A 72089-nucleotide genomic window follows, 5' to 3' on the forward strand; every position below is an offset into this window, starting at 1 on the left:
CTGAGTTTTGGGGAGGAGAAATATGGGAGAAAGGGTATCTGAAGAACAATATAAACTGGATAAATAAAAAGTCTTGTACTGGAAGACTGAAGAAAGTAAAGGATTGAAGAGTAAAGATGTGAAGAGGACACAAGGAGCAGGTAGGGGACAAGACAAGGTAAAAAAGAAAGAAAAGTAAAATATATTGATATTAATAATAAGCTAGGGAGAGAGGGGAAAGTATTAAGTTGTTAAGAAATGCTAAAAACGCTGCATAGGTCTTCATAAATGATTAGAAATTGAAATATTAGTTCGCACAAATAGTTCAAGAAACAAGATCAGTAATCTCAATCAGTACAGAGAACAAGAGAAAATTTTACAGTGACTTGCTTTGAGTTTTTAATGTTTATATTCTTGCTGCTGTCAAGAACAGCTACCTGTATTCCAAGTATAGGCTAGTCTACTTTCTAGAAGAAAAGATAAAGGGGATGGAAAAATACTTGTTCATACCTGAAGGCATCAAAGACAAAGAGGTATTCCTTAAAAGACAGAATTGGGGCTTCAGTGGGGAAAATATGAAGTAGAAGGAGGAAAACTTAGTCGTTATTTTAGTAAGATTACAAAAAAGGAAGAATGCCATATAGAGGGGGAAAAAAAGGGAAAATTATACAGTTGGAACTAAAAAACAAAACAAAATTAACTTGAGGTTCTTCCTGAATAGAAAGGAGTTAGAAGTTCTGAGGAGGAAATAGCTACTTGTCCCTCAAGAAATGACCAAAAAGAGCAATAGAATCTGTTAGTTAAGAAATCTCCTAGAAAAAGTCAGAAGAAAAGTAGAAATGGTTTATTTTACTTGCGTCCTGAAGCGGCTAATTTGTTAACCTAATAACAAGAGAGAAATTGATTTTGACTTTGTTTGTGTGTGTGTGTATGTGAGTATGTTCAGGATATAAGAGATTTTTTCCATGACTTGTCTAGGTGGAGGACTACTTCTTACTTCTAGTGAGAAACAGAAGCAATTTTGTCATTGAAGTACTTTGCTACAGACCACCTAGTCAGAAAGAAGAGAAAAATGAAGAGTTTAGTAAATAGATTGCATGTCTGGCACAAAAATATGATAGAGTAGTGGGAAACTTCCATTATCCAGACATCTGCTGGATTCTACTAACTCTCTCTCTCTCTCTCTCTCTCTCTCTCTCTCTCTCTCTCCCCCCTCTCATTTTTTCTCTTTCCTTCCCTCTCTCTTTCTCTCTCACTCTCTCTCCTCCCACCTCTATGTATATAGAGATAGATAGAGACTCTTGTCTCTGTCTTTGTTTTTCTCTGTAGTTGTCTTTTTTTCTTTTTCTTTGTCTCTGTCTGTCAGACAGAGACATTGTTAAATTGTTCCATAAGTTACACACAGGAGGATACTGAGGACCAAGGAGAAGTGACTCGTGCAAAGTTTTTCCAACAACTACTTGACATTCCTTTTTGAATACTTCTGGAACTTAATAAATTAGAGAAAATCCTACAGAGCACTCTGCTATTTGTGTCTGCCCTTTTTCCTTCCTCTTTTCCCTCTCCTCTCTCTCTCTCTCTCTCTCTCTCTCTCTCTCTCTCTCTCTCTCTCTCTCTCTCTCTCTCTCTGTCCCCCCACCTTGATTTGCCTTAATTATAGTGACAAGCAAGGGGGATTCTAGATATGATTCTATAAAATTATAAAATGGGGAGAAATGGTTGTTTGGTACTGAAAGGTAAAACAGAGTAATAGACGGAGCTTGCAAAGAGACAAATTTAGGTTAGATATCAGCAAAAACTCGCCTTTAGTTAGGTGTATCCCAAACTAGATTGAATTGCTTCATGTGATCCTTCCTCATGGGAGGTCTTTGAACTAAGATTGTATTGGGTATGTTTTAGTGGAAATCACTTTATCTATGTCGGCAACACCATTGCCAATCAGGTCAAGATGTAAACACTGTACCTATCCTCAACAAACTACTTAATCTTTTCTTAACAGTGTCCAATGATAGGACCAATATGTGGTAGAAGAAGTTGGGTCAGGGCAGCTTCTTTGATGAATTTCAAATGGAAGGAGTTAGAACCAAACACAATGAATTTTACATTGGACTGACACTGGAAAAGTTATCTAGAGTCTCAAAAACAGCCCAGAATGCCCAAACTATGAAGATTAAACTGATTAAAAACTGAACAATACTGCCCCACCTCACAGTGGCCATAGAGTCACATCCTTGTCAAGCAAAAGTCTCACTGTAATATATGACATATCTATAGGGTTATTTCCAGAAAAATATGATCTGATTTTTAAGAGTCTATTATCCTAGACTTTGAAGTCATATATCAGTAATGGAATCTATGGGATAGATTAGATATTCCTTGATTTCCTTTCCTTCAGACTCTAAATCCCTGTGATTCTGTAATTTGGGGGAAATAGGTATTCTTTTATCTGTTTTAGAGATGTGAAAATTGAAGATCAAATGTTAAAATGATTTGGACAAAGACAAATAGCTAGTAAGTTAGCAAAGCAAGGATTCAAACCGAGATCTTCTGACTCCAAATCTAGCAGCCCTCACTGCTCCCCCCTCCAACATGTCTATAACAAGATGGTGGAGAGGAAAGAGTTGCTGGCTTTGGGATCAAAAGATCTTTTTTTAAAAATATTTATTCTCATTTTATATAAATAATGTTTTTTATATATTAATAAAATATTCTTGTTTAAGAGTAAACAAAATATACCCTCCCCCCCAAAATATAGACTCACTTGAGCGATAAAGTAAAGGGAAGAGAAAAAAATTAAAATTAAAATTAAAAAAAATAATGGTAATAATTATAGGTATGGCCAGGTGGTGCAGTAGACAGAGCCTCAGCCCTGGAGCCAGGAGCACCCAAGCCCATATCCGGCCCAGTACACCCAACAATCACCCAGCTGTGTGACATGCAAGCCACACTGACCCCACTTCCCTGAAAAAAACAAAAAAAGAAAAGAAAAAGACCTAAAATAAAATAAAATAGTAATAATAGTAGGGGTGGCTGGGTGGCGGACAGAGCACTGGCCCTTGAGCCAGGAGCACCTGGGTGCAAATCCAGCCTCAAAAACCCAATGATCACCCTGCTATGTGGCCCCAGGCAGGCCACCCAGCCCCATTTGCCCTGCACAGCCCCCCCCCCTAAATAATAATAATAAAAATGTGCTTCAGTCTGTGTTCCAACACCACCAACTCTGTCGTGGGTGGATCACATTCTTTATGATAAGTAAATCACAAAAGTTACTTCCATATTTTTCCATCTTTGCCTTTGCTGATCACAGATCCCTCCTTTCATATTTCTCCACTACCATGTACTATATTTTCTCTCTCCTTTCACTCTGACTCTGCAGTAGGGTAGCTGAGTGGTGCAGCAGACAGATCCCTGGCCCTGGGGCCAAGAGGCCCCGAGCCCCCATACCACTCCTTAGGCCCAGCATCCACCTGGTCCTATGGTCCTGGACAGGCCATGCAATCCCAGCCCCTTGCAAGAAGTAAAAAAAAATGTAAAAAAAAAAATAAAGTTAAAAAAAAAACCCATGGTACATCCTCTCCTCCTTCATTCACATCCCCCCCTTCCCCTTGTCCCCCCCTTCTTACTCCAGATGCCTATACCCCATTGAGTATATATGCTGTTTCCTCTCCTAGCCACCTCTGATGAGAGTGAAGATTCCCTCATTTCCCTCTTCCCTTCCCCCCTTCCATATCATTGCAATAAAGAAAAATCTTATTATATGAAATATCTTGGCCTATTCCCCCCTCTCCTTTTTCTTTCTCCTATTACATTTCCCTTTTTTTCTATTGACTCTAATTTTACACCTTATTTTATCTTCAAATTCAGCTTTCTCCTGTGCTTCATATATAAAACATCCTTCTACCTGCTCTGTTAATTGAGAAGGTTCATCTGAGTATTATCAGTGTCACTTTGCTATAGAGGAATACATGCAGTTCATCATCATTAAGTCCCTCATATTTTCCCCTTCTCCTCCACTATCTATGCTTCACCTGAGTCCTGTATTTGAAGATCAAACCTTCTGTTCAGCTCTGGCCATCCCAACAGGAACATTTGAAATTCCCCTGGTTCACTGAAAGTCCATCTTTTTCCCTGGAAGAGGATGTTCAGTTTTTCTGGGTAGTTGATTCTCTGTTGCATTCTAAGTTCTTTTGCCTTCCAGTATATTATATTGAAAGCCCATTGAGCTTTTAATGTAGTTGCTGCTAAGTCCTGTGAGATCCTGATTACAGCTCCATGATATTTGAATTGTGTCCTTCTCTGGCTGCTTATAATATTTTCTCTTTGACTTGGGAGTTCTGGAACGTGGCTATAATATTCCTGGGGGTTGGGTTTTTGGGATCTCTTTCTCAGGGAGATCAGTGAATTCTCTCCATTTCTATTTTGCCCTCTGCTTCTAGGATATCATGGCAATTTTCCTGTAGTAATTCTTTGAAAATGATGTCAAGGCTCTTTTCCTGATCATGAATTCAAGGTATTCCAATAGTTTTTAAATTATCTTTCCTAAATCTGTTTTCCATATCAGTTGTTTTTTTTCAATGAGATGTTTCACATTTTCTTCTAATTTTTCATTCTTTTGGTTTTGAAGTATGAGTCCTGATTTCTTATAAATTCAGCAATCTCCCTGAGTTCTATTCTTGTGGGAGTGTCCCAAAAGCTCAGGAAGCACCCCAAAAACAGGCTTAGGATGGGAAAATGAGCAAGCAGAGAAACAAGAGTAATACCATGGATAAATATTTTGTGTACGAGCCCAAGAAGGATCAAAATACTCAGTCTGAAGATGAGGAAGCACAAACTCCTGCATCTAAAGACTCCAAGAAAAACAGAAATTGGGCTTAGGCTAGGACAGAGCTCAAAAAAGACTTTTAAAATCAAATGAGGGAGTTAGAAGAAAAACTGGGGAAAGAAATAAGAGAGATGCAGGAAAAACATGAAAATGAAGTCAGCAGCTTAGTCAAGGAAATCCAAAAAAATGCTGAAGAAAATAGTATGCTAAAACCTAGCTTAGGCCAAATGGATAAAACAGTTCAAAAAGTTATTGAGGAGAAGAATGCTTTAAAAAAGCAGAATTGGCTAGATGGAAAAAGAGATAAGAAAGCTCTCTGAGGAAAACAAATCCTTCAGACAAAGGTATCAAAAGATCTTAATGTGGGGTCAGCTGGATGATATAGTGGACATAGCACTGGCCCTAGAGTATGGAGGACCTGAGCCTCAGACACTTAATACTTCCTTATCTGTGTGATCTTGGGCAAATCCCTTGATTCCATTATGTTGCAAAAAAACTCCCCCAAAAATCTTGGTTTGAATTCTACCTCTACTAATTACTACCTTTGAGACTATGAACAAGGATTTAACCTTTGTGGACCCCAGTTTCTTTATTTATAAAATGATGAATATGAACTAAAAAGATTCTCAGGTCCAAATTTTATGATCCTAATCTAGGTAAACAGCTTAGTGAAAAGCAAGCTAGCTTGAGAGTCACCAGACATTTACACAACCTTGGACAAGTCATTTCCCCCAGTTTCATCTGTAAAATGATATTTTGAACAGGATGATTTCTAAAACATCTTGTATCTTTAATACTGTAATTTGTAGAATTTCAGATTGGAAAATGATGATAAACATCTGATCCAGCTCCCAACATTTTAGCCATTAAGAAAAAAAATCCCCAAGAGTTTAAGTATGACTCTCTGAGTCTCATTTGTTATGGATGATTTTATTATTGGAAAATATTGTACTCTTTATAGGAGAACATTCCTTAATGTCTTAAATGAATCCATCCTTTGAGAGGTAAGTGTTAATTATGTTTACCTTCTCTAAAGAGCTGGGATTTGAAGTTCCTCTGACATAGAATCTTCAGACATAGAGATGAATATAACACAATAAGGGTTCCTGTACTTTGTGGTGACAGTTTTAGTCAGTACAAGATAGCACAAGTAGTTGTAGAGTTCATTGACTTAGAGAATTATAAACTATTAGAGCTAGCAGGGACCTTAGAGTTCATTGAGTCCAACTTCCTCATTTGCACATGGAGAGAAAGGTGCTTGATCAACCTGCTAACATGATACCCCCATCTATCAATTTGCTTTGATAGAGGACTTTGGGACCATGACTATGTATTCCCATCAATGCCTCAGTTAGCATGGTTAAAGGTATTTTGTGGGCCTAGGTACTTGTCAATCCTTTTATACCTCACTGAGGGTTCCCTAGTTAAGAAATAATTTCATTGTTTTAGGCTCACTTTGGTTTGGCACTGCCTCTTCAGATTGAACATATAAATGAATTTCTTTAAGAAATTAGAGTGTTATTTGGGGTGAGATAGATAAGAGAACCACAACAGAAGTAAGAGTTCATCTGAGTCCCCAGGAAGAAAATTCAAATCCATATTTCAGAAGGTTTAGAAAAGAATGGAGGAGAGGAAGTAGAGGCACCAATTTTGGAAAGCTTTGTAATAAGCCAAGAAAGAAAGGACAGATATAGGAAAAAGCTAGTAGGAAATATAGATCAAGTAAGTTTTTTCAGGATATGGGGAAATATAGGAATGTTTGTAGGCATCTTCTAGGCAGGTGGAGGATTGGAAATGAGCCAAAGAAAATGATTTTTGAGAATTCCCTAAGTTTTAACCCAGTTCTAATGAAACTTACAGTTGAATGATGCTGGTCTGTAAGTTACAAGCATGAGGAAACTAAAGACCACAGAGAAGTGATTTGTTCAAAGTTTTTTCAGCAACTACTTGGCATCCTTCCTGAGTATTTCTGGATTTTAATAAATTAGAGGAAATCCTACACTGTACTATTATCATAAGTTCCTCCTATCCCAGGGGGATTATAATGAAAACAAACTTTCTTGGATAGTCAAAATGGCTTCTTAAAAAAAAGGGGGGGAGAACTAGAATGCAACAACCAAAATTATAGATTCCCTATGCTTTATTCATTTCATTTTGAGGGAGAAGAATACCTTTTTTCACCACCTTAGGGAGGGGAAAAAACCAGGGAGGAGAGAATCCATTTCTAACTCTGTGATGGGGGGAATAGTCTTTTGCCTTTGCCTCAGTTTCCTCTTCTGTAAAATAAAGGTATTCAGATTTTTCCAATCCCAGATCTGCAATTTAATAGCTATTTGACTTAAGACCTCTCTTGGCCTCTATTTCCTTAACTTAAAATTAAAGGAGAACTAATAAATTATAATTTAAATTCCATCTCCATCTCCAAATCCTATTAGTCTAGGAGTCTTTCTTCATGGATGCAATTTATTAAATTCTCCAGAAGATGGCACAAGTAAGCTTATTTTGCAGCACTTGGCTAAATTCAGTAAGAATTGTGTTTAGAAATTCTGCAGTAGATTCTATCTTCTTTCAGTCCTCCCCCAAATACATATGCACACACACACACACACACACACACACACACACACACGGAGAATTGATGATGATGATGATGATGATGATGATGATGATGATGTTGATGATGGAACATTCTGGGCATCCTTTATGAATAGTTATAACTTGGGGCAGCTAGGTGGCACAGTGGATAAAGCACCAGCCTGGAGTCAGGAGTACCTGGGTTCAAAGTGGGTCTCGGACACTTAATAATTACCTAGCTGTGTGGCCTTGGGCAAGCCACTTAAACCCCTTTGCCTTGCAAAAAAACATAAAAAAAAATAGTTAAAACTTGCCTATAGGAATTCCAAAATATTTGAGGGTAAAAGCCTATGTTTGTACTCTTACCCCCCTACTCAGTAGGCATAAGTGAATGAATGCTTTTCATTTCAAGAAAAAAACTTATCTACTTTATAAACTACAATCCTTGAACAAGGCCCTGGGCCTTTTGCTTCCTTGCCCTGTGATTGGAAAGCAAATCGTCTTAGTCTCTAAATAAGCAGAGATAACTGAAAACAATATTCTCTGGCGTCTCTAAATTTCCAAGCTTAAATTCTTGACACTAATTTGGCTATCTTTGGTGGGAGCTGTTCACAGAATTTGAGTCAGTGAGGAATTAAAAACATGAAATATAGTGACTGCTCTAATTTCTGTACTACTCATTTCCCCATGCCCACAAGCCTCATTTCCAAGAGCTGTTGGAATAACCTCTAAGCCCAATGTTTCATTTCTATACATTTATCATTCTGACTTCCTTTATTCCCCTGAAAATTTCATTTCTCCCTCTGAGTTGTGGTCCCATTCCTCAGCCTAACCCAAACTTAGATCATTCCAGCAATGTCTCCTGGTTCTTATCAGTTGATGTACTGTTTCTTGGCACCTGGGTAGTGGGAGTAGGGACTAAAGGTGAGAAGTAACAGATGTAAGCAATTTTCATCCAACCACATTTCCAAATTGTAATTTTTCCCCTCAGGATCTCTTGAAAATGGAAACATGCTTCCCACATATGAAAACTCAGGCACAATTCCTTGCAGACTTGGATTCAAATCCTTACTAGAGAGTGGTGATTTAGTTTCATTTTAAGTCTGTCCTTGGACTCTGTCACCAAGCTATCTTTTGCTAAGTTTCAGTTATGGTGTCTTTTATTATTAGATAGCCTTTAATATAGGAAGTTAAGCTGGACCCCTATGCATTATTGCCTTTGGAATAATGTGGAAATTAACATATCAAAAATCAATTGAAGAGTCTAGAACTGGAATTCTTAAACTTAACCTAGTGTCTATGAAAATTAAAAAGGTACATTTTGATAATTATAATCCAATAAAATTCATTTTCTTTTTAGTTAATTATTTCAATTTATGTATTTTAAAGTATTATTTTGAGGAGTTCATAGATTTTTATCAGATTGGTAAGAGATCTATGATTCCCCAAATTTAAGAATCTTCAAAGAGATTTGTAAGAACAAAGCAATAGAAATTTGACTTAGAAGATTTAAAGGAAAAATTAAAATTTGGTCAATGAACATTTGCAGAGAATGTGCCTAAATGCTTAGCCTTGTGTTCATGATAAGGTCTAAAACATAGATAATCCTTGCACTCAAGGATATAAGGCATAAACAATGATAAAGTTCAGTGACAAAGAAAACATGGTCAAAGATTGCTCAGGACAACCAGAGTTTTGTACTGGGAATCAAATATATCTAATTATATCCTTTTTTATGAAAAAAAATTATTGATGTCATTTCTTTTTACCCCATAGTTATCTTCAAATAGGTCACTTCTTCTGCCCTCCTCTCCCCTCCCCCTCCCCCTCCCCAGGAATCTTCTCTTGTAATAAGGAAGAAAAAAATAAATTCAATTGACATAATTAATAATAATAATGATAGTTTAATAATAATGATAGCTAACATTTACAGAGTGTTTTAAAGTTTACAATGTGCTTTACAAATATTATTTCAATTATTTTCTCACAATAACCCTGAAAGGAGTTTGTTGTCTCCATTTTCCAGATGAGGAAATGTGAGACAGTTCTAGCTCTCTATCCACTGTACCACCTACCTACCTATTACATTTAGTTATCAATTTGTTTCATAATATCCAAATTCATGGGAATCCACTTTATTTTTAGTTCTCTCTTACCACAAAATATGCTGTTATGAATATTTTTCTATATAAGAACTTTTTGACCTTGACTTCTTTGCTGTACATTAGACAGTAGAGTCTAAGATACAGGTATTGGGTCTAAGATACAGACATTTTACATGTCCTCCCTTACCTAATTTCAAATTTTTCTATAGTCTCTTTGGATGAAGTGACAGCTCCACCAATAATATTTGTGTGCCTATCCTCCTTTAACTGGATGCTGAATTTAAATGATATTGAATGCACTTGTAGAATTTAGCAGTAGAGAAATAGTAGATCTTGGTTGGTTTCCTTTTCAGGATTCTCTTCAGAGAGAGGCATGAAAAACAAGTTCTTGCACGATGACAGCCCCATAATTTGCAGGGGTTATTAAAGGATAAAGAATGAAGGTTTTGGAATGTGGCCCCTTGGGTCTTGGGAATAAAGGTTTATGATAGTGTCAATGACTCTAACCTTCCCCTGTACTTCTGTATATTGATATACAAGGAAAAAACCAGCCCCTTTTCCCCCTTTGAAATGCAGGCACTACTAGGTGTCTTTGAATCTTGTTCTTCCCTGAGTTCCACTTTTCAGAGTGTAATTGATAGGGCTAAGTCTATGGAGAAGACACTGGGTGGACTTGGAGAAGGAAAACTTGAATTTAGATCTAACCTCAAACACTTAATCACCACTTGGAAGGACCTTTTTATGGAGATATAGAATTGGAGACCATTGAAGAGGGCATTTCTTTGTGGAAGAAAGTTGAGAGTATAGGGATGAAAGTGGGCAGGAGCAAAATCATAGGTCCTGGATCTGAAAAGGAGCTTTTTGCTTTTATGTTCTTTATGAGGACCAAGGAGGCTTTGTATGTATTTTGTATCTAAGAGTTTTCTCCTTCAGCTCTTCCCCAATGTCATCTCCTTGAGAAACTGTTTTGATTTTTGTCTTTTTATACTTATTTCATAACACAAGACCAGGTGCTTAGTCAAGTATGGGTTGATTGATTAATTAAGGGACTTGGCTGAGACTAGATGTGACTTATAATTGGCAGAGCCCAAGTATTTTTTATTCCAAGTCTAGTCTTCTTAAGGTAGAGTGGTATGGTACAGCTCAGTGACTGGGTAGGAAACTCAAGTCTTGAATTGTAAAACTGGAATTTGGCAAGTGTAGACGTTAGGGAAGATTTTTTTGAGTGGGGGGGGACAGGTTATGACATAAATTTGAGTTACTATAATTTTTTCCTTCTCTGCCTCTGTAGTCAGACTAATTCTAATATCCAGTCCAGTTCAGAGGCAGGTCTTCTAGGGATACAAATAACCGTGAAGCTCACTCTGGGAAAGAGAACAGAAGGTAGAATATTTCTCTTGAGTCTTTCTGTGACTGATGAAAAAGTCATTGCCTGATTAAGACAGATTAAACAGATCTAACCTTTATGGGGAGAGGGCCTGTTAAATTGATAAGCATCTTTACTCCTTTTGCCTAAAGCGCACACACACACACACACACACAAATGTGATACAACAAGGAGGCAAATAAACCCAGATGAGTGATTGAAAACAAAACCTCTGGATTTTTTCCCCCCCATCATCATGTCACAGGAAAATATATTTAATAAAAATATGGCAAAATGAAACATGGTCAAGTCTCATTAATTCACTTGAACATTCCCTGTCTGATTGTCTATGCCTCACCCCTAATCGCTTTTCATTTCCTGTCTCTTCACTCTCATCTATTCTCCTTTCCTAATATTCTCTTTCCTCTATCTTTCTGTCTGTCTGTCTCTGTCTTTCCCCTTCCCTCTCCTCATCTCTTCCTTTTCCTATGTTCTTCAATTCCCAACCTTCTCTTTTTCCCATCCTCTTTTCTTTTGGTTCTGTACCTCCCTTTTCCCAGTCACCAACCCCATAGTCTCTTGGGGACGTGGAGTGAAGGGGCGACAAGTAAAGAAGAGCCTCACCTCACCCCAGATTGCTAAGGGTTAAGTGCATACAGCTGTGCATATGCGCACCCTTTGATAATCAGAGGGGAGGCTCAGCTCTGCCTCATCTGTTGCCCCCTCACCCTACATCTCTGCCACTCCTTTCATTTTCTCCATGTCCCTGCACTCTTCTTCCCAACTCACCCTTCTCTTTTTCCTTCCTTTGGATCCCTCCCCTCCCTTCTTTGACAGTTTTCCTGCAATCTTCCCCTCCTCCTCTCTCCTTCCTACTTCCCTTGGCTTTATTCTCTTTCCTCTCCCTCTCCTCTCTTTCTTCTGCTCCTTCATCTCTCCAGATGCAATCTCTTTTTTCTGCTCCTCTTCCTCCTCTTCCTGGACTCTGATACCCCACCTTCTCTTTTCTCCTGCCCCCTTTCTTCTTTTTCTCTCTTCCTCTTCTCTCTATCTTTCCTCCTCTCCTTTCTCTCTTTTCTCTGCCAGTTGTGGGTTTAGGTGGGTGTGTAATTAATTAGAGCCATAGCTGATTGATTTAGAACTTCTCCAGGCTGGAGAGGAGGCTAAATACCTGAGAGGCTTAGGTTACAACCAATGTGTTTGCCAAAGGGATGCTTGCTGTGTACAGAGCCAGCTTCAGCCCCATGTCCAATCTCTCCCAGGACTGCTTCTGCTCCTTGAAGCCAGCAGAGAATTAGAATATTAAGGGACTTATTTACACACTTTGGGTATCCAGCAGGCACTTAAACTTCCTCTTTTTTCATCAAGAGGATTGGATGAATTGAATGAATCTGGCAGTTTTAATACTCACAGATTCCATCAAATATGCTTGTTGCTTGAGAGTTTGTTTTTATAGTTACCTTATCCAGAGATGTGACTTCAATGTTGGCAGGATTAAGGCAGACTGAATCAGCTCTGCAGATTCCTCATTCAATGTCTTTCCTCAGCCTACAGCAGGTGATGCAAGACTAAAGTCCTTTGGTATTTCTTTTAATTAAAATCATGCTACCCAAGGGAAGGGAAAATAAAATAAACTTTTAAAATTCTTAAGTCATTTTTTCAAATAGAAATCTAATTTTGGAGACCGTAAAGAAAATAAAAAGGAAAATAAAAAGTCCTTTCCCAAATCAGATTTGTGTTCTCAGTAGTTCTGCCCCCTGTGCCTATCTCCTCTGCTCCTGCCTCCTACCCACCAGTAGTGGTAGGTAGCTTCAAGTTACTATGCATATGATATGTAGATGGACAATTTTTAGTGATTTAGAAGCCACAGAAAGACTACATACTTTTTACTTAGGTGTGGAGAGCCTGTTGCCTGCATTGGTATTTATTTTGAATTTATTCTGTGTGTGTGTGTGTGTGTGTGTGTGGTCTGATCTCAATTAAGAGTAGAGACTTTTATTTTTTTGTCTTTGTATTACCAGCACCTAGCATAATAACTGGACCATAACAAGCACTTAATAATGCTTATTGATTAATTGGCAGAGGAAGTACCCATACTATTGAAATCTTGACTCTTGGGATTAAGATCTGGAAAACCCTTAGAAATCATGTAGTTAACTCAGCTTTTTTAATCTTTTTTATTGATATGTAAAAATTAAAATTTTATTTTATTTTCCCCTGGTTATATGCAAAAACAAATTCAACATTCACTTTTAAAACCTTGTTAACAAAAAACCAAGAAACAAAAAAACCCTTGTTAACTCCCATTTTTGAAGACAAGAAAACTAGGATTGAGAGAGGTTGTGACCTCTCTAAGGACACAGATATGACTGGTTTCAAACCTTGATCTTCTAATGCTGAATCCAATTTTTTCCCCATTCTATCACATGATGGGCTGAAGTAGCATTCTATAATTTTAAGTAATGTTAAATTCTTTTCTAAACACAATTTTCTCTTTTTTGATAACTCAGAAGGAAATGAGAGTAGTTCAGAGGAAGAAGGAAGGTAGTTGCCCTCCTTGGAAGAATCTAAAAATGCTGAGCTGATAATCTGAAATTTGCTGACCCAGGCTGCCACAAGAACAGCCTGACCTGTCACTTTCACATAATGTTATGTATAGTCCAAAGGGTATTTTCTTTTCAAAATTTATTTTAAAGTGGTAGGAGTGACTAGTGAATTTCTATTTCTGGAATCCATCAGTCACAGAGAATTCCCCATTTTAGTGTTTTCTCGCAGAAGTCAGCTTTGAATGTTAAAGGGTCTTCAGAACTGCCAGAATTATAGACCAAGGTAAACCAGCTCCTGTGAGGAAAGTTGGAGTCATTTTTAAAAAAAGGTGTAGAGAGACAGAAACATTTTGAATTGATGCCAGCACAAAAGATCCTAAAATCAGTAGCCCCCTTCCACTGTGAAGGAATTGTATACCTACCATTCTGCAAATATATTAACCTCTTCAGTGTTGAGGAATAATTTAATAAATTTTTCTTTCAAAAGGGAAAAGGCTTGGCAAAATGTAGTTTCAATTGACTGCTTCCTTAAGAAAGGATGGTACATATTTAACAAAAGAAAATCTTGTCTCTAGAGGTCGCTGGATTTTTAATGTAAGAGAGGAAAAGTAAAAAGTGGGATTGAGAGGGCAGCAGTTATTGTCAACAGGATCATAGATTGTAAGTCAGAAGGCTATTCGAGGTCATCAAGTCTGACACCATTTTTACAGATAAGGAAACTGAGGCACAGGGCGATTAAGGGACTTGTCAAGGCCCACATGGTTAGCAAGTGTCCTAGGTGGAATTTGAACTAGGTCTAATGCCAAGTCCAATAATATACTACCTTTAATGGAACTAAAATAAGTCAACAATCATTTATTAAGGACCTATTATATGCAATGTTTTCTCTTAGGCACTGGATTAACAAATGTAAAATGAAAAATAGACCCAATATTAAAGGAGCTCACATTCTACTGGAATTGGAGGGAGTATAACAAATAAACAGATAATATTTTGGGTTTTTTTGTTTGTTTTATAACAAGTAATGATTTTATTGTTGCAGGGATCTCTTAGAAAGGAGACTCCATTTGCAAACTCCAGTTGCATATAAGCAATAAGTCTCCATTCTATTGTTTTAGTCTTCAAATGCTGCTTGGAGAATGGAAAAAGAAAATTGAAAAAGGCAAATGACTTGCCTAAGATCACTTAGCCAGTATGTATATATATATATGATCAGTGTAGACAAATTTATACCTGATAATTTAAGAAAGGAGAACTCTAAAAATTAAAAGGGATTAGGCAAGTCTTCCCCTGGGATAAACCAATAAGATGGTTCTTGAAGGAAGGTGGGGGGTTCTAAGGGGTAGAGCTGGCAAGGTACTGGATTACTGGCTTGGAAGCGAGCTGAAGATGGAAGGATAAATTCAGTGAATAGCAAAAAAAAAATTTTTTAAATTAAAATCCCATGTGTGAGAAAGGCAGCAATGTCACTGCAATATGGAAATAAGCACAAAAACTTTTTTCCCATTCTGAGGTTACAAATAGGAAGAATCTATAAATATGTAGAACCTGGGCCTCTAGGGCAGTCCTCTTTAATTAGCCTTTATGCTATGATTTTTTTATAGCTGAGTATGCATGAAAGGTAGGTGAGACCTTACTTTGGTAGAGTAGACTAGATATGGAGAGTCTTGTTTCCTGAGTAACTTTTTATTTGTTTTCCCTTTATTCTGTATGTTCTTTGTATAGTAAATGTTCTTTGGATAATGCTACAAACTACCTGGCAGCAGCTAGATGACTAAGTGAATAGAGTGCTGAACCTAGCATCAGGAATCAAGTTCAAATCTAGCTTTAGACACTTAGCATCATGATCCTGGGAAAATCACTGAACCTTGTTTTCCTCAGTTACATCATATGTAATATGGTCTGAAAAAGGAAATGGCACCAATATCTTTGCCGAAAAACTCCAAATGGGGTCAACAATGAATTTGGATACAATGGAAACCCCTGAAGATGATGCTAGCTCTCATTTTTGTAGCACTTTTCAAAATCTGATCTGATTTCTTCAATGTAAGCAGTTCTCAGTGAGGTATGTACTAGATCAATGCAAATTTAGGACCTTTCTCACTCAATATCTTGTAATTTTTAAGAGTTTCTTGAAACATTGAGAGGATTAATGAGTCAGCTAGTATAACAGGACTTGACCTCAGGTCTTCTTGACCAAAGGATAGTTCTCTTGACACTATACTTCTTTAGCTTCTTTTGGTAAAAGATGCTTACAAATATATGAGGAGTGATGTTAGAGGGATTTGGGATGAGAAAAAAGGAAAGCAGAGAGAGAGAGGTCCTCCCCTGAAAGGTTGGGCTAGAGAGTGGCATGGAAGGCTTGAGGAAAGGAGAAAAGGTTTGGAGTTGCTGCTGGGATAGAAAGTCAATTAGGATTTACTGTAATGAGGACTCAGTTTATATCAACTAATATAAATTTATATTTTTTTTTTAGTAAACCCAGTTAATTCTCCCTTCTCTCCTCAGACTATTGACCTCTCTGGCATCTTTTAAGTCCTAACTAAAACCCTACCTTGCATAGGAAACCTTCTCTATCCCTCTTACTTCTAATGCCTTTTTCTCTATTAATTATTTCCTATTTATCCTGTGTATAGCTTGTTTTGGATATATTTGTCCCCATGTTCATCTCCCTTAAGAGACTGTAAGCTCCCTGGAGCCAGGGGCCATCTTTTGCCTCATTGCAGCCCTAACCCTTAGAACAATGTTTGACACATAACAGATACTTAATAAATGTTTATTATAGATTGAAATTGTTTTCCTTGGAAGAAGACATCTGCCCAAACACAGATGTCAAGAAAAAAATAATGACCTAATGTTAGCCTGATCTAAGGTTCTTGCCTTTGTTATCTGTGTGAGGTGACAATGGCTAAAGAGAAATTTGTCTGCTTTTATTTGACAAAAATTATTTGTCCAGAGGGAATCAACTTCATTATTAGAGATAATATAAACATTTCAACAACTTGTAAAAACTGTGAAACCAAGAGGGATCAACAGAACAACTTTTCCAATAGAGATGTACCATCATTTGGGGAGTAGACCAGTGAAAGAAGTGTGATCACACATATGCATATACACACACACATGCACACACGCACATGCAACCACATATACATATCTATCTATCTTATCTATGGAAGAATATATTACAAGTTTATGGAGAGAAAGGGAAGGAAATATTCTATTGCAAATCTTAGAGTGCTATTTCATTGAATAATTTTTCTTTGAATTAATTTTATTCTCTGTCTGACCAGAGAGAACAGAAATACATGAGGACTCATGATCTACTGATTTGAATGGATGTGGGTCCACAAAGTACTTTCAATAGTACTCTGATAATAGCTCAGATAGATGTTTTGGGGTCCTACAAGTGAGAAGGGAATTAAAAAATATATATGTATATATATATATATATATATATATATGTATGTATGTATGCATATACGTATATGCACATACACATTTATGTATATATAGGGTATAAAATTTATCACAGAAATTTAATACCAAGACTTTCTTTTGCATTGATTATTTTTTTCTTATTCTAGCTTCAGTAATTTTATTCACATTGAGCCTTTTAAATTTGATATAACTAATAGAATCTTTTTATTTTATTTTTCATGATTACTTCTATACATCATATAACAACTATTTCCCTGGCAAAGATTAGAAATATGCCTTCTTCCATTCTTTTTGAAAAATTTTATTTTGATGACATAACTTTGTATAGTTAGGCTGCATATAAGTGTGGGTTTTTATTAGATTGTATGATATAAGATGCTCCTCTAAGGCTAATTTTTATATTTCTTCTTTTCAATTTTCCCACAAGTTCCTATCAAATAGGAATTTGTTCTCTCATTACTTTTTGGTCTTGACTTCTGGCCAAGATGATTTCCCAAATAGAAACTCCTACAAATCTACTTGAAATTTGTACCAGAGTGAATAATGTTCAAGAATGAGAATGTTCACTGAGTTCAATGAGAAACTATAGTAAATGACATCTTCCATGATTGACCTACATATAAAATTAGGTGGAAACCCTTAGCAATAGGAAAGATGGTAGTCAGCAAAGTCAGCACCAGACAATAACCTCATAGCAAGACTGGTCAGAGATAAGTTCATCCTGTGAAGTTCCGTGATCAGAGATAGCAAGAGTGCCTCTGACTCAGGGTGGTCTGAAAGTCCTAGGGAAGAGAGAACTTGGAAGCCCTAGGGAATGGTAGTCATCAGAATTTTACAGTACACTCAGACTGAATGCTCCAGGTGTCCTAGGGCTCAGAGATTGTAACATTGCTTTGATGCCACATAGGGTCTTAAAGATCTATTACTTTGACATGAAGAGCAATTCTGAACAATGCCCAAAGGGCTATAAAACTGTGTCTACCCTTTGATCCAACAATACCACCACTATATCTATACCCCAAAGATATAAAAAGGGATGGATGGGGAAAGGAACTATTTGTACAAAAATATTTATAGTAACTTTTTTGTGATGGTTAAGAATAGTAGATTGCGAAATGAGTAAACAAGTGAGGTATATGATAGTAATGGAATATCAAGTGTTATAAGAAGTAAAAAGTAGGATGATTTCAGAAAAATCTGCAAAGATTTACTTGAACTGATGCAAAGTGAAGTAAACAAAGCCAGGAGAACATTATATACAATAACAAAAATATTGTTCGATGAAGAATTGTGACTGATTTAGTTAAACAGCAATGCAATGATCCAAGAAAATCCCAAAGGATTAATGATGAAGCATACTATTTATCTACATAAAAGAACTGATATTAACTAAATACTGATAGAAGCATGCTATTTTTCACTTTCTTTGTTTCATTCTTTTTCTTTTGTTCAAATCTTCTTATATAGAATGACTAATATTGAAATGTTTTACATAATTAAAAGACAGCTATAAAAAATTCAATATGTTAATTTTCAAAATGTTCAAAATGAACTTCAAAGATGGGGTGGGGTACTGTATGCACGAGGGGTTTACAAATCCCAAGAGGTGCAAGTTAACATAGGAACCCAGACAACCTAGAGTGAAATTAAGTATAGCCACCCTCCTACCCCTACAAATACAGTAGTGGGCAGAGATTGGACCTGGCACAAAACCTTAATTCAGCAACTACAGCTGAAGAGGTGAGCAGATTTCAAAAGAAAATTAATTAGTATATTTAAAAAATGTTGATCTAGAGAGTCCTCAAAAGAAAAAGTCAGTAACTATGTAACAAATGCAAATAGTGAATCAAGGTTACAAAAAAGAAAAGAAAAAAAGATTATCAGAAGGATTATATAAATAATAGAAGAAATGAAGCATAGAAAGACCAGGAAGGAAAAAGAAATGTAAAAGAGAAAGTAATAAACCTTACCCAAGATGGAAACCTAGAATAGAATAGAATAGAATAGAATAGAATAGAATAGAATAGAATAGAACAGAATAGAACAGAACAGAAACCTAGAATAAACAAACATCAATTATTCCATGAAATAGAATGAAATATTAGACAAAATCAAAAGATTTAAAAGAATACAAATATGTTAATATGTCTAATTTAAATACTTGGAAAATACATCAAGGAGAGATCATTTTAAAAGAATCTATAGTCTATTATCAAAGCATGCTCAATACTTGTGTTGATTGAATTACAAAATTTTCCTTGAAGAAATAAAGAACTGAAATAATTGAAGACATACTCAGTGCTGATGGCTGTATCATACCAAATATGAAGGAATATAATGGGAAAATATAGGGATAAATGGAACATAACACTTCCAGAACTCAAACTATATTATAAAAAGAGCAGTCATCAAAAACATTTGAATTAATTAAAAAAAGTAAAGAAATAGAAAAATGGAAAACTTTAGACATGGGAGAATCAGAAATAATGGAACTCAATGACTTAATATTCATTAAATTTCAAGACATTAATTATTCAGGAAAGAGTCTCCCATTTGATAAATACTATTATAGAAAATGGAAATTAATGAAAAATAAGTTCTTAAAAATTCATCCTATACTAACACTTTAAAATATATTCCATGATAGATTCAAAATGCAGAAATGACTTGGATATTAAAGATTATAACATAAATAAATTAGAAGATAAGTGACTCATAGACCTTTTTGCTGCTATGGATAGGAAATGTAGGTAGGAAAACAAGCAAGTGGTAGAAGAACTTATAAAAAGTAACAGATAATTTACAATATATGAAACAGAAAAGCACCTGAACAAATAGAATTAATGCTTCTAGAATAAAAAGGGAAGCAGATAAATAAGAAAAAATTGTATCAAATTTCTAAGATATTTATATTCAAGATCTATAGACAACTAGCATAAAAAAAAAGACCAAAATCAACTCTCCAAAATATGTGACCAATGGATATGATCAAACAATCCTTAAAGAAGCACCAATGTGCAAACAATGCACCAAATCACTAATAATAAAAAAAATGAAAATAACAGAATATTATAGCTAAAATTTAGAACTCATATCTTTTTGTTTTGTTTTTTCCAAGGCAATGGGATTAAGTGATTTGCCCAAGGCCATACTGCTAAGTAATTGCTAAGTATCTGAGGTCACATTTGAACTGGGATCCTCCTGACTCCAGGGTGGGTCATCTATCCACTGAGCTGCCCCCCAAACTTATATCTTTTAACCAAGAGACATGTATTTTTTCAATTTTTAAAGTTCTCTTTAAAACTTATCTGGAATTTCTTGCTGTTGTTTATTTCTAGAGTTCCTTTGGATTTTATTGTCTTTTTATTCCACTGGGATTTTCAGTCACTTTCCATTACTTCATATTATTTATTCATTGTATTATGTCTTGTTTATTCATTGTTGTTCTTTCTTTGAGAATACTATTGATGTATTTCTGTTTATAGATTAGGCTTATTCTGAACCTTTTTCTCTCTTGGTCATTTGTATCTTTTCTTCTTCGCAGTTACCATTACGTTTTGGTCCCTCCTCCAGGCATTGCTTCATGTTTTCTTGCATCTATTCTGGAGAACTGGGACACTTAAAAATCCTCCTCACACTGATAGGTGAATGAATTTTTGGCTAGATTTTTATTAAATAGAAGTTTCACAGGGAGAGGACTGCAGCTGGCCTTATAAGTCTTTCTTTTGCATGGAATATAAGCTTTAAATAACTCTAGATCTCCCCAGTCCTTCTGGTTGTTTATTTTCTCCATTGTTGGACTGGGCAATTTAATTTTTTCTTCCCACTAAAAAGTGTGCATATGTTCAGATCAAGTGATTGAATGACAAAAGGGTAGGTATAGAAGTCATCTCAATTAAATCTAAAAAATGTAAACATTTCTAGTTAGTCATAGGAAATGAACCAGGCTGAGATGATGAGTATATCTGTGATCTAGCCCTCTGTTGTTATTTCTCAACTTTCAAATTATGTGGTCATGTTTTTCATTTCCTCTTCTTGCTACAATTCAAATCATAACATATCCAGCATATTACTTTTTTGTTTTGAAGCAGTGGAGTTTGGTCATTATTCTGAGAATAATCAATTCTGCCATCTTGCTGGTCACCTATTATTTCAATGTAACACAGACTATGATGAATGACTTCAGAAAATGATGAAATGAACAAATGTCTGTGATTATTAATAATTGCCTGACTAATAAGCCAGAAAAATGGCCTGAGAAATTCAGCAATACCAAAAATAAGATCAGGTAAGAATACATTGAATCCCCCTTATTATTTCCTCAGAACTTGCTTTCACCATTAGGCTTCTATGTACTTCTGCATTCTTTCCCTCCGTGCCTACACTGCTGAATCTTATGGAAGAAAACAGCAGAATGATTTATCTCATGCATGTCCCATTACTACCTCCAAGAACTGAGCATCCCATGTTTAATTATGAATCAGTGAGATGTAGTGGTATTAATTATAGGACTGAGGGTATGTTACCTAGAGAAATTCAGTGCATGTTTAACTTTGCTTTCTTGGAGAAGAAAAATTATGCTTTTCTTGATCTTGGAAATAGCACTCCAAGTATGTTAACACCTCAATATTCTGAGTTAACAAGCTTTAGTCAAAAGTTTCTATAGCTGATAGGGGCCCTTTAGAGTCACAAAGTATTCCTGGCATTTGAGTTTTCTTAGCTTTCACTGCAGTATACTGATTATTTAGCAGGTAAGAGTTCAGTAGTTCCACTTAGGGAATAAGGTTTAAAAAACTAACCTCTTGAAAAAAAAAAAACACTGCTACCATCATCATTACTAGGAAGTCACTACTGGATGTTTTCAATTCCTGTTTTGCCCTCTGATTTTAAGAAACTTGGGTAGTTTTTCTTGAGATATGATGTCTAGAATCTTTTTTTTAATCTAACTTTGAGATAGTCTAATAACTCTTAAATTTTCTATTTTCTAAGTCAATTGTTTTTCTTATGAACTAGTTCACATTTTTCGATTTTTCTCAGTCTTTTATTTTATTGTTTCTCCTAGTCATTTGCTTACACCTGACCAATTCTAATTTTTAAGGAGTAATTTTATTCAGTGAGGTTTTGTGCCTCTTTTACCATTTGGTCCATACTGCTTTTTAAGGAGTTATTTTCTTCGGTATTTTTTTGTTCATGTTAATTTTCTTTTTGTAATGTTCTTGCATTTTCCCCTCTATCTCATATATTTGATTTAATTTTTCTCATTTTTTAAAATTGCTTTCTTCAGCTCTTTGAGGGATTCTTGTTGAATTTGTGTCCAATATGCATTTTTTCCCTCATTGACTCCTTGCTGGTACATATTTTTAAGTCATTGTCTTCTTCTGAGATTGTGTCTTGAACTTCCCTGTTACCATAGTAACTTTTTAGGTCAATTTTTTTGTTGTTGCTGCTTCATTTATCTAGTTTATTTCTTGACTAACTTTATGTTAGAGTTGAGTTCTGCTCACTTTGATGGGAAAGATGGTCACTTTAGACCTTTTTGTCCTGTTGTTTTCTCAGCTAGTTCTAGGGGGTCTGTAAGTTTTCTGATCTTCCAAGATGGTGTCATGCAGGGAAACATGTGGTCATTGCTCTCCTTGTCTGTGCTCTAGACCTTACCCAAATAGGGGCTCTGTTCCCTTGCAGCTGCTTGCCAATGTCCTTCTTAAAAATGTGGTGCTGCACAACATGGGGGTGATGATCAATCTTGATGGACTTGGACTTGCTCATTCCATCAGTGCAACAACCAGAGACAATTTTCGGCTATCTGCAATGGATAATACCATCTGTATGGGGGGAGGGAAGCAAGAATGGGAGAAAAATTGTAAAACTCAAAATAAATAAAATCTTTCTAAAAAAATGGTGCTGTAGAGTAGAGTCAGAACTATACATTATTTTGAATAGCGGAGAATACAGAAGGATTATCACTTTCTTTTTCTGGATGCTATTTTTATTAGTTTTTGTTTTGCTACATGTTATACTGGTGACCTGTAGACCTTGCAGATCTTTTTCATCTAACTTGCTTCTTAGCCATATCTTTTCCATTTTAAACTTGTACATTGAGTTTTTGAAACCAAGTACAGGATTTAACATAAATCTTTGTTTAATTTAGGCATTTTCAGCTCCAATCTATTGAGATCTTTTGGGCATTTTGGTATTCTTATCTATAAATAAATATGGTTATCATCTATTTCATTTTCCAAATTCTCTCTCTCTCTCTCTCTCTCTCTCTCTCTCTCTCTCTCTCTCTCTCTCTCTCCTCTCCTCTCTCTCTCTTTCTCTGTCTCTGTCTCTCATTCATATATAACCGCAAACACAACCAATCTGGACCTGGAATTTTCAGATGTATGACTGTCATTATAGAAGACATTCTTTCTTTGACATAAAGTTTTTTTTTTAGGTTTTTGCAAGGCAACTGGGGTTAAGTGACTTGCCCAAGGCCACACAGCTGGGTAATTATTAAGTGTATGAGCCCAGATTTGAACCCAGGTACTCCTGACTCCAGGGCCGGTGCTTTATCCACTGCGCCCCCTGACATAAAGTTTTTAAATCATCAAAAATATCACACTCTGCACTTTTTCCTTTTATAAAAAAGCAAAACTAAAAATGGATTTTTCTTTCTGACCTCAAGTCAATTGAGAGAAAACATTTCTAGGGAAAATTGTCTTCTTCTGCTAAACCAAATTATTAGATCAAAAGGTCTGGTAGGAAGCTTTGCTACAATCAAAAGATGCAATGAGGAGCTTTGCTTTAATCTTGGTTTCCAGGTAAGTCAAAGCTAGGGAAAATTAGACTCATTGGTTAGTTTCCATACTTAGAGTATATAAGAGATGCTGCTTATGTATTTCCTTATTACAAGCCAGGAGTTGATTCTGAGTTCTTTAAGTCTACAGACATTAGAAGGTAATCTAACAGTTTTTTTTGGGGGGGGAGGACAAGTCCCCCAAAGTTTCTAAAGTTTATTTGTTGTTTGAGGACCAGTTTAGCTAAATAAAGAGAAGTTCATTACCAGAGTTCTGGTCATTGATTGTTGGCTGATTTTGGTCATGACAACTATGAAGCATAAATTGCACAGCATGAGAAGGCACGGAAGGATTGTAACTTGAAATAGTAGAAAGAATTTTCTCATGGAGGAGTTCAGGTTCATTAACATACCAAAGACCCTCCTGAGAATATCTAATCTATATGTGTCACCATGTCAATTTGGGGAAAATACTGAGTATTCAGCAACAATAATTCCCACTCACCAACTACCAAGACTTTAAATGACAGGACTTTATTCATCCAGCTATATGTAGCCCATTTACTTTACACAGAGAATTATAAATAGTATGTTTAGAGGCCCGTGCACACATTATACCAAATCATCAGATATTTTTTGGTGAAACAACATTCACAAACCTATGAAAAACAAAACTCTGGGAGGAACACAGAAAAAAATCTGAAAAAGTGATTACATTTCACGAGGTGTTCATGTATGTTTCCTCATTAATGAGGGAAATAAGTTTAGACAATGACTAGGTGGTAACTTGAGCACCAAGGAATCCAAAAGGTGCAGTCAACCCCTACTAAGTAGAAGAGTGGAAGAGAATAGAGTGGAGGGAGTATCTTTGTGGGTATTATGTTGTTCTAATAGCAGCAATGGGGTCCTGAGGATGATGAGGGAACAACTGGAGGATCTCTTCTTTGGCCCTTTCCCTTTCCTTAGGAAAATATCCTTTTTTTTTCCCTTGATATGTAAATATTAAAGGGTTTTGATGATTTTAGAGAGAGGCAGTATGTTATTAGAGGAAAATCCTGGATTGAAATGATCAGCTCTGAGGTCTCCTCTAATTCCAGCTTATTGAGTACATTGAGCAAGTTACTCAATCATTTTGATTTTCATGAAATGAAGAAATGAAGATAGTAATTACTGCTCCAGATGCTTTGTGGCCAAAATGATAATATATACTTCTACAGGATTTTCCTTCTACCAAGCCTATGAGCCAGGCAATGCCAGTTTCCATTCAACAGATGAAAGAACTGAGGTTAAAAGTACTTGAACCTCATTAGTAAGTGGTGGTCCACTGGGGTCAAATCCAGGCCTCTTTCCAAGATACCATGATGCCTTTCCAACATTTTTAGACTACTTTTGGGTTGTCATTCTTATGTAATTCAACTGATTAAATCTACTGATAGTCTAAAAATATTGGGATGTGTTATCTAGTTTCAAGTTCAAGAATGTGTAAATGAATTCATGAAAGAACTATTCAGGAACAAATAAAACCCACATATTACTGTGGTTAGAAAAGCTAAGGAAAAGAGGAAATAAGGTTAGTAAAGGCATTTGGACATGACTGATCCCCTGAGATGGGGCAACAGTAGCAGCAACTGTCAGCAGAGGGAGAGCAGTATAAAGAAGAAAATTTAGGGATAGTATATATTGGGAAAGGGGTAAGGAGTTAGGGAAAGGGGTAAGGAGTTAGGGAAGGGGTTGAGGTAATTCCCACCATCTCAGTGGGTTTACATCGCAAAGGAGTGTCTCATCTATGCCACCTATATTCTTTTTTGTTTGTTTGTTCATTTCTTTTTCAAGGCAATGGGGTTAAGTGACTTGCACAAGGTCACTTGTCTGAGGCCGTTTAAACTTGGGTCCTCCTGGATAGAGCACTGGTCTTGGAGTCAGGAGAACAGGAATTTGAATCCAGCCTCAGAGACTTGACTATTACTAGCTGTAAGCAAGTCACTTAACCCTGATTGGTTTGCATCCAGGGTCATTCATATCTGACCATTGAACCCAGATGGCTCTGCTCTGGAGGACACAGTGAGACTGGTCTCTTAGCATAGCACCCTTATATTCAAATCCAATTCATGTGCTTGTCATGTCATCACTTCTTTGATGTTGTGGTCTTTTCAAATATAAAGGAAAAACATTATATCTCAAAGGAGCAGAAGTATTTATATCTTATTATCTCATCTTCTGGTGAGATAGAATTTGGTATAAAGTTTCCTGGTGGCCTATCTAGATTACAATGGAATGGAAATCGGACAATTTAGGGATATGCAAGATCAGCACAGATGAAAATAATATTTGGCAACACAATTTCTGTCTAATATTTCCTCTGCTTCACTACCACCTAATCAAAATTCTGGTAGCTATTGTCTATAGATCTCTAGGTTACTCCCCTTCCTTCTTCAATGCTTTTGATATTTGGTTCACAATTATTCCTGTCCTCATGCTAGGAGACTTTAGCATAGATTTTGTCAAAGTATAATAACTACTATTAACTTTTACAGTTATTCCTGGGCAAAGGTTGATTTTTCTTAAGTATTGTAGAAATGGAATGTGTCCTCCTTAGACTCTGAATGGAAGACTTGTCCTGTCCTCCTTAGTCCAGAAAAGAATTGAATCCTTTATAATTTATAACCTGCTTTCATGGTACTTAGAATCAAAAAATTGTTACCTCTTTCAAACAAAATAGCATTGTAGAAGGATGGTTCATTTTGATATCAAATAAAAGAATGATCTCCTGGCAAGTTTAAGGTTTTGTCCATTCTTATTATGTATATTCTGTTCCCCTCCCCTTATTGCTGTATAAATTTTCTGATCTCCCTCAAGTAGTGTGGTTATTACTAGAATGACCCCCATCTAACGGTAATGGTAAATCCCAGAGAATAAAACTTCATGTCTAATCCATTTTTGTTATTGTTATGTTATTTTAACCCAAGAGTGAGACTCGAGAGTATCTCAGACTCAGAACAACTAGAGGTACTCTCGCCACCACTCAAGATTCCCTCACTGACAAATTTTGAGGTAAGATGTCCAGATAATGTTGATTCTAATGATTTAGATGTAATTTTATGTAATTGTTGGGTAACTGGGGATTTACCTGATGAAGTTATGAGTAACCTGGAAGGATTTAAGTGCATTGTGCATCATATCTTTAACTGTTTTGTTATACATTAAACCTCACTGAATAGCAATGTTTGATGATTGAAATGTTAACAAGAACAATAAATTAACTTAAAACTAGTTATGGGTGGTTTATTCCATAAACTAGGTGAAACCTAGAAAAAAAATCATCTTTTGTGGAATAAAAAGAATCCTAGAACCCTTAGGATTAATAATAATATGATTAATAATACCCCACCTTGATTCCCCCCTTGAAAAAAACCCACCTCTATCTTCCACCCAGAGAACCCCAATCTCACTCCTCTACAGACAGAAGAATCTCATGGAGAAATTACAATGCTGGTGGAGATGATGACTGATGTAGGTGGAGGATTGTAGACCATGGAATGGTTGAGTCCTCAGGAAATTGGCATTATGATGCCATTGAGTCAGAAAAAGTGTCACAACATGTTATCTGGGTCCTCCCATCTTATGATAACCATTTATATAAACAAGTCTCAGGAAACTTTGACTCCACAAGCTCAGCTTACTATGACTACAATATCCCTTGGAGGTACATTGATTTCAACAGATTCCAATAGCATTGAAGTCCCAGAGACTGGCAACAACTCATCAACAATTCTCTTCAGAGACTGGCAACAACTCATCAACAATTCTCTTAACACCTTCTATCTGAATGGGACAAGACATCTTTCCTGACCTGGTCCAAATGGGATGACAGACAATGATAGTAAGGCTCTGAATTATGTCTATGATTTCAGCTTAATTTTTCAGTGGAGACCTTATCCCAAAATCCATTAGTGAAACTGAGACAGATTCAGTGAACTTCACTGCATTCACAACATTCTGTAGAATACTCAAAAACCAAGCATCCTCTTCCCAACCTCCAGTGAAAGAGAGTTTAGTGCATTGTGTTCAGTCAGGGAATATGTGGATAGATATAAACATTTACTTACAGGGTCCAATCTGGGCTAAAATACCTGGAGTAGATGGTCACTTACACATAAAACCTAACATGGAGGGGTTTGATTGTTAATGTACCCCCCACCCCATGATCCTTGCAAAAAATACACCAAAACCAGGAAATCCTCCAACACAATTTCCCATCAATTCATTCCTCAGCCAGTATTCTAAGAATCTATTCAGATTACTGTTGAGATTGATTGGTAACTGAAGTCTGAGAATTCTAAACATTGGAACCCTGAAATGCGGTACACACAGGGGTAAGATACACAGTTTAATGCTGACTTCTGTGTAGATAAGAATGAAAACTACAATCTATTGAAACATACTATTGGAACTCATTCCCTGACAAAGCATCTGTAATCAAAACTTGTGGTATGTGTATTTCCTTATTTTCAAGTTAACATTTTAACTATGATTTTTTGTGTGAACATTCAATAAAGATTTTTGCATTTTAAAAATCAGTGCCATGTTTCTTATTAGATCTACATGACCTGAGGTTGCTCAAGCAGAGGTTAAGAACAACATATGCTCTCATTTGTTGGTTGTCAAGACACACCCATCATAGGACATGTGGTGGGAGGCAGGAACAGGAGAGTGGGAAATTCAAATTTAGATTTTGCAGAACCAAAAGTGACTTCAAGTGCAGAGTCATTAAATGAGACAGGTGTCTTTGCCCTATGGCAAAGATCTTTAATGAGAGAAGTGGGGACCAAGAATCCAGTATAACTTCAGTTTTATTGCATCAGGATGAAATACTACTTTGGATGAGAGAACTATTTCTTTTTTTTAATTTATTTATTTTGAATTTTACAATTTTCCCTTAATCATGCTTCCCTACCCCCCCCCCCAGAGAAGGCTGTCTTTACATTGTTTCCATGGTATGCATTGATCTAACTTGAATGTGATGAGAGAGAAATTATATCCTTAAGGAAGAAAAATAAAGTATAAAAGACAGCAAAATTACATAATGAGATAATGGTTTTTTCCCCTAAATTAAAGGTAATAATCTTTGGTCTTTGTTCAAACTCCACAGTTCTTTCTCTGGATACAGATGGTATTATTCATTGCAGATATCCCCAAATTGTGCTTGATTGTTGCACTGATGGAATGAGCAAGTCCATTAAGGTTGATTACCCCCATGTTGCTATTAGGGTGTACAATGTTCTTCTAGTTCTGCTCATCTTGCTCAGCATCAATTCATGCAAATCCTTCCAGGCTTCCCTGAATTCCCATCCCTCCTGGCTTCTAGAACAATAGTGTTCCATGACATACATATACCACAGTTTTTTAAGCCATTCCTCAATTGATGGACATTCACTCAATTTACAATTCTTTGCCACCACAAACAGGGCTGCTATGAATATTTTTGTACAAGTGATGTTGTTTTTCATAATCTCTTCATGGTAGAGACCCAATAATGATATTGCTGGATCAAAGAGTATGCACATTTTTGTTGCCCTTGGGTGCAATTTCAAATGCTCTCCAGAAAGGTTAGATGAGTTCACAGCTCCACCAACAATGTATTAGTGTCCCAGATTTCCCACATCCCTTCCAACATTATCATTTCTGAGATCTTTGGATCATCAGTAAGGACCCCAGAAATCACTGAATTAATCAAATAATTTTGCAGAAAGGAAATTGAGGCTTTGAGAGGCAAAGTGACTTCTCTGGGGCCACCAAGCAACAAGTGGAAGATCCAGGATTTGAATCCAGTTCCCCTTATTCCAGATTCAATTTTCTCTCCTCTACCCCTTACTTGTTCCCATTTGATACAATACTTCTTTCCTCATTCAAAGTGTTTCATTACAAGGTTTAAAAAATAAATTTTGGTTTAGTTTAAAAAATAATTTGGAGTTGATTGAGTTTGGGATTTAGCAAATTAGTACAGAAAATTGCAGTCTTCAATAAACAATTTGGGCAAGTTCAAACTCATGCTGAGTACAAATGGAATTGAACTAAATGACCTCTTGAAGTGCTTACCAGTTCCTAGCTCTGTATCAGGCAAAGTGATTGGTGCTATGGGTAGGATGCAAAACTGAGAAAGATCTACATGGTCCCCATCCTCTAAGAGCTTATACTCTTGTTGGGCAATCTGGGGAAAAGGCAATGAGAATCCTAAACTGAATTGAAGGTTTTCTGATGAGTGAATTCCAAACCCTAAAGGAAAAAATCAGTTTCTTAGTCTTGGCTGAATTTTGTTATATGCAGAGGCAACCATGATACTTGGGAAGGGTGATATATGATTTTTCTCTCTTAGCAATAGAGACCTATCAACATAATTCTGTTAAGTATTAATTCTCAAATATGCTTATGGCCACAATCTGTTAAACAGTAACTGAGTATAAGGGAAATAGTGCAAGGTTAAAGTTCAACAATGCTTCTATTTTATGTATGAATGATATAATGAAAAGAGGCATACTTGGAGTTGGAAAATCTTGGTTTGAATGTCAGCTCCAACAAATATGAGCTCTGTGACCGTGGTCAAGTGGCAATAACATGTAGAAGTCAAATATTGAAACTATTCATTTCATTAAATATCTAGTGAGCAAGATCCTTTGTTAAGAACCAGTGATGTGGGGTGGCTAGGTGGTGTAGTGGATAAAGCACTGGCCTTGGAGTCAGGAGTACTTGGGTTCAAATCTGGTCTCAGACACTTAATAATTACCTGGCTGTGTGGCCTTGGGCAAGCCACTTAACCCCATTTGGCTTGCAAAAACCTAAAAAAGAACTAGTGATGTAAAGATGGAGCTTACAGGCTGACAAAAGAGATGTATATGACATAGAAATAAATGTGTGCTTAAAGCTAGAATGTGAAAGTGGCTAAGGGAAGTACTAGATAGAATGATCTAGGAAAATTTGAAGAGAGAGAAGGGAACAATTGTCAGTCCAGGAGGCCTGGGAAGGCTTCATGGAGAATTTGGCACTTGAGAGTTATCTTAGATGAAGAGAAGAATTTCAATAAGCAGAGGTAAAGGGTAAACCTAATATAAACATGTGAATGCACAGAGATGGAGTAGGAAAAGATAAGATGAAGAAAGAGTTAGTAGCCCAGCTGGACTGGTACATAGAGTGCTTAAAGAAGGAAATTGGATCTGAAAGAGTAGAACGGTAATTTTGAGTCTATTATTAAGGACTTTAAAGGGCAAGCAAAGGGACTTGAATTTTATTCCACAAGTCAATGGGAATCAGACCTTTGTATCAGGAATAATGTTTTTCCTTAAATGGACAAGAATGGGAAGTGACCAGAACCAGAGTGTCTATCCACTTAAAGGGTATTATAGTCATTTAGGGGAAAGATGATATAAGGCTACCTTGGGACAGTGGCAGGAAAGAAGAGAGTATTGATGCAAGAAGTATTGTGGAAGTAGAATAAGTTTTAAATACACATGTCATATAATGATATTGGAGTTGCTGTCCAATTAATTGCCAAATAAGAACTTTATTTCAAAAGAAGCATGAATCTTAGAGCTGTAAGAGATATGAGATATCTAATTTAACCTTTTCATTTGATAGATGGAGCAAAGAAGGATTAAATGATTTGTTTGTGGTCATACAGCTAGAAAGTGGAGTATAAGGATCAGAATTCTGGTCTCCTGGCTCCCAGTTTACTTGTCTTTCTAATAAACTATACTGCCTTACATATGGTACTATGGGTGTTGCACTCTCACTGTGGGCTAAACTCATCTATCCCAAATCTCCAGTGCTGCTATGTAGACAACCCAGGTATAATAGGGTACTGGGCTAAAGGTTAGTTCTTTTACCTCTTTTAATATCTGACTTCATAATGACATTGCCTTGTTTCTAATAATTAACTTTTCATAACATATTCCAGTGAATTTAAGAGTACACTATTCTGAGAAAGACTTGTCTGTCTATCTCTCTATCTGGTTTAAAATAGGGACAGAAGTGTATACCAAGGGATATAAGATTGGAAAGGTAAGGATAAGATTACAGAAACTTTGAAGGTTATAGAATTATGGACTTTGATTCCCTCTTTCTTTGTTAGAAGATAGTAGAGCTAAATAACAGCTATTATATTGATCAATGAAAGTGTCATAAATGGGCAAATTCATGACATCACACTTGTCTCATGTAGTAAGGAGATCAGAGAATATATTTGGGGGGGGGGGGTCTTAGACTTCTTTAAAATAGAAAAAGACAGCTAAATGGCACAATGGGTAAAGCACCAGCCCTGAAATCTGGAGAATCTGAGTTCAAATTTGTCCTCAGATACTTGCTAGCTATGTGACTTTGGACAAGTTACTTAACTCTGACTGCCTCACACCCAGGGCCTCCTCCAATGATCCTGATTCATATCAGATGACCCCAGAAGAGAAATTGAGACTTGTGACTTAATACAGCAATCTCCCCACTCAAATCCAATTCACACTCATGTCATGCATCACCTCCCTGATGTCATGGGATATTTTTGAGGATAAAGGACAAAAATATCATCATCAAAATAGTGAAACATATCTTTCTGATTTCATTACTTTTCCTGTCATGTAGTTTAATTTGTTCAGTCTTCTAGATACACCTAGTTTATTCCCTGGTATGGGTCTGCTCCTTCCTTTTGGAATGCCCTCCTTTCTCCTCTACCTTCTATCAATCCAATGTTTACTTGTATTTCAGTGCTAGACTTAAGGCCAGCATAGTGTCTTTTCTTTTGTTTTGCTTCTGTCTTTGTATCTCTAGCATATTATAAATACTTGCTGATTGATTGATTCTCTGACTTCTCTAGCCCTCCATGCACATATTCCTTCTCTAGCCTTTAATAGCATCCATTTTGTCATTGTCCTCTCTGATTTTGGATTGTTGCTTTTCAACACTATGTCTTCCATCTTAAGAAAAAGAACAGACAAATTGAAGCATAACTAGATAATTGTGAAAGTATAGTGAAGGGACTGTAGAGTTGTCAGGGAAAGACTACTTCAATCAATCAACCAAGAAATTTTTATTATGCACATACTGTGTACTGCTAGATTTTGGGGATACAAAGATTAAAAAATAGTCCCTTCCCTCAAAGAGCTTATATTTTAACAGGAAAGATAATATGTATGCATGCAAAATAAAAAATATTTACACAATGAATTCAAGCAATTTGCTGGGTTAAATAGCTTTAACAAATTTGGTATGGTTAGTCTAGAGAAGACTAAGACAGAGACATGATAACTGTCTCATGTATTTAACATATGAAATTTTATGTAATTGAAATTAGACTTCCTCTAGCTAAAGAAGGCAGAATTAGGTGCAATGAGTAGAATTTTTAAAAAGGGGACAGATTAAGGCTTGCTATAAAGAAAAGCTTTCTAATCATCAAGTTCACAAGTCGACCTGCCTGCTTTAGTTGATGTTATGTTCTCCTTCGACAAAGAGCTTCAAACAGATCCTCAATGACCATTCGTTGGAGTGAGGGAGTAGGCAGAGGGATTCTTGTACAGGTGTGGGTTGGCCTTAATGGCATCTGAAGTCCTTGCTAGATATCAGATTCTGTGAATTATGTTACAGGCTTGTTCTATATCTTTAAGGATATTGTCAGTTTCTTGACTACAGTCTACAACATGAGAAAAAGTAGATTCAGTAAATACTTGTATTGAATGAATTAAATTAATGGAATAAAGGGAGCAAAACTTGATGGGGGGAGGATTCCTTTGCTTTGCCTTATATTGACTACATTTAAAAATTCCCAACAACTGTTATTGTATTTCCACAATCAACTATTTATTTGGGTCTCTCACATTCATACCTGGTCCGGGGAAGAGATTTTATATGGCTAGCTGTGGGGAATGTTTCCCCATTAACTCCATTGGCCTTTTGTTCTGAAACAAGACAACTCAGTTCTGTCAGCTATTGAGTCCAAGGATGCAGTACAACTCTTTTTACTCGAACAATCACGTTCCCAAAGCACAGACTTTCCTTGATTCTATATTCATCATCTTCATCCCCTCCCCAGCTCTGCTAGTCTGCTACACTCTCCCATCATATTCATCCATATTCATTATATTTCAGATGAACAACACATACAAATAGTTAATGCAATCATTTCCATGCCATGTCTTTTAGAGAACATCTTGTCAGAGAACAACCTCTATTTCTGTTCAATTCAATCATGTCCTTATAGAGCTAGTAGAAAGCAGACTGCCTGCCTCAATGGCTTACACAATCTAAAATACTGCATTTTGTGAAGCTTGTGACCCTTGCATGCAATTTTCTCTGTTTGCCATCCCATCCTTTTAAAAGGTAGAGGTGTTCTTCCAGTGTTCCAATATCTATCTTTACTCTCTTAGAATAAGAGTTGGAATGAAGCTGAAAGTTGGCCATCATTTGACCTGTAATTAAATAGGAATCCCCCCTATAGCAACCATGATAAATCTAGCTTTCACTTTTAAAAATTGGTATTCACATCTTCTTTTTTCCTAGTACCTTTATTTTCTAATACATCCCTCCCTTCTCCCTACTATCAAACATTTATAGACATAGACACAGAGACAGAGATAGAAAGAGAGACTGAGATCTAGAAAAAGAGATGTGGAAACAGAGAATTTTAAAAAAGCAGTTCAATAAAATTATCATATCAACCCAATCTGACATAGGCAATTTTTCACATATATAGTCCCCTACTTTGTATAGACAGGGAGGTGAATTTTTTTTATTATCCTTCCTTTGGGAAGAAGCTTGGTCAGTCTTTCTATTGAATTATTCTAGAATTAAGAATGTTGCTTTTGTAGTACTGCTTACTTCATTGATATCAGTAAATATTTCTTTCTTTGTTTCTCTGGATACTTCATATCTAGGTGAAGAGTGGTATTATTAAGTTATTGAAAGGTGATAATTAGTTAATGCTGCTAATCACCCTTCCTTTCCATTTTTTTTTTAGGATTTTGCAAGGCAATGGGGCTAAGTGGCTTGCCCAAGGCCACACAGCTAGGTAATTAGGTGTCTGAGGGCTGGATTTGAACTCAGGTACTCCTGACTCCAGGGCTGATGCTCTATCCACTATGCCACCTAACCACCCCAATCTACTGCACCACCTAGCCGCCCCCCTTTCCATTTTTTAAAATATTTTAAAAATATTGTTTTTATTATATTGTCACGGTTCAATCATGAACAATGAATATATCTCCAAATATTTAGTGTGATATTTCTGCCAAGGGTATTTTGGAAGTATATTATATAATTCCTGTTTGAATGTGATATATTATATATTTTGTATTTCTTTTGCATGAAATTTCTCTTTCTATATCCTCCTGCTGGTTGTTAGCATATAGTTAATTTGATTTTTTGTGTGGCTTTATTTCATATTCTACTTGACAGATATTCTGTTAATTAATTTTTTAGTTGACTAGTGTTCTCTGTGTAGAACATATTATCATCTTAAAATGTGATAATTTGTTTCTCCTTTGCTTATGCTCATTCCCTCAAAATTTTTTCTTGATTTATTACTATAACTCCAGATTCTCCAAATTTTTGAACAATTAATAATGGTAAGAAAGGACATGCTTTATCAAAGATCATACTGCAAAGATCATACCTTTGTTACATATAATGCTATCTCTTGGTTTTGGATATATGCTATTTATCATATAAAGGAAATGAATGTATATTATATTTTTCATTTGTTTATATTTATTTATAGAACTGATTTTTTTACAGTATATTGTGTTTATAGTTTCTATTAAGCTAACCCTGCAATGAGGTGATAATTAGCTGCAAATGTTTTTAACTGGTGAGAGCTGATATGTTAATGCTCACAAGTAGTTTAAAACAATTCTGAAAATCTCAAACAATATGGAGATCAGAAGATATTTTGTAATGACTTAAGTGTGAGATGTTTTTATTTGTCACAGCTATTTAGACCTGTTTGCAAATTTTGTCTCAGATACTTACTACCTATGTTGCCTTGGAAAAATAATTTAACATTCCCAGGTCTCGGTAAAATGAGGTATTGTACTTGATAGTCTTTAAAATCATCTTTATAGTCTTGTGAGTTATTTTCTAATTATACGTTGATCTCCCTACAGGAGGAGATGGTAAAGGGACTCAGGAAACACAATTCCACATTGTAGGTTATTAGGAACAATTTTATGTTCCTAATGGTAGCAGAAACAAGAATTTGACAGGAGTAGGGAAGGGTATCTGATTTGTAGGAGAGGAGACTTGATCATCATCAAGAAGTTGGAGAAAGAAAGAATATTACACAGAGGAAGGGAAGGAAAAAAGTATAGTTGAGTCTTCCTGAAGAAGAGGAAGTCGAGTGATCGAAATCTCTTCTTGTGTATGTATACACATAGACATATATGTTTATTTATATAGTTACATATGTATTTGTATGTGTTCATACACATTTATTTTAACTACAGAAGTCATTAAGTGAGAAATTACCCAATAAAGTTCAGAGAGAGAAGATAAGTATTGGTTCATGATTTCAATAGAGCACTGGCACTGGAGTCAGGAGGACCCAAGTTCAAATTTGACATAAACATTTAATTACCTAGCTCTGTGACCTTAGGCAAGCCACTTAACCCCATTGCCTTCAAAAAAAAAGGTTATACCAAATGATCATGAAGAATGGGAAAAGAAAATGAAACTCATAGATACCATAGTGACAGATAGTTTTTTTCATTGTTGGCCAATGAAGCAATAAATGTTTCAGAGAAAAATTAATTTGGGAAGTGAACAAGAGACTAAGAAAGTAGAGAATGAGAATAGGATTTGATCACATCAACACTACATGACCAGTAAGCTGGACAATTAATTACTGTGAATTCCTTCAAGCCTTCAATACCCCCCTCCCCCCTGCCCCCCTGCCAAAAAAAGGAATTGTATATATCAGATATAGAGTAACTGCAGCTAAAATCACAGGAGAAGAGAGAATTTCTGCAAGATAATAAGCAGCATCAGCAACAACCATACACATTCACAAGACACACACACTTATGAATAACTGATGACAATTTTAATTCGTACAAGTCTCATCCCTGCCTGTCTCCATGAGCTCACAACCACAAGCATAAGCAAACATTTAGGCTTGTGACTGAGAACCTAGCCCTAGAGTAGGGACTGTAGGTAATCTTTCTGCAGACTTTATCCCCCACCTAGCTTTTATCTTCACTATTCAAGGAATGAGACATACTATTCCCCCAAGCATAGGAAATAAAGGAAAGTAGAAAAATTATTTCTAGATGGGCTTAAAACATTCTGTTTTATGACTGGGGCCTTATCCCTAGCATAGGGACCCTTGGAAGAAAAAATTCAAGGATTTCCTTGAATACTTCCTAACCACACTACTCTCCAAGGATGTAGCAGAAATTGATTCTATTCAACTTTGTCAATGTTCAATTTTTAGAATTCTCTCTTTTGGTTTATCTGGTTTGTTGATGATCTTTTATTGAGATGTTTTCTCCTGATATCTTTGATGTTTCAGTCTTTTTCTTGTATTATTCCATTACTCCTCTGTTTCTTCTCCATCATTTTTGATCAGACCCAAGAAGGAAGAAAGTGAAGTGAAGTAGGGGGGCGGAGCCAAAATTGCGACTTAAAGGGAGTCTTAGGAGCTCTCTGATAAAAACTCATAAACTAAGGACTCTAACTAAACTTTCGAGAGACAGAACCCACAGAGGCACCCAGTGAGGCAGTTCTCTTACTCAAGGTAACCTGGAAAAGAGTAGAAAGGCTCTGCTCCCCAGGGTCGGAGGGGTGGCCCACCAGAGGGGTGGCCCGCCAGAGCCAAAGAACTTCAGCCTCCCGGAGGCAGCCCTAGGGCGCTGGGAGCTGCAGCTCACAGCAGCGGGGGAGTCTCCTGAGCTGCACCCCGGGGAGCACCAGCACAAAGTGGGGGAACAGCAGGGGACCTCTGCCAGAGTGAGCATGTGGAGCCCAGCCCTCAGGGCACACAGCCAGCAGCTTGGTCTTTTGGCAGCCTAGACCCGGAAACAGAAGCAGGTGGAGCAAGTAAGCAGGAGCCCCCAGGGCATGAGCCCATTGAGCTGAGGGAGGGGAGTGAAGAGAGAGAGAGAGAGACTGCAGAGCTCTGTCCTCTGCTGCTGGAACAGGACTCTGGGGCTCTGACCACATTCAGATCCTGATCCCAGTCTAGGCCCCCCCATAGAACAGCAGGTCCCCCCACCTCAGCCCCGTGGCAGAGGTGGGTGCTTATGGTCATTCACAGACCAGGAGGGAGGACAGAACCTCACACACTGAGACCCTTTTGGGAGTGTCCCAAAAGCTCAGGAAGCACCCCCAAAAAACAGGTTTAGGCTGGGAAAATGAACAAACAAAGAAACAAGAGGAAGACCATTGAGAAATATTTTGCAAATGAGCCCAAGAAGGATCAAAATACTCAGTCTGAAGATGAGGAAGCACAAGCTCCTGCATCTAAAGACTCCAAGAAAAACATAAATTGGGCTCAGGCTATGATAGAGCTCAAAAAAGACTTTGAAAATCAAATGAGGGAGTTGGAAGAAAAACTGGGAAAAGAAAGGAGAGAGATGCAGGAAAAACATGAAAATGAAGTCAGCAGCTTAGTCAAAGAAATCCAAAAAAATGCTGAAGAAAATAGCATGCTAAAAATCAGCTTAGGTCAAATGGATAAAAGAGTTCAAAAAGTTATTGAGGAGAAGAATGCTTTAAAAAGCAAAATTGGCCAGATGGAAAAAGAGATAAGAAAACTCTCTGAGGAGAATAAATCCTTCAGACAAAGAATAGAATTCAGGGAGATTGATGAATTTACCAGAAATCTGGAATCAATACTTCAAAACCAAAAAAATGAAAAATTAGAAGAAAATGTGAAATATCTCATTGAAAAAACAACTGATATGGAAAACAGACTTAGGAAAGATAATTTAAAAATTATTGGAATACCTGAAAGTCATGATCAGGAAAAGATCCTTGACATCATTTTCAAAGAATTACTACAGGAAAATTGCCCTGATATTCTAAAAGCAGAGGGCAAAATAGAAATGGAGAGAATCCACCGATCCTCCCGAGAAAGAGATCCCAAAAAACCAACCCCTAGGAATATTATAGCCAAGTTCCAGAACTCCCAAGTCAAAGAGAAAATATTACAAGCAGCCAGAAGGACACAGTTCAAATATCATGGAGCTGCAGTCAGGATCACTCAGGACTTAGCAGTATCTACATTGGAAGCTCATAGGGCTTGGAATACAATATACCAGAAGGCAAAGGAGCTTAGAATGCAGCCAAGAATGAACTACCCAGCAAGGCTGAATGTCCTCTTCCAGGGAAAAAGATGGATTTTCAATGAACCAGGGGAATTTCAAAGGTTCCTTTTGGAATGGCCAGAGCTGAACAGAAGGTTTGATCTTCAGATACAGGACTCAGGTGAAGCATGGAGATTGGAAGAGAGGGGGGAAATATGAGGGACTTAATGAGGATGAACTGCATGTATAGAAAAACAATAATGATAATATTCATATGAACCATCTTAGTTAATAGAGCATGTAGAGGGAGCTTTTATAGTTGAAGCACAGGAGAAAGCTGAATTTGAACATAAAATATGGTGTAAAAATGGAGTCAATAGGAAAAAAAGGGAAATGTAATGGGAGAAAGAAAACGGATGGGGGGGAATAGTCCAAGATATTTCACATAATAAGATTTTTTTTATTACAATGAGCTGTTGCAATGATATGGAAGGGGGGGGGAGGCAAGGGGGAATGAGAGAACCTTTGCTCTCATCAGAGATGGCTAGGAGAGGAAACAGCAAATATATTCAATGGGGTATAGACAACTGGAGTAAGAAGGAGGAGGGAGCAGGGGGAAGGGGAGGGGATGTGAATAAAGGAGGAGAGGCTGGACCATGGGGGGACAGTGGTCAGATAAAACACATTTTCTTTTTTACTTCTTGCAAGGGGCTGGGATTGGATGGCCTGCCCAGGACCATAGGGCCGGGTGGATTCTGGGCTTAAGGGGTGGTATGGGGGCTCAGGGCTTCTTGGCCCCAGGACCAGGGATCTGTCTGCTGTGCCACTCAGCAACCCTACAGCAGAGTCAGAGTGAAAGGAGAGAGAAAATATAGTACACGGTAGTGGAGAAATAAGAAAGGAGGGAGTTGCGATCAGCAATGGCAACGTTGGAAAAATATGGAAATAACTTTTGTGATGGACTTATCATAAAGAATGTGATCCACTCACGACAGAGTTGATGGTGTTGGAACAAAGACTGAAGCACATTTTTTATTATTATTTGGGGGAGGGTGCAGGGCAAGTGGGGCTGGGTGGCCTGCCTGGAGCCACATAGCAAAATGATGTTTGGGTGTCTGAGGCCGGATTTGGACCCAGGTGCTCCTGGCTCAAGGGCCAATGCTCTGTCTGCCACCCAGCCACCCCTACTATTATTACTATTTTATTTTATTTTGGGTCTTTTTTTTTTTTCCTTTCCTCTTTTTGGTTTTTGCAGGGCAGTGGGGATCAGGTGGCTTGCATGTCACATGGCTGGGTGATTATTGGGTTTAGGAGGCTGGATATGGACTCAGGTGCTCGTGGCTCCAGGGCTGGTGCTTCGTCCATTGCGCCACCTGGCCATACCTACAATTATTACTATTATTTTTTTATTTTAATTTTTTTCTCTCCCCTTTACTTTTTCGCCCAAGCAAGTCTATCTATATTCATGGGGGGAGGGGTATTTTGTTTACTTTTAAACAAGTATATTTTATTCATGTAAAAAAAACATTTGTACAAAATGAGAATAAAAAATTAGAAAATAAAAAATAGAATTTGAAAAGAAAAAAGAAAGTGAAGTGAAAGTGAAACCACAAAGAAAATCTGAAACTCATTTCACAATTGTTGTAATAATAAACCAATAATATCCAATGCAAGACAGAATCAAGTGACCCATCCAGGAATTTTAGAATTATCGAAAAGGGAAATAAAAATTTATAAAATAATGATTTAGGAAAAATTTGTCTGAAAATTAAGCAAACTTGCATTGAACTTTCAAACATCTCAAACTGGTTGTCAGTATATATCCATAATGAAATATATCCAAAATCAAAATCATTACCTTTCATCCTAAAATCTCTCCTCCTACCTTTTCTATTATTTGGATGGTAACCTAATCCTCCCAGGTCCCTCAGGCTAGCAACCTAAGGAGTCATCCTCGATTTCTCACTATCTCTCACACCACCACCCCATTCAAATTATTGCCAATATCTGTTGATTTCATCTCAGAATGTGCTGTCTTCTCTCCTCTATACTGCTACCACTCTAGGGAAGGCTCTTATCTCTTCATACTTGCATTATTGCTATAATCTGCTGGTGGATCAACCTGCCTCAAGTCTCTCCTATTCCAATCATTAAAGTGATTTCCCTAAAACTCAGGTCCAAGAGTTTCACCCCTTCCCCTACTCAGTAAACTCCAAAGGTTCCCTATCAATCACCTCCAGGATGAAATACTAAATGCTCTATTTGGAAATTAAAGTCCTTCCTAACCTAGCACCCTCCTACATTTCCAATCTTTTTATATCTTTCTCTTTGCCATGTACCCTTCAATTCAGTGACACAGGTCTCTGCTATTCCTTGAACAGGACCCACCATTCCTCAGCTTTGAGTATTTTCTTTGACTGTTCTCTAACTCTGTGGCATATGCCATAGGAATCAATATTTTTGCTCTTTTTGTTGGGAGTATTGGAGAAAGTGTTAGGATTAAGGGATGGACAATCTGAATGTTGCTTTAGTAAGCATACATTTCTTATAAAAACCAGAGGAAGGCTTCTAAGATATTGGGTAGAGGAATGATAGAAGGAAATGAATAATCATTATGTAGAATTAAAGGCATCAATTGATAAGAATTTATTTGGTATTTTACTAGGTACTAGGGGTGTATAAAGTGGAAAGTCTTTGATCTCAAGGAGTTTACAGTCTAATTGAAAGAGATTACATATCTGTTTACAAAATATATACAAGACAATTGGAAGAGGGAGGGGCATAAGCAATAAGGAAGATCAGAAGCCTTGGGTGGTGAAGTGGGTAGAATACTAGCATTGGAGTCAGGAGGACCTGAGTTCAAATCTGTCCTCAGACACTTGACACTTGCTAGCTATGTTACCTTGGGCAAGTCAGGGTCATAACCAGTCATCCTGATTCATATCTGACCACTGGACCCAGATGATTTTGGAGGAGAAAGTGAGGTTGATGACTTAGCACAGCACCCCTGCACTCAAATCCAATTCACATGCTTGTTATGGTATCATGTCCTTGATATCATGGTCTTTGTTGAGAAAGAAGGACAAACAATAACAACAAAGAAAGTGGCACTTATCCTTGAAGGAAATTGGCAATTCTGAGAGAGATGAGATGCAAGTATGTTCTAGGTTCAGAGGCAAGAGATGGAATGATGGGTATGATAAATAGCAAGGATGCTATAGGGTAAGCCATTTCACTGGAATTGGAAAATGAATCTCCCTTAATCACTATGGTCTAGCTTGACCAGAACGACTTATGACGAGATTATGGTTATATAATCAAGGCTGAACATGCAGTCCTTATTTGGGTATTGAAGCAGTTACTGTTATATAACTTGTTTATGGTTGGTGATACTTATATAAGTCTTAGATTTGGTATAATGTGTGTTCTAGGCCTTTATCATTGTCCAGGCTAGGGGGCAGACTAAGGGGAATGATTAGAATATTGCTTGTGGACAGTTAACCTGCAGAGCAGATGGCAGAGTTGAGTGGAGTACAATGGGCAAAAGTGAATGGTGAGTGGACAGTGGGAGCAGCAGACTACGAACTTAGGACAGAGACAAGCAAATTTGGGCTATGCAGATAGATTTATATATGGACTTGACCCTGTAGTCTTCCACCACCAAGGCTGTACAATAAAAGGGATATATTTCTCTAAGTCTCCTCAGCATTCCTTTAGTCTCTCTGAATAAAGAACCTAGAAAGCAATGAGGATGGGATTTATTTGAAATATCTTGCTCCCCTTGATTAGACAAGGACTTACAGGATTTGTCACACATTTTTATTTGCAAAACAGATATTAGTCTGACTGGACCATAGAATGTGTGGAGGGAAATAACATGTGACAAGGTTAGAAAGGTAGGATGGATTGTAATGAGCTTTCAATGCCAAACAGAAGAAGAGGTATTTGATTCAGGAGATAAAAGGAGCCACTGGAGCTTATTGAATTAGTGTGAGTGGTGGGAGGTGGGGGCAAGAGGGTAACAAGTTAAACTCTCACTTTAGAAAAATCACTTTGGCAGCAATGTGGGGGATAGATTGGAGGGGAGGGCGCTTGAGAAAGGGAGACCAATTAGGATGCTATTGCAATGGTCTGGGTGTGAGGCAGTGATGACCTAAACTAGGGCAATAGCTTTGTGAGTGCGAAAAGGACAGTTAAGAGATATGGTAGATGGAAACAATATAAAGGCTAACAGACTGCCTTCTGTGGGGGGTGGGGGAGGGAAGTAAGATTGGGGGGAAAATGTAAAATTCAATATAAATAAAATCTTTCTAAAAAAATGAATTTTGAAAACTAAAATAAATTTTAAAAAGAGATATGGTAGAATCAAGTTTTGGCAAAGTATTAAATATATCAGGATGGAAAGTGAAAGAGATAAAAAATAACATATTCCTCTACATACTCCCTTGATCCCTTTCCCTGCCTTTTTTCTCTAGCACATTGACTTTACCATCATTCCTGTTTTCTAATCTTCAGTCTTTTTTTAGCTAATGATTTTTCCTTGTTACTTAGAAGCATACCCAAGTCTCCCCCATGCTACAAACAAAAACCAAGAAAGTACCGAAACACTAACTAGATTATCTCATTTCTGCCAGATTATCCTATATTTCTCCCCTACTCAGTTTAACTCTTCCATTTCTTCTCTTCTCAGTCTCTTCAGTCTGACTTCTGAATTTGTCATCCAACTGAAGCTTCTCTCTCTAGCTTTACCAGTGATCTCCTATTGGTAAATCTAGTATCCTCTTCTCAATCTTCATCTTTCTTGATCTCATTGCAACATTTAACACTGGTGATCAACTTCTTCTGTATACTTTCTTAGATTTTTATGATACTGAACTCTATTGCTTCTCTATTTGTCTTCTTTATACATGTCACATCCAAGGACATCTCCCAAATTTTTGTCCTGATTCTTCTCTTTTCTCTATACTTTCTCATTTGAGCCTTTCCTCAAATCCCTTGAGTTCAATTACCATCTCTATGAATATCTATGTATCTACAAGTGTCATTCCCCCTATCTATTCTATGTAAAAAGTCTAATGGAAGATGCAAAAACAATGGAGTAAAAAGAAAAAACTTAAATAATATTTTATACAGTTACTTTGACATAGCAATACATCTTTTGTGGTCAGAAAATTAGGGGCTCTTCATTATATTTTCATCTGGTGTTGGCTTTTCTGCATTTTTTTCTGTTTTTCTCTATTTTAGGTTGGGATTTATATAAAAAAGACTTCAAGAATTGTTACATTATGCAAACTTGATTATACTGACATTATTGATGTTAACTACAATTGTTAAATGAAATTGTGGAGATTGTGGGGTAGGGATATCACTTGCTATTTTTAATAATCAACTTCTCTTACTTCTCACAGGAGGTGGGGGGGGGAAGACTTTAATTGTTGTGACTATTTTAATAGCCCTTGCTTTTCATAATAATGAGTTGTAAAAAGTTTCTTTCTTCCTCCCCAGGTAACCCCCACAGATTTGATCATTTTGCAAAGCTATCACTTGGCCTCTGGGAGTTGAATCCCACCAATTTGAGCAGAGGTAACTGCCTGTCCTGGGAGGAGTCTATAGGTTCCTGACTTCCTCTAGGTACTAGCTATGAGAAATCTGACCCAGAAGGAGTACTTTTACCCTGTTGCTTCCACTTTTTTCAGCTGCTCTCAAATTGATTAAGATACCTAATATGTTCTTTAAGAGTGATCCCCCTCCTACCCATTGGATTCAGAAACCGTCAACAGGTGGAAGTGAAGCTTGGTTTGCACAATGTTCAACCAGATGGAGCAGAAGGGCTGCTAGGTGTTACAAGGGAGAAAGCATTGCATCTGAAGTCAGGAAGACCTGAGTTCAAATTTGAATCTTTGCCTACCTTAGTTTCCTTGTCTATAAAATGGAAACAATAATAGAATCTACCTCATTGGTTTATTATGAGGTCAAATGTGATAATATTTGTATAATATTTTATAAAACTATGAATGTTATTATTTTTATTTTCCCCTCAAAAAGAAATAATAGTAAACCTTGCTCTGGATAAATTAATGACAATCTTATAAAATGCATTTGAGTGATTGAAAAGGATCAAGGGAGTAAGTAGTAAAAGGGTAGACCAAATTCTTTTTTTATGTTTTAGTCCTATCCTGTCACACTGAAAGCTTCTGTTAAGAATACATTTTCTCAGAAGTAATTCTTGGACAGCAAGGTGTGGTTACCACCTAGAAGCTGAATTATTGGGGGGATTGGGAGGCAGGGGAGAGGACTCCGTCAAATCCAGACCTAAATTGAACTGACTTTATGCCTTTTTATTGGTTGGGCCTGAGAAGCTGAATTTTGGCAGATTAGATTGAATGTGAGTTTAAAAGAGAGAAAGAAATAAACAAATAAACATCAAATTCTCCTGGAGGAAGCCAATCCACAACAAAGTTTTAAAAGCAAATTGCAACACTGGGTGAAGCAGATAGGGCATTTGGAAAATTTAATTAGAACAGGAAACATAATCCCAGTGCACAATAATAATAAGTTTTTGCAATGTCCTGGTAGAAGGTGAAGTTGCATCCATCCATGCAACCAGAAGGACAATGCAAACCTATTCAGAGGAGATTGCAATTGTCAGCATTTATAGTGGAAAGTAAATGACCTTTGATAAGAAAATGTTACCTGAAGCATTGCAGGAGTCTGTATTACAGCAGAAATCAATGTCGTATGTGGGTATTGTGCTTTTTAAGAAAGTAGTGGAAATGTTAGTTAGTTTTCATTCCTTATCTTCATGATCCAAGAGTAAGGGTGAAATTAAGCAAAAACAAAAAAACCCTTATATTTTATAAGCATATATGTATCTATATTTACACTTATATGCACACATGTAATGAACATATATTTTATAATAAATAAAATAAACTTTATAATAAATATTTAAGCTTACAAAATAGTTTATTATTTCATTCCAGTGGAACTTTGTAGAATAATATCTAGTAACAGCTGATTTAAAGTAGGGGTGAAAGTTTCCAAAAGTCGTTTAACTTCAAGCATGTAGTAGTAAAATGGGAATTACCACAAGATTGCAATGATCAGTAAGTAGTTCTCCTTTGGACAGATGTGGAACCTTATATTCCTTTATATGATAGCATTGTCTCAAGATCCCCCTTCTCATACAATGCATACCTGATGCTTAAGGGAAAACTAACTGAAAGATATTAATAACTAGTAACTAATTGAGGATTAGCCTATCAATTGGCATAACAGTATTAGGATAGGTAAAATAAGGAGCATTGTGGAATGAGAGTTAATCAGAACAATGAGAACCAAGATATTCCGAAGTTAGGTATAGCTTTGCTACTTCCCTATGTGAGATACCTATGGGCAGATACCTTTATTTCTTTGAACCTCATTTTTTTTCTGGAAAACGATAATATTACACCAAATGAGCTCCAAAGTCTTTTCTACCACCCAGTTCTATTATCCTATGGTTCATGTTTTGAGGTCAAATGAACACAATCTGAGAGAAAGGAGGGATTTTAGTTCTAGTTCAAATCCTTATTCTACAAGGTGGGGAAAACTGAGCACTAGAGGGGTCAAATGGTTTGTCAATGATATTTCTCTCCAGGATGCACTCTGCACAACCTCTTTCATGCTCCAACTCATCTTAAAACTTCACTTCAGGTTGGAATTCACATATCTGAAGAACCGCCCACCTCCTCTCCCTCTTACCAAGCTTCCGTTGAAGGAAAATATCCAGACCAGTTATGCCTCATTCCTTTACATTCTTTGGCTACTCTGACATCATTTTAAATAACTTTGTTTCCTCTGCTCCCCAACTTTTTAGCTTCCTGTTATGTATTGTCTTCCCCCATAAGAAGATGAGCTCCTTGACAGCAGGAATTGTTTTTCATTCTACTTGTATTTATATTTTAAGCACTCAGCACAGTGCCTGAGCTATAGTAAGCACTTACTGATTACTTGTTGATTGACTGAATGACTATGGTCCAAAGTCACATAGCTGGTTGGTTCTTGTTCTTCATTCTTAAAGAGGACTATGGCATCAGGGAGGAGAGGCTATGACATTCAAGTGAATTGAATTTAAGTGAGGGAGGGCTGTGCAAGTCATCAGCCTCACTCTATGTTCCAGAGTCACCTGGGTCCAGGGGCAAGGTATCTTCTTTTATTTTGGGGGTGGGGGTGAGGCAATAGGGTTGAGTGACTTGCCCAAGATCATACTGCTCATAAGTATCAAGTATCTAAGACTGGATTGTAACTCAGGGTTGGTTCCTCTGGCTCCAAGGCTGGTGCTCTAACCACTGTACCATGGAGCTGTCCCCTCCAGGGGCAAGATATCAATTAAAATAACTAGAGATAGCCTTTGGTGCAGTGGGAGACCTGCAAGTACAATGTTCAAAGGACTGTAAATTTTGATCTCTGAAATCATGAAAGGTATCTTGGGTTTTCAGGCTATGTGTCTTTCTTAAGGACTGTACCTTTAACCAAAATCATTCTGACTCTCATTGATTGGTGGATGATGATGATGATGATGAATTTCTCCTTCATTCTTGAAGAACATCATGACATTAGAGATGTGATGCCATAACAAGTATTTGGATTTGAGTGGTGGGCTGCTGTGCTTAAGTCACCAATCTGACTTTCTTCCCTGGGGTCACTGAGTCCAATGGCCAGATATAAATCAGGACAACTAAAGATGGTACCAAGACAAACCCCAGTTGGTCATTGTTTGAGACCTGAATGACTCAGATTGAATGTAAATAGCAGTAGTTTCTATTTTGGTCAGAAACCCTAAGGCTCTTCCCTTCTCAGATTGATTAAAAAAAACCAACTAGGTAAAAGAGGCCATTCTTTGCTTCATTTCTTACCTAGCCTTAGCCACTGAATGGGCATTGCCTTAGTCAGTGTTAAAGAATGTTAAAACTGACAAAGACCTCAGCCTAAAAGGACCAAGTTTACATAAGTAGTTACATGCATAGTGTGCAGCAGGCTGTAGAGGTAGTACTTGAACCCAAATCCTCTGGCTATGCTTCTAATCCTGACTTTCCAAGTTCTAATTTGTCTCTCTCTCAAAAATAATCTGCTTTATGGCTAAATGTTTAAATTCAGAGACCTGTTTCAATTTTGACTTTTACTTATTTGTTTCTTTGTTTTTGCCAGGCTTGTGATTTTTTTCCTATGTAGGGAACGTTCAGTGTGGTAACTTCTACTGATGCAAATCAGCACCTTCTGTGCAATGTATAGTCTTAAAAAATTGCCCAGGACTGAGACTTCAAGCAACTTACTCATTGTCCTAAAACTAGCAGATATCAAAGGCAGGCCTTATTTGACTCCAAGGCTTGCCCTCTTTCCATTATACCATTGTGCCTCTCTGACAAGTACAATGCAATGTTAAATGTTACAGTTCTTTATCTAGACAGCTTATCATTGTACTAGACTATGAATTCCAGGAAGGTAGGAATACTGTCCTATCTAAACTTTAAATTTCCCCTGGAAACTTGTACAATGCTCTGCAATCAATCAATTCTTTCTTCATATATCCTCAGGCTTAGTATGATCCTTGGCAAATTGTACATATTTAATAAATATTGCTTGATTGATTGCCATTGTATGTGTAGTATATGCCATTGTATGTGCAACTCCTATTAGAACTGGAGAGTCAAGTCCTAAGAGATCAGCTACAGCCATACCTCCTTTTATTGTGCTTTGCTTTATTTCACTTCACAAATAATGTATTCTTTTTTAACAATTAAAGGTTTGTTGTGACCCTGAGTTGAGAAAGTCTATCAGCATCATTTTTCCAATGGTGTGTGCTCACATTGTGTCTTTGTGTCGCATTTTGGGAACTCTTGCAATAGTTTAAGCTTTATTATTATTATTATTATTATTATTATTATTATTATTTATGGTGATCTGTGATCAGTGATCTTTGATGTTCTTATTAATATTATTTTGGGTGCTATCAATCACACCCATATAAAGAATTGAATTTCATTGATAAATGTGATATTAGTTCTGACTGCTTCACTGACTAGCTGTTGCCCATTTCTTTTCCTCTCCTTGTAATATGGGAAATTGGACTCCATTCCAGCATGGGAGTGGCCTTGGATTGTCCAACTTTCCTCCAGCTTCCCCCTTGCCTTGTTTCTAGCTACCTGACCTTGCTCATTGACACTGGTGAGACAAGAAATGATATGTTGAACTTGAAAGCCACATACCTTGGGACAGGAGGGACCAGTACATTGCCTGCCCATTGGAGGATAGCTGGGCCAGGTGCTAGACCACTCCCTAAGCACCACTCTTGTCCAACCCACTATAGAAAGGCATTTAAGAAGAAGCACCACCCTTCCTCCTGGTGGCCACTCACTCTTCTGGACTCTATGTGCATATATATATATATATATATATATATATATATATCACATACACATACACTCTCATTCAAATTTCAGGCTAGCCTGTACCCAAAATGCTTATGGCTTTTCTAGGAGTTTTAAATTTTTATATTTTGTAAACCTTCTATAATAAATTCTGAGCAGTTTTAAAATCTCCAGAGACTCATGAATTCATTTACTATTCAAAGAAACTCTCAAACTTCAGTTTTTAATTGGCAACCCTAATTCTCATCAATAACACTTGGACCTCCCTATTCCTTGAGATAAAACAATATTGAAATTGGGTCAAATAATAATTCTACAATGCCCTCTAAGTGTTCAAGTGAAAGAGTCAACTGATGAAATAAACTTCATTGCTCAATTATTTTAAATTGTCACAGTTACTCCAATTCAATCTGGTAACCATCACACTGAACAGTTAGCAGCCAAGTATTACATGAAGTTATTGAACTCATTTAATTCATCACAAAATTCATACAACTCCTCATCACTGTCAAAACTCCCATCCATTAACTTGTCCTCACTGTGTCTGATGATTAATCACTGTCATAGGAGAGGCTCTGACTGCTCTCCTGCCTGTGCTCTGATCTGTGGTTGACCACAAGCACTCCCTGGGCAAGTCTGGTGTATGGACACATGTTTAATCCATTCTGTTTCATGAACCTGAAGCACCAGTTGTGTCCTCCTTTGATATCAGTCACTTATTTTTCATCAGCAATTCTTCTGGCCTCCTGCTGAACCATTTCTGTGGTCACAGGAATTTCAATCGCCCTCTGCACTTCAATTCCCTCTAACTCAGGTTATCAGTCTGACTTTCCTCTTGTGGCTGCCTTCTGCCATGGCATTTTCAGTGGGGTTTCTTCTTCCTGTAGCCAGTTTAGGATTGTTTTGTCAGTTGGGGGAGGATCAAATTGACATTCAGCAGCACAATTTCCATTCACTTTTGCAACTGGACCACTTTTAACTTGAATTCAGCACTGTACAAAAATCTTTTCTGAGATGTTTCTGGGTAGAAGGTGGCAAAATGTAACCTAATATACTGGTAACAAATGTGAAAAAATGAGTGCAAAGACAAGCAAGAAAAGGTGGGAAATGAAAGTAAAAAAGATCTACAACCACTGTATAAGATGCTCCCAGTTTTAGAACCCAAATTTTTTGAAAAGGGGTACATCTTATACATGGGGAAATATTGTATATATTTTTAGACATAATACTATTGCATACTTAATAGCCTATAGTATAATGTAAGCCTAATTTTTAAGTGTACAAGGAAGCCAAAAAATTCATATGACTCATAATATGATATTCATTGTATGTATATGTATTCATTTTGGTGTGGAACCAAACCTGCAATAACCTTGAAGTATATACCTATACTACTTTTTACCTGAAGCTTCTAAGGAGTACCCTAAGGGCTTGAGGTAATAACTAATACTATTACTCATGAATTACCATCTAGTATATCCCTTTTCCAAATTTATTAATACCTTTCCAATACCATTAATAGCAAACTAACATTAAATAGTTTTCACAAAGGAGTTTTTATTGGAAAGGTATAATAAATAGAGCAAACTTCCACACCAGGAACATTCTTCTGTTTACTACCTTACTCCTTGAAAAGAGTGGGCTCAGGGGGAGCTAGGTTGTGCTGTGGTTAGAGCACTGGTCTGGAATCAGGAGGACTTGAGTTCAAATCCAGCCTCAAATACTTAATAATTGCCTAGCTGTGTGACCTTGGGCAAGTCACTTAACCCTATTGTCTTAAATAAATGAAAAAAAGAAAAAGAAAAGAGTGGGCTCAAACTTAAATATTGTCCTCACTAACTTAACTTCTGAGTGTGGCATAGATGATAGATGAATCATTTCCTTTCTTGTAGGACCCAGTGGCTTAGTTGCTGAGTTTATTCACTGCTGGGCTGGGTCAAGTCAGTAACTCCCAAGAGTTAATTGCTGACCAGGTTCAACCATTACAGTTACTGTAGACTGTTTTAGACTCCACTTTCTGGAACTCTGGATGATCTTCCAAACATTCAAATCTTACAAGGTCATATGTCAGTCTCTTCTAACTTTGAGACTTGATACTCATACATCTAAGGTCTGTAAAGAATAAATACAAAAAAGAGAGGCAGCTCCATGCATTCATTGCCTCATGGTGGTTGGGTAGAGAGAGAAAAGAACCAGTGGCAGGCTACTGCTGCTTCTGCTGCTGTCACCTTTCTCTCTCATCTCTCTTCTTTCTCTGAACTCCAAAGCTACTAAAGATGGTAAAGTTTTCATCTGTTCAAACCTTTTATGTCTACATTCAGTTCTAGTTCATTAGTCAATTCAAAGGATTTTCATCACTATTTAGTAAGCCAATAAGAAGTGGTTATAAGATTCTTGCAGTGCTCTGAAGTGGAGAGGGGAAGGCCCCCCTCCATCAGGAATTTTGGAAGCAGGCTTACCAAGTCACCACATAGATTGGCAGCAGACAGAGCATATTCTTTGTATTTTATGAACTGGATCTTCATTGACCAGTATCCCTATTAATATGACTCTAAATTTTGATTGCAAGGGAATTGGGTAAAATGTAAAGCAAGGTTACTCCTTGGAAGGGTGGGCCTGAGGGAGTTACTAGATTAAGGTCTGGGGAAAGTTGATCTTCAGAACTTGAGTTAGTGAAGAGGTTACCTTTGAAAGACATAATGATAAAATAGAAATGACCCAGGTCACCCTTTTGCCTATATATGATTCTTTTTAGATTTTTGTGCATCCTATGTAAGATGTAAATCTCTTACAAGTCCCTTGAGGACAGAAATCATTTCAGAGAATTTTTATTTATATAATTTATCTATCTAACTATATATTCATTTATTCATTCATTCAACAACCTTGGATATAGATGGTATCATTTTACAGTTGAAGAAACTTGGACTGGAAAGAGACTGTGAATTTCCCAGAATCATACAAGTATTAAGTATTTGAGATGTGATTTTAGATTAGGTCTTCCTTACTCCAAGCAAACACTCAATTTGCTATGTCACTTAGCTTCTTGTCACCTTTGTTTGGACAATGAATCCTAAGGATTGAATAGATTTATATGGAAGTTGGTAACATCAGAGCAGACATTTTTTTAGTGCCCTTCAGAAAGGGAAGGAAAGTTTTGTTTTAATTTACTGTTGAGGAGATGAGGTATAATAAATGTACTATTTTGGTGTATGTCTGTGGAGTACTAAGTAAATTGTTCTTTATATAATGCTTTGCTAACTTTAATGTTTGCAAGGGAACTAAGGATACTTAAAGTGATGCAGGTAATTATGGGGAGAGGAAATATTGTAATTGGAAACAAATTTTGTAATCTTTTTTGCACTGTTAAAGCCCTGTAATAATATATATTGGGTACTGATCCCTGTATCCTCTATGTTCAAATTGTTAAAACAATTTCCCTTGACTTTTACTTTGACCTTGGTCATGCTTTCACCAGTGGGTCAAGTTAGATGCTGGATTATTCAGGTTATGACAGTCATCTTAAGCCACTTTCTACAGAGGCCTTGACTCTCCTGACCAGAAATAATCTTTCAAATACAAGACGCCTTACCACTGGATCACTCCCAAAACACCACCTTTCCCATGGACTCTAGAGACATTTAAGGAGACTGGGATTAAAGTTAATCAGCAGCTGACCTGCATAGTTAATCTACAATACCTAAAACCCACTAGGTCTTTAAAGATCTCTTAACTTTATCTCTTTCTTTGTGTTGTAATGACTTCTTAATAAATCTCTTTTTTTCCCCTTTTACACCTGCATTCCTGAGTCTATTCCTGAGTTCATTACAGGAACAACCTAACTCTCCCACATCAAAAGGTCAAATTCTAGAGTATCTAGGTAACAAAATGAACCTAGTGTAACAGCTGGTCCTAGTTTGCACATGGACTACATATATACCTAGAACCAAGCATAATAGTGGAAGCTAGGCTTCTCAGTGGATAGACCATTCACTCTGGAGTCAGAAAGACTTGAGTTCAAGTCTGCCCTCAGACATTCACTAGCTGTTGCAGAAGTAGTTTACTTTGAACTACTGGGGAAGGAAGTGGCAAACTATTCCAGAATTTTTTCTAATAAAACTCCTTCTGGGATCACAAAGAATTGAACACCACAAAATGGCCAAACAACAACCTAGAATAAGGCTTTGTTCATAGTTGATATGAAAGATACGTTTGCTGAATTTTGAGGTGGAACCTTGCCTTCTTTATTCTTTATAAGAAACACATATAGTGGTTGCTAGACATTGCCACTAAAGAAGAAAAATACATCTTTACTTGGACATGATATGAGACTTATGGGGAATATTAGTGATGAGCTGAGCTACTGAGGTTAAGAAAGCTAGGGAAGCATCAAGTGATAGCTTCAATCAGGAAAAAATAATAGCCTCTGGGTTGGTAAGGAATTGCTGCTTTTCCCATTTTGGAACACATAATAGTAAGACAGTTCAATATGCTTCAAATCAGCAAGGCAAGAAGGAGGCCCTTGGCGCTGTGCTATAGCTAGAAATCCAATCATTAACCTGAGGATTGGCCTCTAGCTCTATTGTGGAGATCATTTGCTTTTGGGCTTGTAGGCAACTAGAGTAAATGAGTCAAATTATTTTATATGAACAGAAAAGCACATGTATATAACTTTTCATCTTCCTTAGCAAAAATGCAATAGAGTACATATTCCAAGAAAAAAAAAGAATTTTTGTACACCAGTACTGGTAACACTGGGTGATGATCAACTCTGGTTGACTTTGCTCTTCTCAACAATACAATGATTCAAGACAATTCCAAAAGATTCATAATGAAAAATGTTCTCCATATCCAGAGAAGAACTATGAAGTCTGAATACATATTGAAGCATACTATTTTCACTTTTTTGTGACTCTTCCCTTTTCTCCATGTTCCTTCTTCCACAACATGACTAATGTGGAAATCTGTTTATATGATCTCAAATGTAAAAACTATGTTAGTTTACTTGTCTTGGGGAGAGGGGATTAAAAAAGAGGAAAGGATAAAAAATTTGGAACTCAAAATTTTACTAAAAAAATGAATGTTGAAAGCTATCTTTACTTGTAATTGGAAAAAATACAGTACTATTAAAAAAAAAAGGAATTTTCCTCAAACGAATCCAGGCCTAGCCAGAGAGCCATAAAGGAGATGAACAGCAGCCATGCCAGTAGGGGTTCACATGAAATACCCTTCCTGAAGAGATGTCCATGGGGGAACAGTGCTGCCTCTCTCTTTAATCTTTTTCTTTGCCAAAGACTGAGCCTGTTGTTTTATTTCACTTTTTTTTTTATTTTTTCTCTTATCCTAAGCCACAGTATGCTTTTGCAGACAGCTCCTCCATTTGATATGGCAGCTCTGACAATTCGATTGAAATCAGAAGACATGGTGCTTAGTGCCTAATTTCACTACTCAAATACAAATTGACTAAAGGGGGCTTTTGTTTTTGAGCAGCAGCCAAATGAGGGTCCTATTTTTCAACTGACTCAGCTTCCCTAGGCAAAGACACCAGGGTTAACAGCTGGGTCTTAGGTGTCTTATCTGTCTGAACATCATCAGCAGAGGATTATTGATTTTAGGCTAGAAGGCATTTTAAAGTTGGTCTAACCTAGCCCCCCCCTCTTTTTTCCATATAAAAGAAACTGAGACTGAGACAAGTTCAAAAATTTGCCAAAGTCTCTGTCTCTCTCTTACACACACACACATACACACACACACACAGTAAGTCTAAGAGCTGGGATTTGACCCACGTCCTCTCATTCCCAGTGTCCTGTGAACTGGACCATGTTGCATCCCCATCTACTTACTTCTATCATCAAGAGCCCTATGCCATCATCTCAGAAGCTGAGGTTGGTAATTCTTCTCTTGACTTTGCGTTATCTGAACTGCATCAGATCAGAGGTAATTGGAAATCTTCATCAGCAAAAATATAGTAAACTCCTGGGAGTGTGTGTATGGGTACCAGATTGTCTAAGGAGGGGTGACCTTGCCCAGATCAGAAACAGAGCAAGCCAAAGTTCCCACACTGATCAGAATGGGAGTAATTCATGAGTAGCCCTTGTCTTTCTATCCTGGGTGACATAGAAGAACCAATCTTATTTTATTTTATTTTTTGGTTTTTGCAAGTCAGTTGGGTTAAGTGACTTGTCCTAAGTCACACAGCTAGGTAATTCTTAAGTGTCTGAGTCCAGATTTGAACTCAGGTCCTCCTAACTCCAGGGTCAATGCTCTATCCACTGTACCATCTAGCTGCTCCCAGAAGACACAATCTTAAAAACAAAATAAAATGTTAATATAGGGGAAATAGAGAAATAATACAAAGTACAGAGGCAATGAGTTAAAATAAATATATTTCTCATTTGCCAAATAACTTACTTCTTGTTCTTTATTAGAACAATTTTGAAAAAAATGAATCTACTTTATAATATTCTTACATTTGATGCCTTCTGGAAATTATTCATAGACTGACTGAGATAAAAGAAATGTGCACTAAAATCTTCTTTTGAGACCTGAGATGTAGTGTAATAGGTTACCCTGGTTTCTTGTTGACTATACCAGTAGAGGACAAGACCTGGCAAGTTCTGCCAAAGTGGAAAGTTTTGGAGTAGAGGACCAGTAGCAGATTGTGAGAGGTTTGGAGACTGGCACATGGTAGGCATTTAATGAACATTTGTTTCTTGATTGAACAATTTTACTTAACTGGAGAGGTTTATCTCAAGAAATCTTCCCACAGGTGATGTTTTTAGGCTCTAGAAGCTCATAAAACCATTTACTAAAGGAATTGTGAGAGGAAAGATGGAGAGGATATCATCTACCTATCTGGAGGAGTTCCCACATGGAAAAAAATCAGGGTGCTTTGAAACATTTGAAGGACATAATGAATGAACCAAGTATTTATTAAGTACTTTGGTACAAGGCATTGTACTAATTTCTGGGTATACAAATGGAAAAGTAAGACAGTCTCTGTTCTGAAGGAACTTACATTCTTATAGGGGGAACATGTAAAGAAGGTTCAGCTGTAAATCAGATGAAGTCTCATAGTACTTAGGCTATAGTGGCAAAGCTTATGTTAATGTTTTCTTTCTTTAATATCATTTCTACTGATGAAATTATAGCAGCTTTTGATGTTGAAACTTAGACATTGCTAAAGACTTTGATGACAGGAATTTCCCTTTCTGAGTCTTCTATAGCTCCAAGACCTACAGGAGATGTATCATCCTATGGGTTGCATCCAGGATGATGTGAGTTGGTAGCATTGTTATTCTCAAGGGTCTTGAATTCTGGGCTGTCTTCAAGAGGATCCAAGGGGAAATGATGGTATTTTGACTTACCTGTTACATATTTTCTTCAATTTGTCTTTCTCTGGTTGCCCTGCTGCTAATGAGTGACCTAGTGTATTGCTGTCCCAGAAGTGGAAAGGATGCTATGGAAACTGGATCTTTTAAAAGACTGATGCTTATTATGTATGAAAAAAAGGAATAAAAATAAAGGAGATCTGGAAGCATTCTTCTGGACAAGGGCTGTTCCTATTCAAAGCTTTTGTGCCAATGATTAAAAGCAAAATTTAAAAAAAATTCAAAGGCACACTAAACAAAATTCGCAGCCAAACAACTGAATCTCCTATTTATCTTCTTGTCAAGCTTGCATTAAAATGTGGATTTCCAGAGTGAGCAGTTAATTCTCAGAAGGATGATGACCTGGCATCATTGCTCACTGAAGAAAATCATGTCATGGGCAGAGATTCCAGCTGGCTAGACAGTGAAAAACAAATGCAGATGTCCAAAAAGTCCATTATTTCATGAACATCATGCTGTCAGTGACGTATTATTTAAAAAATATCCCACCATTTCATTGACAAGATGTGTTAAGAAGTTTGAAAGCTTCATCCCCATTGATTTCTCAATTCTATATAATAAATAGATCAGAAACATATGATATTGAATTCTAATAATGAAGAAATCAAAATGATGAGAGAGAAATTCAAAGACAAAATATCTGTAGGTCCAAGGTTCAAAGTCCTTTATTCTCAGAGTGAATATTATTCCCAAAAAATAATTCTTCTTACTTGGGAAATACTGTAGATCTGCTCCAGGTATGCTGCTTACAGAAAATTTTGATTGGTCCATAAGTTTTGTTCTTCACAAAAGGTCTGTCTTCTAGTGGCAGAAATATAGCTGCCAATCAGATTAAAAAAGACAGAGTCTAACCAATCAATTGATCAATCAATCAAGTATTCATCAAACACCTACAGACATATCAAGTATTATGCTAAGCTCTGGAAATTAAAACAAAAGTGAAACAGAATCTGCCATGAAGGAGTTTAGATTTTAATGCAAGAGAAAGCATGCATGTTCACATATCCAGGATGTCCCAAAAGTCCTTGTGCAGTTTAAAGCTATGGAAGTTTATAACTGCATTGAAACTTTTGGGTCACATGTATAGCTGTATTCAAAACATACACTAAGCAGACAGGCTTTGGATAGAGATAGTAGCTCAAGAGATCAGAAAAGGTCACTAGAGTAGAGTCTTTTAAAAAAATTAAAACTTATTTTTAATTTATGAAATAAATCAAGATTTTCCCTAACAGTACAATAAAAAAGATGATTGTACATAAAGATGCAAATAGATTATGCACAACTTGCTGTTCTACTCAAATACACAAAAAATTATCACATAAATTTCTTTTTTCTCTCTCCTTCCTCCTGAGATGGCTACTATTAGACACAAATATATACATACATGCTTACATATAAACACATTTATATATGTATACATGTGCATATAGTTCTATTAATTTTTCATCTGGAAATCTATATTTATATCTAAATATAAAGAAATTTTATAATAAAACTAGAACAACACAGAACATATTGCTTATTAGACTTACAGATAGGTGAACAATTTATGAATAAAACAAGGGATAGAAAGCAGACTTAGGTGTAAAATAGATATTTTCAATTACATTAAATTAAAAAGGTTTTATACAAATAAAGCAAATCTTAGCCACAATCAAAAGGAAAGTAGAAAATTGGGGGAAAAATTTTATAGGCAGTTTATCAGATAAGGGTCTCATATCTAAAATTAAAAAGAACTTTGATAAATCTATAATAATATGATGCATTCCCAATTGATAAATGGTCAAAGAATATAAACAGACAGTTTTCTGATAAAGAAATCAGAAAAAGTTATAGTCATATGAAAAATTCTATAAATCATCATTGATTAGAAAAATATATATTAAAACAACTTTGAAATATCATTTTATACTTACCAGATTGTCTAAAATGATAGAAAAGTGTCTATACCTTTAGATGGGCTTCACATCTGCAAAACAAACAATTGTATATTTTTATGATGTATATCCTACTGTGTTACAACGAATGTTTATTTGTGCAAATGTATTTATTTATATTGTCTATATAGTTACATGAAAAAAAGAGATATGATTCTGTAACTCCAATCACTTCAGATATGTAACTCAACTTGTTGGGCCTTTCAGAGTAATGATAGAGCAATACCACACAAGCTCCCACTTTTGGTTAAAAAGATAAAATAATAGAGGAGGAAAGCGACATACTGGAAGAAAATGACATATTGGAGAGGATGTGAAAAAACTGGAACACCAATTCATTTTTGGTATAATTGTAAACTGACTCAACCATTTTGAAGAACATGCTGGGATTATGCCCAAAAGTTATTAAATCACCATATCCTTTGATTGAACAGTGCCACTACCTGGTCTTTTTACAAAGATAATTAAGGAAAAAGAGAAAAGAATTTATACATTCTAAAAAATGTTTATAGTAACTTTTTGTGGTGGCAAAAAACTGGAAGCTGCATCAATTGAGGAATGACTGAATAAGCTGTGGTATATGACTGTGATGAAATATTACTGTGATAAAAATGATAAGCTTGATGATTTTAGAAAACATGGAAAGACTTGTACAAAATAATGAGTGAAATGAACAGAACCAGGAGAACATTGTATTCAGTAACAGCAATATTGTTTTAAGAATGACTTTGAGGGGCAGCTGGGTGGCACAGTAGATAAGAGTACCGGTCCTGGAGTCAGGAGGACCTGAGTTCAAATCTGGCCTCAGACAATAGTTACCTAGCTGTATGACCTTGGCAACTTACTTAACCCCATTGCCTTAAATAAAAATTAAAAAAATTTAAAAAAATTAAGAATGACTTTGAGTGAATAAGTTAGTTTGACTTTTTTATGTACCCAAATTAGCTATAAAGGACAAATGAAGAAAGATACTATCCATGAAAACAGAAGTATGTATGTATGTATGTATGTACTTGATTAAGGAAACTGATGATACTAAAAGGTGAGATGAAGTGAAGGAAAGCATTCAAGGAATGGTCAAGAGTCAGGGAAAAGACATGAAGGTCAGAGGTTGAATGTCATATGAGAGAAACTTCAAGAAGACCAGTGTGTATGGAGTACATTTTGGAACAAAGAAATGTAAAATAAGGCTGGAAGGGTAGGATGGAGTCAAGTTGTGAGCAACTTTAAATGACAAACAAGAGTGGTTGATACTTGATCTCAGAGATAATATGAAATGTCATTGGAATTTAATGGAAACTGTAGAGAATGAATTGGAGACCCAGGACTGAATCTTACTTCTGACATTTGTTTGATATGTGAAGAAAATGATTTTAGGAGCAGCTAGGTGGCATAGTGGATAGATCACCAGCCCTGCAGTCAGGAGGACCTGAGTTCAAATGTGACCTGAGACACTTAATAATTACCTAGCTGTATGACTTGGGCAAGTCACTTAACCCTATTGCCTTGCAAAATCCAAAACAAACATACAAACAAACAAACAAAAAAAGAAAGTGACTTTACCTTTTGGAGCTCAGTTTCCTAATCTAAAAAAATCTTAGACAAAACCCTCAAAGGCCCCTTTGTATAATGTATAAAATCCTGAATTTTTGGTCAGAAGGAGCTAGATATTTAAGGAAGATTTAAAGACTTGTTCTGCTTGTTCCCTCAAGGCAGAACTAGGAGTAATGTATGGAAGAAGCAAAAAGTCAAATTTAGGCAAGGGATAGAGGCAGGGGCAGAGGCAATTGCAGTGAGATATAGTGTGGTGTGTTATAAAATCTATTCAGTAGACTTGTCCAGAAGTAGGACTGAATGCTTTGGGAGGTTCTGAATTACTTATTTTTAGGGGTCTTCAAATACAGGTTTTGATGGTCTCTTATCTGAGATGTTATAAGGGGACTTCCTGTTTGGATACAGATTGAAAGAGATGATTCTATGATCCATTCCATTCTTGAAATTATATTACTCTGAATTTCTACAAACTTAGCTAGCTAGGGGACATATTTGTGCATAGGACAATAGCATGTAGATTTAATTAGATAAATTAATTAAATGCTGAGCTGACTTGTAAGGTACTTCCTTGGGGATCTTGTTAACCTTCTTCCAGGATCCAGTATAGAAACTGTCACATAAATATTTGTTTATTTTTGATTGTGGAAAATACTTGAACCTTTCTTTTTCTTTGTCCTCATTCTACATGATGGGGATAATAATATTTGTATTAACTTCCTTCCAGGGTTGATGTAATGAAAATACGAGGATTCAGATTCACATGAGGGGTGGCTAGGTGACACAGTAGATAGAGCACCAGCCCTAGAGTCAGGAGTACCTGGGTTCAAATCTGACCTCAAACACTTAATAATTACCTAGCTGTGTGGCCTTGGGCAAGCCACTTAACCTCATTGCCTTGAAAAAATCTAAAAAAGGAAAACAAAAATAGATTCACATGAGGAACAAATTGGAGGATTAGACATTTTTCCCTATCCTAGTGACCCCTCAAATTCTTCCAAAATAGGAATTCTTATTTATTTATTTATTTGTTTGTTTGTTTATTTATTTAGTTTTAGTTTTTGCAAGGCAATGGGATTAAGTGATTTGCCCAAGATCACACAGCTAGGTAATTATTAAGTGTCTGAGGCTGGGTTTGAGCTCAGGTCCTCCTGACTCCAGGGTTGTGCTCTATCTACATAGTTGCCTCACAAAATAGGAATTCTGCATAAGAGATAAAGCAATTTCAGCTGTCCCCAGACTCTAAGCCAACAAAGATTCAAACAAGGTAATTATTCAGCTACTTAACATTAGAGAAGATCACTCCCTGTTCCACAATATACTCACTCAGCACCACTCCTCTGTTGTCCATTGCACTATGGAAATAGGACTACACAAAACTACCATGTATTTGAGGTGACTAAGGTCTGTCTCCCAAGAAAACCACAGTTAAAGGGGAAATAGAAAAAGAGTGATACAAAACTACGTACATACATACATACACACACACACACACACACACACACATATATATATGTATATATATATGCATATATATGTATATGTTATTTATTTATTTTGAATTTTATAATTTTCTCCCCAATCTCACTTCTCTCCCCTCCCCCCCCAAAGAAGGCAGTCTGTTAGTCTTTACCTTGTTTTCATGGTATACGCTGATCTAAGTTGAATGTGATGAGAGAGAAATCATATCCTTAAGGAAGAAAAATAAAGTATGAGAATTAGCAAAATTATATAAGATAACTTTTTTTAAAAAATTGAAGGTAATAGTCTTTAGTCTTTGTTCAAACTCCACAATTCTTTCTCTGGATACAGATGGTATTCTCCATTGTAGATAGCCCCAAATTGTGCCTGATTGTTGCACTGATGGAATGAGCAAGTCCATAAAGACCTTAGCTTTTGGATAAGAACTTCTATTTGAGAAAAATTGTGGGAAAACTGGAAAACAGTATGGCAAAAATTAGGCATAGACCTACATCTTGCACCCTATACCAAAATAAAGTCAAAATGGGCACAGGATTTAGGTATAAAGGTCAATATCATTGTCCAATTAAGAGATAAAGAGATATGCTATCTGACAGTCCTATGAAAAGGGGAAAAATTAATGACCAAACATGAAATAGGAAATATTATAAACTGAAAAATGGATGATTTTTAACAATATTAAATCAAAAGTTTTTTCCCTAATAAAACCAGGTCAGGAACATTAGAAGAAAAACAGAAAATTGGGAAATAATTTCACAGCTTGTGTTTCTGATAAAGGACTCATTTCTAAAATATATAGATAATTGCATCAAATTTATAAGGTTACAAGTCATTCCCTAATTGACAAATGGTCAAAGGATATGAACAGGCAGTCTTCAGATAAAGAAATTAAAGTTATATATACTCATATGAAAAAATGCTCCCAGTCATTATTGGAGAGATGCAAATTAAAACAACTATGATGTAACACCTCAAACTTGTCAGATTGGCTAAGATGACAAAAAAGGAAAATGATCAATGTTGGAGAGTATGTGGGAAAATTCATACATTAATGCATTGTTGGTAGAATTGTGAACTGATCCAGCTATTTTGAAGAACAACTTGTAACTATGCTCAAAGAGCATTAAAACTGATCATTCACTTTGATCCAACAATATCAATACTAGACCTATATCCAAAAGAAATCATAAAAAATTGGGATAATTCTCACATTTTCAAAAATGTTTATAACAGCTCTTTTTGTAGTGACAAAAAATTGGAAATTGAAGGGAAGTCCATCAACTGGGGAATGACTGTTAAATTATGGTATATGAATATAATGAAGTATTATTTTTCTATAAGAAATCATGAGTGATGGGACTTTAGAGAAGCATGGAGAGAATTACTTGAAGTGATGCCGAGTGAAGAGAACAGAACCAAGAGAACATTGTGTACATTAACAACATTGTGAGATGATTAACTGTGATGGATACAAATCTATCAGGACTTCAGAAATCAAGGACAATCCTTAAAGACCTGCTATGGCCATCTATATCCAGAAGGAAGAAAACACTAAATCTGAATGCATCCTATGTTCATCCTATGTTTTTCCTTCCTATTCCTCTTACACAAAAGACCAATATGTAAATATGTTAAACACAGCTGTTCATATACAACTTTTATCAGATTGTTTGCTGCTAGGAGGAGAAGGAGGGAAGGGAGGGTGGTAGAAAGATGTGTAACTCATAAATTTGCAAATGGATTAATATTTTAAAACTACCAGAGAATGTAATTGGAAAAAAAATTTCAAATAAAAATTGAAAAGAAATATTTCTTGAAGATGAGTTTTTTGGTGAGGACTTAATAATGTTTGTTCTTCATTTTTTCAAAGAAGACCAAGCCATCAGGGAGGTGATTCCATGACAAGCACATGAATTGAATTTGAGTGAGGGGGGTGCTGTACTAAATCAACAGTCTCACTTTCTCCTCCAGAGCCATCTGCATCCTGTGGCCAGATATGAATCAGGATCCTAGAGATAACCCTGCATGTGAGGCAATCAGGGTTCAGTAATTTGCTCAAGGTCACACAGCTAGGAAGTGATAAGTGTCTGAGGCCAGATTTGAACTCCTGTCCTCCTGACTCTAAAGCCAGTGCTCCATCCATTGTATCACCTAGCTGCCTAATGAGGCCTCAAAGGGAGTCAGGAAAGTAAGGAGGTAGAGATGAAGAGGGAGAGCATTCCAGGCATAGGAAATAGCTAAAAAAAATTGTCCAAAGTCTAGAAATGGAGTATTCTGTTTATGGAGCATAAAAGGAGACCACTGTCACTGGATCAAATAGAACAAAGAGATAAAGCTTAAGAAGACTGGAAAGGTAGGAGGGGGCTCAGTTATGAAAAACTTTGAATATCAAAAGATGGTTTTGTATTTGGTCCTGGAGTCAATAGGAAACCACTGGAGTTTATTATGTGTAGGAGGGTGGGTAGCTTGGTGAATAGAAGGAGGAAGGTTGGGAGATGAAGATGGGGACAATTGTGACAGCCAGAAATGTGCTTTAGAAAAATAAATGACTTAAAGGAAGAAGTACTGACAGGATAGAGACTTGGTACATTCACTAGTAGGTTATTGCAAAAGTCTAGGCTTAAAATGATAAGAGTTAGCATCAGAGCAGTAGCCATGTTAGAGGAGAAAAGTGGGGCATATTTGTGAGATGCTGCTTAACAGGCTTTGACAAGGGTAGAGTCAGAGAATAGCCCAAGATGACTGAGGGACTGAGAGGATGCTGGTGCCTTCTGAAATAAAGGGGAGGGTTAGAGGGAGGATTTAGGGGTAAAGATAATGACTTTGGTTTTAGATATGCTGAGTTTAAGATGACTCCCATATATCCAAAGTGAGATGTCTGAACAGCATTTGGAGATGCAAGATTGGAAGTCAGCAGGGTGGTTTAGAAGAGAAACAGATTTAAGAATGGTTAGCATAGAGATGATAATTAAATTTATGAGAGTTGATGAGATTATGAAGAGAAGTAGTATAGAAGAAGATGAGGAGAGGACCCAGTACAGAATTCTGAAATACACTTACTGTTAAAGAGCACAGCAAAAAAGACTAAGGAAGAGTGATTAGATAGATAAAACTAGAAATGTTGTTGGAAAGCCCAGAGAGAAGAAAGTATCAAGGAAGAGAGGGTTACAGTATCAACGATCACAGAGCAGTCAAAGAAGAATTAGGACTGAGAAAATGTCACTGAATTTAGTAACTAAGAGTTCACTTCCAACTTTGAAGATCATTTGGTGTAGAATGATAAGGTCAGAAGCTGGATTATAAAGTATTAAGAAGAGAATGAGAGGAAAGAAAATAAAGGCACATTTTGTAGATAGCCTTGCCAAGGGTAGCCACAAAGGGCAAAAGAGATATATGATGATAGTTGGAGGAGATGGAAGAATCAGGTGATAGAAGAATAACAAAAGGAAATATAACTTCCAGATTAAGTAAAAAGAATCCAGATACCTATGAATAAATATATCAAGCCAATAGAAAACTTCAAAGTGATATCTTTTAGATCTGAGCTTACCACTTGATATTGTACAAATACATCTTTGAACTTTTCTTCTATTAACTTCTTGCAACTTCAGCATGAGGTATGAATTTATCAATAAGTTCTAAAGTTGCAGGGAATTGAAGTTTTTCTTGGTTCACTTTTAATTGTCCTATAATATTAGTGAGAATAAATAAAATTACAGTCACTACACAATTCCTTCCTTTGGAGGCTGGACAGATTCCAACCCTTTGTATCATTTATTACAATATAGGGGTTTTGGTATTGCTGTTGTTGTTGTTGTTTTGCAATAAGAAAAAGATAGAGACTGCAGATCAGATAATTTCTTGCTGTTGCACAATCTTTGGGGGTAGAAAAGAAAGGGGAATGAGGAAATGGAATGTGAAAGATGGAAAATTTACAGAGAACACAAATATACATGTGAGTGAAACATTTTGTCCTTCAAGTTTCCTATATTAAGAAAAGGGGACCTACCAACAATATCAACACACATATAGAGCAAATTATTAGACTGAGAAATTAAAGAGAGATAGGATAGGATGACAGTGGTAGACTAGATGCTCTAAAGTTCCTTTTAATTCTGGCATTCTAGATTTTTCTCTCTAAATACAGACAACTACAATACATGGATTCTTCTTTTAGTTCAATAAACATATGACATGGAGATAATTTCTTGACAGTGTCCTATATATCCTACTCAAAAGTCCTCCTCCAGTGATTCATCAGGGAATGGAGGTGAGCCTGAGTTCTCAGAATCTTTGCCAGCAGAACATAATCTCTGGCAGGTCCTACCAACTTTTTTGAGAGCCTGGTGATGTATATGCGTCTGTCATACAAGGAAGAACTTGGCTAAGTGGAGAGAAGTACACTATCAAAAAAGGTTGACTGTGGGGGCTGTGGGAGGTGTGAGGATGATGATGATGATGATGATGATGATGATTATTTTGACTGGAACCATTCAAAATGATGATCCAGAAAACTGTTTAGGGGTTGCAATCTGCAACAGTGGAGGGAACAACATATCAGTGAATTAAGTATTGAAGTGTTACAAAAAACAAAATGTATTAAAGATATACAAGAATATTATCAAATAAGAACCTTGAGAGGACAAAACTAGCCTCTGATTGTTTCTTAAATTAGGAAAAGCAAATTAAGTATGAGATGGAAGTAGATGAAGGGATCAGTAAGAGACCATCAAAAACTGATTACTACACACTTGATGTGGCCAAAACCCAATCTCCACTAGAATCCCAAGAAGGACTTTAATACATTTAGAAAATTGCTTCTGTTGACTAAAACCAAATGAACACCTATGAATATCTGCCAACAGCAATTTGCAGAGCAGATAAATGCAGTCCACTGATCAATAGGAATGATTTTTTTTTCCTTAATTTTTTTAAGTCTAAAACTAAGAATAGGAGGGAGGGAGGGAGAGAGAGAGAGAGAGAGAGAGAGAGAGAGAGAGAGAGAGAGAGAGAGAGAGAGAGAGAAATAATTATTCACAGTATTGGAAGGGGAGAAGACTCTGGTCCAGTTTCAGATTCTTGAACAAAGCTGGCTCAGGGCCCAGAGACAGACAACACACTTCAAAGGAACAATGTAAATATGTATACAACTGTGAGAAAGATTGCCATTGCTCTTTATATCACAGAGGACCAAGCAAACAGCTGCCAGGCAATGGGCTCTCTCACAAAGTGGTGAGATTCAGAACAGGAGCAGAGAAAAAAATAAAGGGGAAGAAAGATCTTAAACAAAACTGATTTTATTCGATTAAAAATATTACAGCTCTGTTAACTTGGGAGGATGCATTTGAAAGTCACAGAATCAGAGATTCAGAGGATATTGGGGCTGGAGCCACTTTAGAGGTCATTCAATTTCAACTTTCTCATTTATAGTTCATTGGAACAAACAACATCTGAAAGGGATCTTAGAGAGTGAATCTCATTGAATCTTTTTTTGCAGATGTGTAGCTGAAGACAAGAAAGAAGGGGCAATTTACTAAAATCACATCCCTTAACAATGTTAGAGCAGGGCTTAGGGCCTTTTAAATTTAATAGCTGTACTAAGAAATACAAAGGAAATGATTTTTAGAGGGAGAACATTCAAATAAAACTATACAATCAGAATCATTTACTTTAAAATATGTAATCCATCAAAATAATAATTATTATTACTATTGTGATATTATTATAACACATAGTTTATGCTTTCTGATCTATTTTGTCTGTGTGTAAAACTTTCTTATTTCTATTTAAAATAAAAAAATGTAGTCACAATATAATCAGTCAAAAAGTCATTTATTAAGCATTTTCAGTCAAAAGGCTCAGTGTCTAGAATATTGTGTCTAAAATCAGGAAAATGCCTTTTTGTGACTTCAAATCCATTATTGGACATTTACTAGCTGATGGCCCTGGGCAAATCACCTAATTCTATTTGCTTCAGTTTCTTTATCTGTAAAGTGAGCTATACAAGGAAATGGCAAATGACTCCAGTATCTATGCCAAAATAAACCCCAAAACAAACTTCAAATGGGGTCATGAAGAATCAGACATGACTGAAATGATTCAACAATACCAACATTGCTATGTTAGACATTATGTAAAGCCCTGTGATAGAAATACAAGCCCAAAAAACAGGCCCTGATTTCAAGGGACTTCATTTAAATGGGGAGCTCATAAAGGGAGCTATCAAGGAGGCTGGGGGAAGGCCAAAGCTTGGATGGAAGGCAAGATGGAAAAGCTCAGAGAAGTGCATAGTATTTGTCTTAAAATTTATATTAATAAATAAAACTTAAGGAGACTTAGAAATCATTTTATCCAAACTCCACTTTACAGATGAAGCTCTTAGGACCCAATTTCCTCATTTCTTGATTTCTTGTAGGCCTGCACTCATTTTGGATATTTTTGTCTGTTCTGGTCTTTTTTTTTTTTTTTTTTTAACTTTTCCTTTATGTCTGTGGTGAATTTAGGATTAGGATCCAAACATTCTTGTTACTCACCCCCTCCTTTATGGTGCTGTGAATAAATCACCAACCCTGGAGTCAGGAGAACCTGAGTTCAAATTTGGCTTCAGATACTTGACACTTACTAGTAGTGTTACCTTGGGCAAGTCACTTAACCTTGATTGCCTCTCATCTAGGGCCATCTCCAGTGGTCCTGGTTCATATCTGGCCACTGGACTCCCACACTCAACTACAATTCACATGCATGTCATGGTAGCACATTCCCTAATGATGTCATGGTCTTTAAGCACAAAGGACAAAGAAAACAACCCCATCAACATCATCATCCCTGTTCTTTTGTATGTTCTGCTTCTTTGGTTGGAGGTTGGAGCCTTAAACATAGAGGCTTAAACCTCCATTTAAGGAGGGGGGAAAGAAAAGACTTTTCTCAGATGGCATCTCATTTCTCATGGCTGCCCTCATTTTGCATTTCTTTAGCTTTTGCACCATCTTCCTGGAGATTAGTAACTTCTCTCCTACCTCTCCCATTTTTATCATTCTTTATATTTTTGTCTTCCCTAGTTAGATTATAAACTCCTTGAGATAGGAAATGTCTTTCATTTGTATTTGAAACTCAAACTTTAGCACAGAGCTTGGCCCATAAAGATGCTTAATAAATGTTTATAAATAAATATATAGGTATATGAGGTAATCTGGAAGTACTGCCACCTGTAGTGTGAGGGTTTGGTGTAAACCTTTCAGGGTTGCTCATTCACCTTTCATGTCTACCAACTATCCAATGCCATCTATGGCCCCCAGAAACTGTAGTATATATAAATGGTAAAAACTATCTCAACAGGTGAGCAAATCCAGGCTGAGAGTAACTGATGGGCTTCAAATCAGTGAGTTAGAGGAATGAGTACTTCAACTATGGGAAGACTTTCCCCAGTGGAATAGATGGATAAGAAAAGATTTGCTCCAACAGTTATGAAGGTGCTGAAGCAGGTTCTTTGAAATACTTGGAACTTAGTCATACATTGAAGATGCCAAGGCCCATCTCCAATTGTCTTGACTTATGTCTTACCACTGGACTTCAATGACTATTATTTTTTATTTTATTTTTTTTTGTCAGGCAATGGGGCTAAGTGACCTGCCCAAGATCACCCAACTAGTATCAAGTGTCTAAAGCTATATTTGAACTCAGGTGCTCCTTATATCAGAGCTGGTGCTCTATCTACTGCCCCACCTAGCTGCCCCCCTACTTCAATGACTCTAGAAGAAATAATAAACCTGAGGACTTTGTGAAGCTCTGCCTCACTTAAATTTGATTCCTGAGGAAGTCAAGGCATCATTTTCACCCACTGAAGTCATTGGTACTCTTCAAAAAGGAAAGATGAATAGAATAAACTCCTTAAGAGTAGGGTCTGTTTTTCTGTTTGTATTTGTATTTTCAGACTTTGTATGGTGCTTGACTCATGACAGATAATTAATAAATGTTTATTGATTATTTATCAAAGTTGAATGACTTTCCCAAAATCACATAGTAACTAAATGGGAAAAGTAAGTTATTGTTCATGCTGTTCTCTTTATTTTGCCCCTTACCCCCTTTATATTCTTGTTCTTTAAATAATCAGGTCCTTTAAATTGGTCACTTGAAGGTGAGCCAGTGGAAGGGTGTGCACAGATAAGAAAGAAGGCAATTGCCAGCTTAATTTTATCACAGTTGGCTTCGGAGGTGTTTCTGTGTAATGACTTTGCTTAACTGACAAGCTTTCTCTCGTTCTTTAAAAAGCTGGTTTTTTTTATCACCAGCTTGTGTCTTTATTTTCCCTCTGCTGATAGAAGTAAGTCACCATCCTCTTGAATATTGCCAAATCATTACAAAAATGAGCTTAGAATGATGTTGGTGTTATTCTGTGAGGTCACATGCCAGATTCTCCATGAAGAATTCTTACATTTTCATTTTTAAAGCACTACTTTCTTATGGCTGATCCTATTTGGGTCTATGGCAAGGATTTCAAATGTGAACTGGGGCCCTTTGATTTGTGAGCCAAACCAGTTAGTTTGGTATTTTATTAATGTTTTATGCAAAACAGTATTTCTCCTTTAATCCCACTTCGGGTTTGAAATATTCTTCATTTTCTTCACTTTGTCACAAGCTTTTCCTCTTTGGGAGAGGCAGAGGGGACTGCCTATTGATGAACATGTGGTGGAATTTCGGGGGTGGGGTTTAAGAGGACCCCTGCATCTCAAAATCTCTCCCTAAACTAAATGAAAATCAAGACAAAGCATTTGTTACTGGTAATTTTGGGTTTTCTCTCCTTCTGAAATTTCTTACAGCACTTTGCCTGGAAACCTCTACATTACACTTAATCCATTCTTGCTTATATCTATATGGTAGAGAGAAAAAAAATACTGAATAATTATGGATACTATCGCCATTGTTTATTGACTATTTAATCATGGTTAAGTCACAAAACATTTCTAAGCTGCAGTTTTCACATCTGCAAACTGGGTATAATGGCTTCTCACAGGACTGTAAGGATGGAAGAGTATAAATATGAACACGATTGAAGATAAATATTGCTTCTATTTTTTAAAAGCCACAAACATAAAACTGTATATTTCTTGACATTGAAATTGTGCTTTACTATATATATATATATATATATATATATATATATATATATATATATATATATATATATATATTTTTATATATATATATATATATATATATATTTATATATATATATCTCCCTGGTACCTAGCACAACTATTTTCATTTAAATTATTTTTGGATGGTTTTAATGCATGATTCAGGAGATCAACAACTTCAAACAACTTTTCTTGTTCTTCAACATTATCTTGATTATGAATAACAGAAAGAACCAAGGGAAATTTCTCAAAAAAAATCAATGTGTCCTATGGGGTTACTCAACTTTTATTTAATTTTAATTTATGCAATGCAATTTGTAACTCCAGGATTACAGAGTCTTTGGAAGACCTTGGGAAGGAGTTTGGTGAATCTATAGTATAATGTAAATTTAGAAGAATGAGAAGGAACCTTTGGGCTAGACTATATAGAACTCTGGGATGATAGAGAACTTTGAGACTTCTTAAGTTTGGGGACATGACATGGATGTGTGGAGAATCTGGAACAAAATGAAGCAGAGAATGGGAGGAGAAAAGACAAGCATAGAAAAGAAAAGAACTGGAGCTGAGACTAGGTGGAACCAGTGATTGGAGAAGTCCCATGGTTACCATGGTGCTTAGCATAGCATCTGGCACATAGTAGATACTTAATAAATGTTTATTGATTGATTGATTAAGGTGGTTCTTCCAGCTGCTTTAATTCAGTTGTTGACTCTTATTTTTCCCAAAGTTGAATACTGGGGAAACTTTCCATAGAGATTTATTTATCTTTATCTTCAGCAATTACTCCACCTCCTCAATCAGTTGAGAAAAGAGTAAAAGAAGTGAACTCTAGTTCCAAGTATTCTATACTTCATTTAAATATTTGTCTGAATTCTTTGTTATTTTGTACTGAAAATGAATATTGGCTATTAATAGTGATTTTGTCTAAGCCTCCAAATTTATGGTTTGAGGTTAAGAAAGTGGACATAACCTATGGGAAAAGAAAATATTTCCCTGGTGAGCACCAAGATAGGCCCGAGACAATTAGTAAAAGAGTTTCATGAATTCTGATAATTTCTGACATATAATAGAGCCTACCTGTATATGGTTTTTGAAGGAAAAGGGAGAATTGGTAGGAAGAGTCAGTAATAAACAGGTGACTGGTATTGGTATTCTGGATATAGCTAAGAAGTATTGTTTGCATAGTGTGTCACATACCTAAAGGTCAAATGGATAGCTCCTTAATTGATCTTCTGAATTACCTAGCAACATTCTCCTTGAGGTTACCAACTAGATTTGTCCTTAGATACTAAAACTAGA

The sequence above is a fragment of the Macrotis lagotis genome, chromosome 1 (assembly GCF_037893015.1).
Source record: "Macrotis lagotis isolate mMagLag1 chromosome 1, bilby.v1.9.chrom.fasta, whole genome shotgun sequence".
Lineage (NCBI taxonomy): Eukaryota > Metazoa > Chordata > Mammalia > Peramelemorphia > Peramelidae > Macrotis > Macrotis lagotis.